At 42.1% G+C, this 71,818-nt stretch overlaps 4 protein-coding genes across 7 annotated transcripts in view; 2 read left to right on the forward strand and 2 right to left on the reverse strand.

Annotated features, from left to right (window-relative positions):
• Window positions 1-8,009: 8,009 nt before the first annotated feature.
• On the reverse strand, window positions 8,010-17,145 carry tspan31 (tetraspanin 31). The gene is made up of 6 exons (XM_028583952.1): window positions 16,955-17,145; window positions 10,449-10,616; window positions 10,195-10,275; window positions 9,891-10,031; window positions 9,501-9,608; window positions 8,010-8,635 (listed from the first exon to the last, which is right to left on the reverse strand). The coding sequence occupies exons 1-6, from the start codon at window positions 17,015-17,017 to the stop codon at window positions 8,561-8,563; spliced, it is 636 nt and encodes a 211-aa protein (XP_028439753.1). The 5' UTR covers window positions 17,018-17,145; the 3' UTR covers window positions 8,010-8,560.
• A 2,707-nt stretch (window positions 17,146-19,852) lies between these two features.
• On the forward strand, window positions 19,853-59,620 carry agap2 (ArfGAP with GTPase domain, ankyrin repeat and PH domain 2). 4 transcript variants are annotated; one of them, XM_028583091.1, is made up of 20 exons: window positions 33,043-33,613; window positions 33,947-34,134; window positions 34,279-34,337; window positions 35,555-35,642; window positions 37,585-37,670; window positions 37,828-37,963; window positions 38,553-38,687; window positions 39,650-39,768; window positions 42,041-42,193; window positions 42,365-42,439; window positions 43,702-43,806; window positions 46,262-46,442; window positions 47,002-47,127; window positions 48,133-48,258; window positions 48,722-48,781; window positions 49,720-49,871; window positions 50,893-50,983; window positions 52,629-52,851; window positions 53,713-53,983; window positions 58,253-59,620. In XM_028583091.1, the coding sequence occupies exons 2-20, from the start codon at window positions 34,104-34,106 to the stop codon at window positions 58,457-58,459; spliced, it is 2,424 nt and encodes an 807-aa protein (XP_028438892.1). In that variant the 5' UTR covers window positions 33,043-33,613; window positions 33,947-34,103; the 3' UTR covers window positions 58,460-59,620. The 4 variants fall into 4 exon arrangements, with proteins under 4 accessions (XP_028438890.1, XP_028438891.1, XP_028438892.1 ...); XM_028583089.1 differs by lacking the exons at window positions 33,043-33,613; window positions 33,947-34,134 and adding an exon at window positions 19,853-20,231; XM_028583092.1 differs by having other exon boundaries at window positions 33,043-34,134.
• A 1,903-nt stretch (window positions 59,621-61,523) lies between these two features.
• Window positions 61,524-69,109, forward strand: zbtb39 (zinc finger and BTB domain containing 39). Its single transcript, XM_028582039.1, has 4 exons — window positions 61,524-61,609; window positions 63,013-64,290; window positions 66,150-66,503; window positions 67,868-69,109. Exons 2-4 carry the CDS (start codon window positions 63,046-63,048, stop codon window positions 68,831-68,833), a joined length of 2,565 nt encoding a protein of 854 aa, XP_028437840.1. The 5' UTR covers window positions 61,524-61,609; window positions 63,013-63,045; the 3' UTR covers window positions 68,834-69,109.
• A 1,860-nt stretch (window positions 69,110-70,969) lies between these two features.
• ackr5 (atypical chemokine receptor 5) overlaps window positions 70,970-71,818 on the reverse strand; it is a 3,460-nt gene continuing 2,611 nt past the window's right edge. The window contains exon 2 of the mRNA XM_028581886.1: window positions 70,970-71,818. This exon is cut by the window's right edge and continues 750 nt beyond it. Coding sequence (XP_028437687.1) covers window positions 71,435-71,818 — 384 coding nt within the window. The 3' untranslated portion in view covers window positions 70,970-71,434.

Here is a 71,818-nt window from a genome sequence, read left to right on the forward strand (position 1 = left end):
AGAGCACGTTTTCCTCCCATCCCCAAATGCTGTGTGGAGTAGCCAGACCCTCCTTCAGCGCACTTTGGAGAAAGGTCTGGCAAAGCGAGACTAATAGAACTATGACTAGAAATGATAGTAGTAGCAGTGCAGGGCGTAGCAGTGTGTAGCAGGGCGTAGAGGACCACAGCAGCAGCTGCAAAGACGATTTAGATGCCCCGCTAATCCAAGGAAATGTGCGAAATTGACAAAGATACGTGGTTAAACTAGCCAACAGTATATAAAAGGAGTTCAAATGAGCGCAACCTGAAACATCTACAGCAGCAAAATACAACATAGACATGAATGCAGCAGGAATATAAATCCAGAAACATCAGATAGACGAGGAACACACTGCCAGGGAACACTTCAATTAGGGTTGGGCATCGAGAACCGATTCCTACTTGGAATCGTTTCAAAAATTACGATTCCATCGGAATCGTTTCTTTATTGGAATCGTTTGGAATCGTTTGGAGGATTTGGTTTCAAATCTGATCATGGGTTTCAAATTTAACATGCGCAAGTTTTGGTTTCCGTAGCGGCGCTTGTTGTGTTGCAGCCATGGAGCACAGTAAGCGGTGCTCTAGTGTGGCTTTATTTTACGTTGAAAAAGCCCCGTCAAACTGCAACCCACCTTTGAATCAAAATAAAACTTTCCTCTTATTTGTGAAATAAGCATGTGACCCGTTTCAACTCCACCCTTAAAGAATCGGAATCGAGAATCGATAAGAACCGGAATCAAAAGGAAGAATCGGAATTGGAATCAGAATCGTTAAAATCTAAACGATGCCCAACCCTAACTTCAATGCACAATCAGTACTTTTATTTTTCGTACTTTAGGTGCATTTTACTGATAATACTTGCATACTTTTTTCTAAGGTTTTGAATGCAGGACTTTTGCTTATAGCTGAGTATTTCCATAGTGTGGTATTAGTTTTAGTATTAGTACTTGTATTCTGCTCACACTGTTCTAATGCAAAGCAGTGACAAAAAAAGTTTCTTTTGCACATGATTCAACCAACATACATTAGAATTAGCACACGCTTTAGGAATGAACTGTTCTGTATGTAATGTGTGATTACATGATGGCACATTGTGTGGGAGGGTTATTTCATGATGATTCTGTGTGTGGGGAAGGGTTGGTGATACATGCTAATGAGGTGATCATTTAAAAAAAATAAAAAATAAAGGTCTGTATGTAATGGTGTCTGTATATCCACAGGACTGAACAAACACTGCTTTTCCCAGATGTATAAGATGAAAATGTCATGTCTGCACACCAGGAAGTCATATTCATATTTAATGTAATGTAAACCTGAATTCCTCACCTCATTCTGTCCCGTTCTCTTCCTCCATTTCTTTGAAGTCATTTCACAAGTCTTTTCTTCATTTTTCCTCATCAGCTACAGCTCTGGTTCCCCTTTTGTGTGGCGCACTCCGACAAAACGCTATCAGATGAGATCAAATAACCCTCATCAACACCTCCTGTCGTCTTCTTAATGATGTTCTTTAGAATTGAACACTATTATTTACATAAAAGTGGGGGAAATTACATACAATACAAATTGTCAATGTTTTGGCTGCTTTGATCAAACTTGCATTCTACCAACTACTACTTGGAGAGGCAGACGCTGGAGATTTGAACCATTAATCTGTTAGTTGAAAGTTTGTCAACTGTAAATGGACTGTTTTTATATAGTGCTTTTCTAGTCTTAACCGCTACTCAAAGCACTTTTACATAGTACAGGAACCATTCACACACATTCATAGACTGTGGCCGAGGATGCCGTATAAGGTACCACCTGCTCATCAGTTAAACACTCACACACGCATTGCATCGGAGAGCAACTTTGGGATTGAACCGCCAACCTTCTGATTGGAAGGCGACTGCTCTACCACTGAGCCACCGCCGCCCCGACCATGGACTCAAATTATATTTTACGTCAATAAAACAATTCCATGATTTTCCTAAACTATAAAACCTATGGGTTTTAAAACACAATAATGGAATTCTGTCTCAATGCACTGAAAACAGGAATTTTTTATTTTACTTTTTTATTTTGTTTTTGTTTTATTAAATATTATTTTATTGGGTTGATGCAATTTAACTGTTCCAGTACAGAGCATGAAACTGATGTGCTGCACGGAGTGTTTGTAGCTATTTCTAATGTTGAACTGAACTGAATTAATATTTTTTTTTTCTCGATCAGATATGGATGTCCATGTGGCCGGGTTGGATCAGTGGGTAGAGCAGGCGCGCATATACTGAGAGGCTTATGCCTCGACGCAGAGGTCCAGGGTTCGAGTCTGACTTGCAATGATTTCCTGCATGTCTTCCAACCCTTTCTTGCCTAGCTGTCCTATTCATTAAAGGTGGAAAAGCCCAAAAAAAAAAAAAAAAAGATATAGAGGTTCACTGCTGTGGAATTCATTGAATATGTCACTTAAACATCAACAACATCTCTGCCAGCCTTTAGGTCACAGTTAAAACAGTTTTGAATTTCATCTTAAACCTTATGTTGGGATAATTCTGTTGATTGTATTTTTGGTCTGACTCAAAGGATTGCACTTTTGTACTGATACATATTTACATATTGTGTATGTTAACCTGTTTGTTTCTTTGTTGTTATACTTGTTTTTATTTTTTTGTAGAGAAATGATCATGTTTTATGTTGTATATTTTCCCCCTTTTTTTGTAATAGGGGAGGACGCTGAATAAGCCTTCCAGGCTTCTCTCCTCTCCTGCACTGTAATGACTTGTTTTTTCAGTTCTATTGTATGTATTTCATACGTTTGTGCACATAATCTAAACTAAATTCAGATTGCTGAAACCTCATATTAACGTCAGATGAACTTTTGAATCCATTTTACATGGCACCTTTGAAAGCGTGTAAAAAAAGGGATCTTTTAATGGCCCGTAGTAACAGGAGGAATGATTACAGCAAGCGAAAACATCTCAGCACCTGGCCACTGTTTTAAGGCTTGAAAACATGTGAACCTGTCATGTGGATGGTGAGGCATGATCGGGTGCTATGTTGAAGTGAAATACCACTTTAAGACTCGGATGCTCTGATTAACTCTCTGCATCACCTGCACTGCCCTTCCATCTGAGCGCTAACAACATGCATCCCTGCTCTGTTTCATTATTGATAGGCCATATTGAGCTGTTTGTCTCCACTCACTGATGAGAATGATTTACCTTCCTGTTTGTCCTCGCAAAGCTGTGAGAAGAATCCAGATACAAACCCATTAACAGCTGGGGCAGTTTTCTCTGGAAAAGGCAAAAGAAAAATGCCAGAATAGTAAAACCCATCTCTCCCCCTCCCTGTCCTCAACCCCTCCCTTCATACAGTCACCTGTACAAGTACTAGTCTCTCATTTCAATCATTCAAGTTTCAAAAATTCTTGTTTATGAATGACACAAGTGTTATATCGGGGAAGCATTTCAGAAATGGAGAGAACATGTTGCTAATAGTTTAGCCTTCTGCTTACGCTAGCCATGAGCTAGCTGCAGCTGTGAGTCTTTGGCTACGGTTAGCAGAAGGCTAACTATTAGCAACATTTTCTCTCCATTTCTGAAACACTTTGCTGATATTGAAATGTGTTTTATCGTGTTTATTGTCAGACTCTCTATTAGACTCTCTTTGAGAAGTCTGTCGGCCTGTTTTTGGGGTTCCTCCGCGGTGTCGGCAGCTGTTGCCAATGCTGGATAAGCAGGGTTTTCCTTCCTTGAATCAGGCTTTCGCCATGTGAAGGGCCATGCGCGCGCATCTGCGTTTGTAGAACAGCCAATAGGAACGCTTTCTCTCTCTGAAATGACCTGTGATTGGCCAAAGTCCCCCCGTCACGGGCTACATTTTCTAAAACCTGAAAACAGAGCCAAGAGGAGCAGCAGAAGTCTAGTTTTCACTTGAATTACAATTTTGAAAAATTATTATGTTTTTCTTTTGACCAGTGACGCCAAAAAACTACCGACGAAACTACCTCACTAGTCTGGCATTACCAGACCTTCCTCCACAGCACTGCGGAGGAAGGTCTGGCTAGTCCACACAGCATTCTGGGATGGGAGAAAAACGTGCTCTGGTTTATTGGCATTTCTTTAAACCAATCACAATCGTCTTGGGCGCCGCTAAGCGCCAGACAGAGCCGCGGTGCCTCTGCAAAATAGCCTTCGGGAAGGAACTTGTTTCGGAGGAACATGTGTACATTCAAAAGTAGCTTTAGTCGTGCAACAGGAAACTCAGATTGGACAGATAGTCTACTAGCTGTCTGGATTTACCCTGCAGAGATCTGAGGAGCAGTTAACCATAGTCCTCATGAATCCACCGGAATTTGAAATTCCAACACAAAGAAAGCAGAAGGTGACGGACATCTGACGAAATTTTCGCCGGCACTCTAGCAATCCCGTGAAGTGGAACGTCGTGGATATAGACTAGCGCTGGAGTGACTGAACTACTTTTAGCATGATCCAAGTTTGCTTGCCATACTTGCCATTTTTTTAGGGTATAGCTTGCTAGCTCGGAGGATGTTGTTTCCTTTAGCGAAGGGATTTTGAGTAAGGTAACCCACAGATAGCAGAAGGGGAGGGGCAAAGCCTGACATCAGGCGCCGAGCCATGTGCCAAGATGAACTGCTAAGTAGTTTCTCTGAATCCAGAGGTGTGCTTGACAATACAACTATAACATTGAATGGTAAAATATGTTACAAATGCATTAATCATCCACAGAGCATTCCTAAATATGGACTTTAAATGTATGTGTGGCACTCAATCATCTGTAGTGATGTATTTGTTAATTTCATTAGTTTTTAAAAACATTGTTAGACCTAAAACTGAATTTTAGACATTTCTAACCAAATTAGAAGTTCAATTATTGCTTTGCAAATAGAGGAATTATTTTGATACCACTACAGAAATGAACAGGATATGGAAACTATTTTATTGAAAGACACTCCTCTGAATCAGACCTCCACCTCCCTATCCCACCAGTGAATCAGTTGTTGCACCTTATTGCGTTATTTATGATTTGTTTATGGTTCATTCAGTTTATTTTTTATCTTTGCTTTATCCATTTGTCTACCTGAGTTGCTTTAGGTGTTTTTTTTACTTTTCCATGTTCATTTTAAAAGAGCTAAACAAAATATTCAAATATAGCTGTGAGATATGTAATGTAAACTACCTAAGTAGCTTTTGAGTGCAGTACGGAGTATTTTTTACAGTATAGCACTGGTAAGATCTGAATACTTCCCCCGCCACTGGAAATAGGACTATTATAAGAATTATTGGTCCCTACTGATCTGAAGGCTGCCTTATCTTGCCCCATGTTGAAAAGCTATACATAATTAGTTCTGCCTATAGAACAAGCCCTTGTAAAACCCATTCACCGTGGCGCTGTGATATAATAGACCAAATGCTTTAAGATCCTGCCTTCATGCGCTTGCAGAGCCCATGCTATATCTGTAAGAGGACAGATGGCCATCCCTGTTGGTGCAATTCTCCACAGCCTCTCAGAACTAATACACACGGCATATGGACATGCATCACAGGGTGGGGACTGGCATCGGGCCCTCAGGAGAGCACGCTGACAGGATAGGGGATGCGATATGTGGTGCAGTTTTCCCAAAAAAATGCTGGTCCCAAGCCACCGGCAACACTCAAGACCCAAAGCCCTTAGCAGGCACATTTCACTTACATAAATGTTCCTGCGTCTCAGGAAAGTGAACCTGCAGGGTGCTCCCTGGCAGGGTGCATCGACGCCAGAGATTAGGTCACGCCTTTTCATGAAGGGAGGGGGGGCAGCCGGCATGGTGACAGTCTGCCATGGGCCATTAGGACGAGGGCAGAGGAGCAGTTTATCGTCATTTAGGACAACCTTGGTTGAAAGGTGTCCCGGGTAATTTTCTTGTGCGTCGTCTCTCTTCCCCTATCAGAGTGTACTTGCGCCGCCCCCACATTACTGGACCCGTCCCAGATGAAGGGATTAATGGCCTCTCGAAGGAGTATCACAATCAACACCTACTGCTTGTGTACATTTATTTTACAGCTGCCACGTTGATGACGCCATCCACCTTCAACGTGGATGCAATCAATCTGTAAGACAACAGTCACCACTGTGTAGAGATTCTTTGCTTGTCTTGAGGTATTTACCCATGTCAGAGCAGGGCTGAAATAGCTGCGAACCATGAAGAAATGGCAGCTGCAGAGACTCCGTACTGCCATCATGTGGTGAAACCTATCACTTCTTTGTTGTCATCACAGCTCAAATCTGTCCTTCTCTCTGACATCACACAGTTTGTAGCCAACTGGGGTGAAGAAGCATTAAGATATTTAACGTAAAAATACTTTGTTACAGGGAAAGTAAAAGCTATGCATTTTAAATTGTAATCAAGTAAAAGTTCAAAAGTATTAGCATTAAATTAAGACCTGAAAGTAAAAGTACCCATTATGCAGAAGGGCTCATTTCAGATTTTTATATTACTGAATTATATGTATTGATGCATTGTTTTCATCACTTCAATGTAACAGCTGGTAAAGGCTTACTTAGTTACTACTACATATTACTGGGTAGCCTAACCCATACTAAAATACAGTACGTCATTTGTTATTTTCTTTTATTAATCTAAATCTGCAAAGTAACTAAATTTGTCAGGCAAATCCAGTGGTGAACTAAAAGGGATTTCAATATTTCCCTCTAAATCTAACGGAGTTAAAGTATGTGAAAAAGGACTCAAGTGAAACGGTTTCCAATTTCAGGTTTTATTATTTGGAAAATTAAGTCTCAAAAATCCAAAGATACATTTAAATAACAAGTGCACACAAATTCAAAGTGAGGTTTAATATATGGCATACCAATGCTTAAGATCTGTCAAAATGTTTGTTTACACCAGCGATGACTCCAAATCAGCAGCAGGAAATCCATATCAGCCAAGTTGACAGGTTCAAGTAAGACATAATTACAGTTTGTGTTAGTCCTTTAAGTTAAGAGCAATTCAAAAAGAGAAAACACATCTTAAAAAGAGAGAACTCACGAGCAGTGATTTATCAACAGGAAATGTCAAACGTCAAGCTAGGCGTCGGAATTCTATCAAAACTACAACACAAAACTTCAGCCTAATGTCCATCCTTAAACTAAACTTAAATAGATCCTGAAAATATTTAACACGGGTTTTATTTATTTATTTATTTTTTAACAAAGCATTTAACACTGATGAACGAAAAAGAGCTGATGGCAACAGAGAACAAAAATTATTTCAAAAAAAAAAAATTGCAACCAAGAGCGCATTTTCACAATTAATACTATTAAAAACAAAATTGGGTTTGCGATAATCAACCAAATTTACCCAATTATTTCAAAACAAATAGTACTTCATTTTTTATTTTACTTTTGTGATTTCTTCCAGTTACACAGGAAGACGTACCTGAATCCACTTCTCGACGACCAGAATCTATACTAAAGCAACGTCACTGCGCGACACAAAGGAACATTGATTAATTAAATACAGGAAGGAGTCGATTATTTCGGACTTCAAAGACCTCGACTATGCAGGCAAACGTCCCAACTAGAGGGGCAACTACATGGCAAACCCATCGAGAATGATTTATAAAAAAAAGAAAAAAAAAAAGATTATGTACAACATCAAGGATGCAGTCCATTGGCATCCTAATATCTCAGACTGTTAAAAGTTAGCTGGCTCAGTTACAGTTCATAAATACTTTGAACCCGAATGACTAGCAACTACGTTACCTAACATCTATTCTCGCTTCCTAATCCTGTTAAATCCCGGCATTTGTGGCATTGGAAAAAAAGAACATTTACATACAGTTTTAAAACTACTCTTTACAACACATGTCCCCCTCCCCCTGAATGATGAACAAACTCATCCCACTGGACATGTCTGGGGTATACGGTTCTACACATCACTTATAGCACTGACCGGAGGAATATATATTTGTTGTTATGTCGTGCCACTACATTAGAGACAAGAGGGGGGGGAAAAAAAAAAAACTCAAGGTGCATACACGTTATTTTGTCAGACAGGGCACAGTCATTTGGTTGGCGTGTGTACAAGAAATCAACAAAAGAGGCGTTTTTTTTTGTCTGTGCAGGACACATGCGGAGATCTCTCATCCCTTAACTAGCAAGAAATCTGGTACTCAAATCAAGGCTGGGTCACCATACCAACAAGTCACCCTTCTTGGTATTTTCAAGTTATCCTTTCATACATAAGTATCCAGGTCTTCCAGCTGGAGCTCTGGCAATATTTCTGGACAGGTTGTTGTAGTTTTCTCAGTCTCAGGTGAAGGTGTGTGTGTCTGTGTGTGTGTGTGTGTGTGTGTGTGTGTGTGTGTGTGTGTGTGTGTGTGTGGGTTTTGTTTCTCAGTGTTTGCCAGGTGCTGCGAGCGCTCTTGTCCATTCTGTGCTGTTGTGGTTGGTGCGGTGTTGTGTTGTACGTCGGGAGTGTCTGCCTCTAGATGTGCATGATTCTATGTGTACCAGTGTTGTCTGAAAACAGCCTCTGGGGGGCGCTGCGTTCGCGGGACAGACTATAGGAAGGCACTTGGGTTTGCCCGGGGATCCTTCTGGTTCCTGTAGCGCACAGCGAGCCACACTCCCAGGATCTGTTCCGAGAAAGACAAGGAGATGAAAGACGCGGTCACGCCAACAATGTTCACCAGCACGTCATCGCGAGACACGTGGGGCTAGAACAGCGGGGTCAAACTCCGTTTCACTACGGGCCACACTGGAAAATGATAACGGTTCAGGGGTGAAAAAGGTGAGAAGGATATTACCCCTCTGGTGGGGGTCCGGGGGCATGCTCCCCCGAAAGAAAATTTTAAATATTCCATATTTTAAAGCATCAATCTGATTTTTGCCTCAATTTATTTTAGCCGCGTTACCACGGAGACCACACCGGCACTCGCATTTCGGCGAAGAACCGCACTACTTTGCATCCGAATGGCTAGAACTCGTTTCATTGGTAGGTGGAAGTTTGATGATTGGTTAAATCCAGCGCATCAAAACAAATCACACGTGGACTTTTTTATTTATTTATTTTTCTAAAATAGTCATACGCCAGAAATCGGGCACCAGGCCCGAGTACTTAACCCCCCCCCCTTAAACATTTTCTCATCGAATCTACACGATTCACTTAGGTCACCTATTTTGGTTTCAAAACGGCAAATTTTGTCTGTTAAATGCTGCTGTAACCGGTCCTTTAGTGAGAACAAGAAACCAAACTGCCTACCTTATAATAACTGGATGATGTGCTCAACGAAAATCTCTAAGAAAAACCCTAATTTGAACTTGATGGAATTTTTTTGTGACGGGGGCATGTGTGTACGTCCATTTGGCTAACTGAAGCAATCGGTCCAATTAGTGTTAATCTCAATTCAGTGTCTTTCGCTGTCCTTTTAAGGAGACGTAGCGGACTGATTAAAGGAGCGGATGGGCAGGAGATAGTAGGTTTGCAGTCTGGACACTCACCTCTGTGAAGCTGAAGAAGAGCCCGACGCCCCCGAGGATCTTCAGAGCCACGGTTGCATGAGTCAGCATCAAATCCCCGCAGGTGTGACAGCTTTCACTTTTGCATAACTGGAGTGAAAGACACGAAATAGAAGAAAACGGCCCTTTAGTCAGGTTTGTCGGCTAAGCCAAAATCTATTCTGTGAACTACATCAGATAGACTACTCTTATCCTGGGTTAAAGCAAGTGCTTATGTAACTTTTATTCAGTGGGGGCAAATTCTGCAACAGGAAATAGTTTAAATATGTAGCCAGTCATCACTGCTATTATGCTGTTCAAGCAGGTTTTCTTTTAAGAAATGCAGTGTTTTTTTTTTTTATGTTGATGAAAAATGTTATATCTTAGACTCACAGCGGTACAGTGAGCCACATCCTGTTCAAACTGGGCCCGACTTTCGGGGGTGTTGAGCAGCCCGCAGCAGTTCAGCTGGCTCTCCAGGTCCATCTTGGTCTTGTTGTTCAACATTCCCCAAGCCGAGTTCAGAAGGGCCTCCTGGACAAGCAAAGAAGACAAAACACATAAGGTGAATCGCTTGTAAAAGCCACAACATGTATTCATGAAGACATGAATAAGTTTTGCTAAGTGTTCAAAATGAATGTGAATGCGACGTGAGAGACATAATAAAACTTTTTTTTTTAAATAAGAGTTTGGGTACCTGCTGCCCGCCGTTCATCGCCAAGCAGGAACAGGAAACTCCAAATTGGAACAGGAAGACGATAAAGAGAATGACCATGTACTGGGAGCAAGCGGTTAAAGAAACAGCAGCTCAAAAAAAAAAAAAAAACATGGAAAAGACGACATAACAAAAAACAGACAGCCACATTTCTTTTTTCAATATTCAAATCACACCGCTGTGCAAATGACCCGCCAATCACCGGTGGGTCACTGCCGACGAGGGGGCAAGGATACAAAGAAAAGCATGACTTGGTGATGGTGTATTGCCCCGACGAGTCCGACGATAGCAATGAGCAGCAGGAAGACGCCCACTGCGATGACCCCTCCGATGATGTGGATGCTCGACACCAGGCCAAAGCCCTTCCCCCATGCTGCTACTCCAATCAGCAGCAGCCCGACCAGCTGAAGGGGAGCAGAAGGAAGGAAGTTATCCAGCTAGCCGAGGCAGCGTGCATTTGATGGGACTGAGAGCTCACCACATGGCTACAGTACCGGGTTTTGATTACCACAAACGCCAGCTATCCTATTCGGGTGTTTTTCCCTGCTATTGGGAGGTTTAGGTGCAGCACCCAAGCTGTTTTCGGAAGCACCAAAGCAGAATGAATGTAACTTGAAAGACTCTTCTCAGGTCTAATGATTCTTCAGCTTTTAAGTTTGGTCTTGAAGTTTTTTGATTGTTATTTGTTATCTGCTCTAGCTCTTCCAAAGTCTAGACACAGATAGGGAAATAATTACGGCCCAATGTCACATGAAAAAGAGATGCAAAACCACCACAAAACGGACACAAACCGACTACAAAGAGACGCTACATGACAACAGAGACCCAAAACTACCCCACAGAAAACAAAAATGACCAAAAAGAGACACAAACACAACAAAAAAGAGACACAAACACAACGAAAAAGAGACAAAATCCCCAAAAAGATACTCGAAATGTACAGAGAAATTGCCTTTTTTTTGAGGATTTGAGGATGAGGATTTAAGTATTTGCCAAACAATGCAGGTGAAAGGTAAGGAATTGAAACATTCGGAACAACATTCCAGAATTCACGTTGTATTGTCATGTCTGACCCATGAGGTTCGTATTTTCGTGAAGGGACTATTTTTTTTTCCTTCTTCGTATGTCTTCTTTTACTGCCCTGATTCTGCACAGCAACTACAGCATCACACTTGTGGCAGTTTCAGTGACTCAGCGGTCAACATGATTGGTGGCATGTGTACATCGTGTTCCAAATTTCTCTGACTAAGTGGGTCGTGCATGCCTCAAGTGTTTCTTTCAGCAGTGAGGCGACTGTGTGGCTCCCAGTGTGTGACAGCAGAAGGCAAACAATGCAATGTCACATTTACCCCAACGTCTTTCACAAAGTGCATACCTGTCAAGACTTAGAAAGAATCAAGACCGCAGGTAAGAGGGAGTTAAACGAACACAATCAAGACCGTTTGGACTCAATACTTGATATGAAAAACATGATTAGGTTAGCGATGTCTAACTAGGGTTGGGTACCAAACGGCGTAATTTTTTGGGTACCGACCGAATTATGTCGGTACTACCGTGGACCGATTCACGCTAAATCAAGCGGTACCAATCAGCTATCCTAATCTTAAAGGGGTGATAGAATGATTTATAGGGTATTTCACACTGTTCCTTATGGTCTCCTAATGGGGTATGTAACATTGGTTGGGCTGAAAATGGCCTGGTTGATATTTTATTGGCCCTTATGCATCCCTGTGTTTTGGCCCTATTTGTAACAAGAGCTTTTCTTCCAAATATGGTATGCTCACGAATATTTAGATGAGCTGCTCGCTGATTGGTTGAGCGAATCGCCATACACACATTAGAGACGCGCGCTGATTGGTTGAGCGAATCCCCAATACACACACATTAGAGACGCGACAGAATCTCATATTCCACTGCAATGTTTCGTTACCAAATTCACTTCTGAGACTTTTTTATGCGAGAAATCAACTATATAAAGCTCCAATATGGGCCATTTTACGAAAATGTATGGCTAATTGCAAATTTGGTAAGACGTGTCGGACTTTAGGAGCTCCACACAGTCTGACGAGAAAGCGGCAGCCTGCTGGGCTCCATACCCAGGGCAAAGTCACCCTTTGTGGATACTGCACTACCGGGGCTCCGAGGCCGGCTGCCGGCATAACTATAATATATTTACGGTTTGAATTTCGTCAAGCCACTTACATAACATCTACCCCAATTTCTTATAAAGCTAACTGTTGTGCCCGGTTTGATTTTAAGTCATTTTTATGAATGCGAAGCGTCTTGTTAGGACGAGCAGCTAGCTATCTATATGTCCCATTAAATACAATGGAAAACGATTGCAGCTAGCTAGCTACACTTTCAGCATAACTATAGTATATTTCCAGTTTGAATTTCGTCACGCCACTTATATAACATCTACCCCAATGTCTTATAAAGCTTAGCTAACACTTGTCCGATTTCAATTTTAATGCATTTTTGTGAATTTCCGAGGTCTCGTTAGGAGGAGGCTACCTAGCTCTCATTGATGGACTCCAGCTCACCGCAGGCTCTATCAATGACTCGCGGACAAGAGGCGTTTATTTCACCAATCGTTTGTTTAAATAACTCAAGATTAACTGGAACCTGTGGTAACAGATTGCTGGCGTAACAAGCTCGCGGACTGCGTTCTCACTCACACACACCGGGCATTTAGCTAGCAGGAAGAGGGGAGCTGCAGGCCCTGGAGCTCTGTCCAGGCAGCGGTGTTTGGTAGTCCATTACACCACAAAGCGGTGACTTTGCGCGGGTATGGAGTGCCGTGGGCTGCCAGCCGTGACAGAGCTCAATCGAGCTCATAGCAGGACGGGGTCTGTGAAGGGAGGCAGGCCAGGCGGTGAGGCAGCTACACAGGCAGCACCGGCCGCTGAACTCCGACACACAGTCGGACAAAAATTGCAATTAGACATACATTTTCGTAAAAAAAAGCCCATATTTGACCTCTACATAGTTGATTTCTCGCATTAAAAAAAAGTGAATTTAATGGTAAAATAGCAGATGAACAATGTATACAATTTCTGAGATCTGCCCCACCTAGATTCAGAAGACTAACTGATCTCAGGTCAGTTGTGTAGCCTATGTAAATGTTGGGGTGTGACAAACAGACTAGAGCCAAATGAGGAGGAGCTGCCGAGTTGACGTCAACTAGGCGGCTTGTTGAGATTTGCCCGTTTTCAGAGGCAGTTTCAAATTGTGAGATTTGCAGAGGAAAGAGGTGTCAATGGGGTTTAGAGGTTCTATGTATGTACTATTTACCCTCCAAACTGTCGTTATTCAACTATGACAAGGTAAAATTGGTTTTGCATTCTATCACCCCTTTAACCACTCGAGGTCAATGCCTAACCCCAACCAATCGGGCTGCTTTGTAGCGCGAGACTTGCCTAGAAGTTACGTGGGATCTAGGGGTGGAATGGGACACGTATTCGTATCGAACCGAAACGTTACGGGTGTCACGGTTCAGTGCATGAATTTACACGGAGAATACACGGTATAAAAATAAATAAAACTTGCGTGCAAATTAATCTCACATTATGATTTTTGGAACTCCACAGACAATCAAATCCATCCAGTTTTGATGGTAGTTCGCTGCAAAAAGCTGAACACACCAAATACCTCGGACTTTGGCTAGACTCTGAGCTCTCATTTAAGTATCATATTGATTATATTTTAAAAAGAATCAATTTTGGTATTGGTGTTCTCTACCGATCCAGAAAATGTTTTTCTCTTACTGTTAGAAAGAAACTTGTGCAACAACTTATCTTACCAATTATGGACTATGCTGATGTTGTATATCAGGTTGCACCCAGCACTAATCTGCTCCCTCTCAATGTTGCTTACAATAGAATCTGTAGATTTGTTCTTGAATGTCCTTTTACTACTCATCACTGTATTATGTATGAAAAACTTGGTCTTCCATTACCCTCAATAAGAAGACATCAGCATTGGTTGCTGTTTATTTACAAATGTACACACTGCAATTAACCTAGTTATCTTAAACAGCTTATGGTACCCTTCTCCTCTACCTATCACTTGAGACACTCTACACAATTTTTTTTCTGCTTGTTTTTGTTTTCTGTTTTGTTAACTGTTGTGTCTAATTATAATTGTACTGTATATTCAATTATTGTTAAGGACCCCCTCGAAAACGAGATGGTGCATCTCAGGGTTACTCCTAATACAGAAATTTTCAACACCACAATTAATGTAATACTGTTAGATACGTGGTTTCTTTAGGGCATGGATCTTCAACAGTTTTCATAAATTTAAAAAGTCCTAAAATTAATCCAACAGTATAAGCAAAGATAAATCCCCACTGATGATAGGCTTACTGGCCTATAGGTAAGGTAGTCACTTAGGCTATCCACAGATACAGTTCATCCTTAGGATTCACTGGGACACATGCATGTTTAACTTTTAAACATGATTTATAAAATCATGCCAACAATTACTAGGCTATTTTAATAGCTTATTATTTTATGCAAAAAAAGTTATGCCTAATCTGTAGCCCTGCGTGTCTGATCTGAAACACACAAACACTGCAGGGAGTTAAACCGTAACACGTTGGGTTTATGCACACTGCACCAGACTGGTGCAGTGTGCACAAAGATTGTAAACCTGGAAACCGAGCCCAGCTCTGGTTGATGTGTGAAGACTCAGGGGAGAGACTGTCTGACATTACGTGGTACAGCCTGAGACATGCACAATAAAAAATAAAAAAATTGCCTTCTGCATTTATGTTTTGCTTTTCCCTTCACTGTACCAAACACATACCGAACCGTGACTTCTGTGTACCGTTCCACCCCTAGTGGGATCCATAATAACGCGTCGCTGTGCTGTTGTCGTTACACTTCCTCTGAGACAGGCAGGTACAACAGTGGTTTGAATGCCCTGGTGACTGACTGATAGGCCGAGGTTGTAAGGCAAGGCAACTTTATTTCTATAGCACATTTCAGCATCAAGGCAATTCAAAGGGACATGAAACACAAGAGCAATTAAAAATGGTCATGAAAATAAAACAGGCTAAAATAGAATAATATACAAATATAAGAATAAAAGTTAAAGTGCAGGGTAAGAAATTAATAATTATTTGATTCAATATAGAGAAGGGTTTGGGAAGGGTTTTATTTTTGTTTTAGTTTTGAGTGTAAAATGTTCTAAATAAATAACAAAATGTTAAATAGGTTTGGAAATATAAGATCGAAACGTTAAACGTTAGTTATTTTGGCGTGACAAATTACGTAAACAATTCATGGACAATCCACCCTGCTCCCAGTAGGCCGCACATACCAAAACTGACAACTCACTTGTGCAATATAAATTAATAATAAACTGTGCAGCGTCACTATTTCCTATGTGTAATATTGTGAATTAAACTCTGTCTGTCGACATATATATATATATATATATATATATATATATATATATATATATATATCTTTTTTACGGTTTACTTATTTATCTTTGGGACTTATAAAGTAAAAGGATTATCTCCTCTTATCAAAATAGTTGTTAATTTTATATTAGTGGACTAAATTGGGACATTTGTTTTTTTATGCTCCATATTGATAATCTTTATATATATATATATATATATATATATATATATATATATATATATATATATATATCTTTTTTTCGATTTGCACTTTCCCTAAGGATAAATAAAGTTCTGTCTTATTTTAATGGATCTTTTAAGCTATACACGACAGAAATAGTCATGACAAAGACATGACAGGTCAGTTGCACACATCAACCAACAATACTGAACACATGGTAGAGGGGCAAACACCACTAACTGTTAAGAACAGTGTGAAGTTGTGAACATATCAGCAATGTTAGGCAACGGTGACAGTGACAGACTAGAAGAAACAGCTGATACGATATGACGCAATGCAACAGCCCTGCAATAAACACGACCTAACTGAAAAGTGGTCTGTTTTTGATGAGACAACTATTTGTTTTCATGTTGGCTCGGGTACATTTTAAGGCTGTACTAACCTAATTCAAATAAATGAAGAGGCAAAGTAACAAGATAATCCAAAACACCACAACGCACAGCCATAAGGTCTATTCTCCCCTCATTCATCGCAGTGTTTAGTTTGAGAAAAGGTCTACAGGACTGTCGTTCTAGATTTCATTAGCACAAGTGCCGGGGCTCCGAGATTTCTGATCTGGGTTGAAGCCTCAGTTCATTGTGAGTTTATGTTAGCAGAGCTTAAGCCAACATGTTGACTATCACACTTCACATAACAGACACCAACTAACACATGAGCTGACGGAAATCTTGTGCTCGGGTGACTACTAAGGAGAGCGGGTTTGGTAGATAAACCATTCAAGCATGTCAATTTCACATTTTTTGGGGTCAGCTGGCCTCCCAGCTAACGGTAGCTTCCATACACATAACGGAGACGATAGCTTAGCGGCTAGCTATAGTTAGCTAAAATTACTACATGCCGTCTAGCTAGCGTAACAATAGACATTTCTAACTTTTTAATATGTAATGAACAGAAATGAGTCCATACCACTGATCGTCTGCAAAATAAAAACAGAGGAATTAAAAACAAAATCAGTCATCTTTCTGCGCCGTAGCTAAAATGCTAGCTAACATTACGCTAGTTAATTCAGAAGCTAGCTAGCTAGCTATTTAGGCTAAGATAACGCAGCTAGCTAAAAGTTAGCATGATGATCTATTTTGTACACTCACCATGTAAACCACATTCAGGGAACAAAGTGCATTTTTGGAACAGGTGAACCCGCCACAGACCATATTCGAAAAACCTTTATCGGCTAATGAATAAGACTTAATAAATAAAAAAACTCAGTGTTATCGGGCTCTCCGGACCGCTATCGTCTGGACACAAATGTTTTTGATCAGCAGAGAGGGCGTATCTGATGACGTCAGCACCGCATGTGACGTCAGGGTGTAAACCATTTGTCATCTTGTTAGGATAAATCCATATTTGGAACAAAAAAGGCTCATAGAGGCTTTCTTTAGTCCATAATAAAATTTAAATAAATATAAAATATCAGATTTTTTAAAAATCGATTCTATCTGTCTAATCTTTTCAACTCTGCCGCATTAAAATGTGTTTTGGATTGCGTTTTACCATCAATTTGTTAATTTAATCCTTATACCGTTATACAGGGGCGGGGCTAGAAGGGGGGCAGAATCAAAATTCTGATACCCTGGAACCAGCACTGGAATTGTTTTTTAATAAAAGTGGCAGACTGAGCCTATATGTGTATTGTATTCGGATATACAATTTGTTTAGAGTGAAAACAAGTTAAACTAATAATGATGGTGATGTTCTACATTGTGTTGTTCTATCCTAGCCAACCGGCAGCTGATTGGACGAATGCGTCACATGGGTTTGTTTTCTCCGGAAATTCAAAGCCAGACTGTCATGGCGGCCGTTCAGAATACGATCTCATATTGTACTAAAATAGTTCACTGAAACATGTTTCTGAAAACATTTTAAGCGAGAAATAGGCTGTGAATCTGTCTTCATTTCAGATCAACAAAGGTCAGTTTAAAAGATTTTCATCAGATTTTGAGAGACTCTAGTCACGCTCATTCTGGTCGCCATTTCTGGGTGAGTCCCGACGGCCCTGCCGCCGACCGAACATGTCAGGTCGGCCAAAATGAACGCTGACAGCCCCCCAGACGGACGACGACACGGGACACACCGAACAGATTCGTGTCACTGACCTCGCCAGACTGTCCAACAGCCGAAAATCGGCCTATGACATGCGTTTAATCCTATTGGTTGAGCTACCGTACCCGCGTCATGTTTACATTCACTGCATTCATGCTCCAATGAATAGGATATGACGTCTGACTTTACATACAGAAGGTTAAACTAAATCTTGATTTATATCGAAGTATTGTACATTCTTTAAGTTGTATGTATAACAAGACAGTTATTGAACACTTTTAATGTTAAATAAATCTGTTATTTGATTTTCAGTTGAATTTTTGCATTTTTTTCTAAATATCGTGATACATATCGTATCGTGAACCCAGTATCGTAATACATATCGAATCGTGAGCTGAGTGTATCATTACACCCCTAATGGGTATTCATATCCTTGTATACATGATTCTAACAGTATCCAGGTTTTTTGATCATCCGCTGTGTCTTGATTTCTCACCATCTGAGCCTCTGTGTTCTGAGCGTTCAGGTGTAAACATGCCACAGTATGTCTAATCTTTTACACAGAAAATGACTCAACTTGAAAATTTTATTTGGGTTATTTGGCCTTTACAATCAAGAAAGTGTATGTCAATAATCATTACTTTATTAGCCAAATTCCATATACAATCCAGTACATTTGTAAAACACAAACTCAACTTTAACATCTTTGTGTCTGACTTGGAAACACTTCACAAACCTGTGAAAACTAGAGCCATATGTAGACAAGTTTATCTATGATTTTATTTAATATTTATTTTCAGTGTTTCTCTTTACTATTTTCTTTGTGTTGCTACCTTGAGCATACATACAACCACAGTCTTTATTTGGAATGGGAAACCTGTTGTGAGTTCCATTTTTGTGAATTAGCTGTGAGTTCCATTTTTGTGAATTAGCTGTTTTTAAAAATCAGAATCAGCTTTAACAAATACCAGGAATGTGACTCTGGCTTTCTGTTGCTTTCAAAGTACAAACACAGAGATAGACATTTGGCTAAAAAAAAGGACAACAACGCTGAACAAGGTAAATATAAACATTTGAATAATATGTACAGTTATAAGTTGGTATATAAAAAGTGTATATACCCATATATGCATACACATACGTACATACACACGTAAACTAACAGCTCTCCAACTGCACACAGCCAAAGCTCAGAAAGTCAAGACTAATCTGTGACGTCCTTTTGCTGTGGAGCATGGAGCTGCTCTACTTATATTTAATAAGAGACTGTTTGACATACCTGTTGTTATCTACTCTGTTTCTCAGTTCAACAGTTGGGAGATATCACAGATCAGAGTGACGTTTCTCAACCTAAAAATGAAGACACTTGTGTACTTGTAAACTGTTCAAGCAAAGAGTCCATTTTCTCTCTCAAGTTGTTTCATCTGAATGACATTTGAGGCTTGAAGAGGTATACGTGTCCTGTATTTCACACCTAGCAATTTATTTGAGAGAACTCACAACAACATAAACAGAGCCTGTCAGGGGGCTCAGCAGATTTATGACAGCACAGCCTGATACCCAGTGTGTGGCCTAATGATAGATCAAAACAACATTCACAATGAATACTGGCCTTCCATATATGCTTACCATACTTTTGGCCCTTTTCACCATGTGCACTGATAACTGTCCTCTCTGTATGGGCAAATATGTCTGACAGCAGTGGATCAGTTACAGAGTGAAAAAACAGAGTGTGTCTTCTAATAGAGAGACAACATAAGACCAAAACACATCAACTGTGGTTACAGTTTTATATTTATTATGTTTTTATACGATAATGTCTTTATTAGCAGCAATAGAGCGTGTAGACGCTTTTACAATGGTGTGGCAAGCCACAGCACTCGGAGCTGCCGTGTGTAAGAATATGGTTTGAAATAAGGAAGTGAATTCAGTTCAGTTCAAACCTGCAGAGGAAGCTGAGCCGCACGTTGTCGTGAGCTGACTTTTTGTGGTCTGGAGCGAAAGAGAGAGACACACTTGAGCAGCCGGCGCCTCGTTTTTCTGCTGCGTCTTGTGTCTTCAAGTGTTCAAGCGTTCATCTTGTGGAACAAACGGGCCGGGAGTTCAAATGGGCTGAAGCGAGGCATTTCGGCTTCAGTTTACCGAGAGATCCATGCGTCAGGATGAGCAGCAACAGCAAATCAGTAAACTCCACTGCAATAAAAGCAGAGATCAAGAGGCATGAGTCTCTCCAGAGTGCAATCAACAGACTCTCCAAGCAGTTTGAAAGAGTTGCGGATCAACAGCTGCGCTCAGGCCTTAAAGTTTACCTCCACAGCATTCAAGGTAAGCGCATACTTTCTGGCCAGTCTTTAAGAAAGAAAGCAACATGTTACCTGCGAGCTAAAGTTCTTATCGACAGGTTATCAGAATTTGGTGCATGGTCTGACTCTCAGGGTGCTCACTTTAATGCATTTTCTTGATATATTGAACAGTACTGAATTAGTGGTGGGGGTGTGAGGGAACATGATTGTGTAGGTGATTGATATTTTCCTCTGTGCTTCCTGTGTCAGTCGGTGTGTGTCTCTTTTTTTTTTTTCTCGCTCTCTCTCTCTCTCTCTCGAGGAAGTCGATGTTCTTTTTCATTGTCATTTCACTCAGAGGGCAAAAATTCACCTCCTGGCGTCCAGTACATAGTGGCATTTATCTATCAGTCAGCCTCTGGACAGGGGCAACCAATGGCATCATCCCTCTGCAGCCATCGCCATGGCAGCAGGATGAAACCTGCTGTGCGGCCTACTTCCTGTCTGCCAATCTGCAACTGCCCTCAAAGCCACTTCCTTTCAGACAAACAGGGCCTTTACATGTGAAGCCGATCAGTTTTACATCATTTCCTCGCATCTCTACGTCCCACCGTTTCTTGTTAATATGACACAATGTGTAACTTTTTCTGTAGAAGGCGGAGTACGCAGATCTTTTACTTAAGTCAAAGTTGCTCTACTACAACGTAAGAATACTGTTACAAGTCAAAGTCGTGCATTAAAAATTGTACGTGATCAAAAGAACATAGGTAGCCTATTACCAGCTAAATGTACTTAAAAGTATAAAAGGTAGAAGTACTGACTCCTGACAGTGTTTAATTAAGGAGATTGTTTTTTTTAAATCGTATGCACAGAAGATAATAATTTGTCTACCTGTTGATGGAAAGTAACTAAGTACATTTAGTCAAGTACTGTACTTGTGATGTACGTGTACTTTTTCATGAGTATTTCCATTTTTTTGTACTTTATACTTGTACTCCACTACACCTCAGAGGGAGGTGTTGTACTTTTCACTCTACTACATGTGTCTGACAGCTGGAGTTGCTAGTTACTTTTTCCAGATTAAGATTTTACATTGAAAACACAATAAGATTATAAAATTCAAGTGGTTCCACTCTGACGGGGGCCATCCTGTCCTGAAGCAGTACTTTAACTGTTGGTTTTACGGTTTTGTACCATTACTTAAAGCTACATTTTGTAAGAATTTCTCCCATCTAGCGGTGAAATTGTCTATGACAACCAACTGAATATTAACTTTCTAGCCCTTCCTATTCCGAGCACGTTTTAACTCCTACGGTGGCCGAACCCAAAATTAGCTCTCTTCATCGTTTACACGCTGGCATTCGTCATGGTGCCACTGAGTGTAAAAGCGCGAAAAGCGGAGGTGTGTCCCTCTTTGGCTAATGTATTTTAAAGATGGAGGCGCAACATGGCTGCCGCAATTCGAGCGACTTCCTCGTATGTATTCTGAATGATTCTGAATGGCAGATTCTACACTTACGAGAATATTTTGATTAGTTGATGGAAGTAATTACACATGAATGAGCACATTTTTGTGAAAGAACAAAGGGGTTTTTGCTAAGAATCAACTCAAAACATTACACAATGTAGGTTTAAAGTTACAATGTCAAACATCTTCTTTGCTTTTCTTTGGCGGCACCTATGGCAATACTCCGTAACTGCAGGTGTGTTTATGGATCTCACTTGTTTTTGAAGTTTCATGTCATTGCTCCTTTCTTTTGTTTGTTCGGCCGTAGTATCTGTTTACTCTCAACCCTAGCAGAGACTGAAAAAGAAAAAGACAGCACGCCGTTTCACACGCACGGTGTGTTGAAGAGCAAGTCTGTTGCGTTAGCTCCGCCTACTCTCTCTGGCGGACCAAGATGCTGCTAGGTGACGAAAAAAAACGTGTCACTTAAAGGTAAATTAAGGTAGGATTGCGAAGATCCAGGACTTAGCCAAAAAATTTGAACATCGACAACTTCTCAGTCCCTCCCCCCTTTCTGCTGCTTTCTTTTTTTAAATGACCTGCTTCATGTTGTTCTACTGGAAGATATGGTTAGTTTCAGCAAATATGACGGAAAGTTAGTTTTATAAGTCTTACTGCACCTTTAATGTGCCTGGTTTAGGATTTGTCTTGGGGAGGTAGCCAAAAACACCCAGTTCGCAATACTGTAAATACAAGGGCTTTAATCAGAGGCTCCATCACCATTGTGTTACCTCATTCAGTGATAGATTCAAATGAAAATCTTTCAGATTATTACAAAATTATGAATGTGGGACTTGTGTGTTACTTGTATTGGAATATTTGTATAGTGTGGTATTGCTACTTTTAATTTTAAAGCTCAAACCTGAGCAGGTCTAATCACATAACTGTAAACTCCTGTGTGGGTATGAGGGGCCTTTAATTATAATGCATCATATTTAAGTAAGTTAATCATATTTTAGGAGAATCAATCACAGTTAGATACATGTAGTAGAGTAAAAAGTACAATACTTCCCTCTGGAATGTAACGGAGTTTACTTATATTCGTGTAAAGTACACTAACCTAAAAGTTGTACTTCTGTAAATATAGCCTACTTTACACCACTGGTGAGGTCAGACTGGTTGGAATAACCAGCTTTTGATGTCATCTGTTTCTTCATTAGACGTTTCACTCATTCCTCTGTTTGTGTGTGAATTAAAGGTCAATCAGCCCCCTGATGGATTTTGGGCAGCTTTGAGGTCTTTTAAGGATCTGGCAGATCTTGACACGCTCTGAGAAGCACATCCCTATGTGTTAGAACATTCAGCATGAATTTATTTTTTTGGGTTTAATTAGGCTTCTGGAGTGAGGATCAAAGTCAGTGTATCCTCCACGGGGGCACTGTTTTTGGACTTAATAAGCGAGGGGGATGTAATTGATTGACTGTGTGCCGAGGAAAGGTTTGAGGAGAAAGAGATGGAGATGGAGAAAAGGGGTGAGGTGGAGCTAAATGAAGACATTTAAATGGGAATCTGACTGGTAGTGTTCACTGCAGCGTGGCAACAGAGTGTGTGTGTGGGGGGGGGGGGGGGAAGACAGAAAGGACAGCTCCCAGTGAAGGAGAAATGAAAAATCACCCAGCATGACCACTGCCCTTGGCCAGTGTCCATCTGACAGCACCCGCCCTTAGGTGTCAATGTGTGTGTGTGTGTGTGTGTGTGTGTGTGCGCTTTGTCTGTATGCATGCATGCGAGTCTCCTCACTAAAAAGTGTCTGCCTCAACACAACCTGATTTTCTGCGTTATATGTGGGTGCCTATTTCAAAATAATTAGATTCACCGTGCAAGCACCGCAAGCTGCAGCAACCTGACGCGCACTTTAACTCACACACGCATGTCGTGTCATCATGGTTCTTGTGAAAATGAATGGATTTTTACACACATATGATGACTCTTCTACTGTGTTGGAGGCTGCGGTTTTTCCCCTTCAGCCAAAGGCGGTTGGTTGTCAGAGGTCTTTTGTATTCAGTGAGAGTAGTTATTGCCCTCTCACTGACTGTTAAAGGGGAAGGGAGGGGAGCGGGCTGAGCAGGTGGACAGTCAGATCGTGTATCATGGGATGATGGTGGGAGGCTGAGGCTGGTGCACTGTGGGGAAAGGCATCCTCTGATTTCACATCAAGGTTGTTGTTTTTTTTTTAATCAGAGAGTAATTAACATGAAATTTCACCCGGTAATAATTCAAGTGATGGATGTGTAATCATGTTAGCTGCAGTGTTTTCTGTTGTTGCACGCAGCACAATTGGAGCAGTTTCTCTTTTCCCGTTTAATCATTTCCGTTTCATCATGTGTTTTATGTTATGTTATGTTATGACTTACAGTACATGCTGTACGTTGATTAATAGATTAGAAAATACATTTTAAGTAAATGTTCAAGAAACAAATGCCAAATATTGTATGGTTCCAGCTTCTCAATATGATAATTTGCTGCATTTCCTTGTCTTGTATGATAGTGACTGAATATATTTGAATTTTTGACTCAACATGGCATGAAATGACATCAACTGGGCCTTGAGGAAATTGTTACAGACATTTTTCACTTTTTTTGCAGATTAAATGATAAATCGAGTACTTGAGAAACAAACCGTCCCATTATTTGATAATGAATATGATCGTTAGTTGCAGCCTTCATTCTTTTTATTGCTCTGATTGCATTAGTAACGTACTGTGTTTTGCACAACAGGTTTGAATCGAAACGTTTTTTAACCTACTTCACTGTATGAAAAACTTGCTGTGTTATGTTTCAATTGATTTGTTTTATTCACACAGAAATAACGGTATATGTGTTCGTTCAATTTTTTATTTTTTTGCATTCTGTGGTCCAACTATTGATGTCCAATATCTGCCTCGTGCTGTGAGCCCAGAGCTTAGCCACTTCTGCTAATGAACACATACCGTAGTAAGCAATAGACTACAGATCAATACACTCACAGGAAATCTCTTTCACTCACATGTACGACACAATCAAACACTCACACAGAGAAACGCCATTTGGATACAGAGATCCAGGCAGCGATTGCTATACAGAATGTACCAGGAGGAGGAGGAGGAGGAGGAGGAGGAGGAAGGACATGGAGGAGATGATTGTGCCACCAGAGCCAGGAAGATTGTAACACCTTAGCAACAAACAAGCCAAGCCTCCTACTGAGGAGGAGCCACACAGAGCCGCACACACAAACACACAAACACACACACACAAATAGACAGCTGAAGACAGATGGATGATCTTGATGGAGCTATTCTGGCAGCTGTATAAATGAGACAGGGAAGAGACACACCGTGTCCCGTCCTATAGTGTCGTTTTTTCCTCCACAAACATGCGTCCTTTTTTTTTTTTTTTTTTTTTTTTTTCATTCCTGACTAACCCTGCCTGCTTTCCTGTCCCTGCCGTTGATCGTTTCTCCTGCGGTCTCCCCTCATTCAGCAGGTCCGGCGTGTGCGTGTGTGTGTGTGCACTGCTGCTTTACCACCAGCCGTTACCCGCTGCCTTCCCCCTCCCTTACGGCACGCCAGGGAGAAAAAGATGGAGGGGAGGGGATGATGGGGATGGGAGGGATGAGCAATAAAGAGCAGGGACCCGGCACAGTCTGAGAGGAGCAGCAGAGAGAGAGAGAGAGAGAGAGAGAGAGAGAGAGAGAGAGAGAGAGAGAGAGAGAGAGAGAGAAAATTAAGGAGGGAAAGGGAAAGAAGAGAAGCAGGATTCTTCTGCATTGTATGGATTGCCTATTGGAACAAGGAGGGGCATGTAGAGGGAGGGACATTGGTGATTCTTATCAGTGTGTTGGTGAGAACAGGAGACCGAAACGCAGAGTGCGATCTGTGCATGTGTGAGTGTGTGTGTATGTGACTATGTGTGCGAGTGTGTGATTGGACTCATTGAACCTGTGCGACGGCGTCTCTATCGGGGAGCCGTTTGAGCAGTGGCTCGCCTCAGCGCCTTCTCTGTGCCGGCGCTGTGTTGTCATGCTCAACGCCTGATGCGCTCAGAGGACACAGGCTGCCTGGGAGACAGCGAGAGGGGCGTGATGGCCGGACGCGCCCCGACTTGGCCATGCATCGCCAGATATCCACCCGGGCTTCTGTTGGCTTCTCCTCCTGGTCCCCTTCAGCCCTCATCAATGTCCTTCCTGTGCGTCTCCGGTGAGGCTGCCCGCCTTCCTGCCGCTGCGCTCTCTGAATGGATGCTGCTGTCAACACACATGTGTGGCTTGCAGTAAGAGCCCATGATCTGGACGGGGGGGAAAGCATACAGCTCTGGGTGTGATATGCCATGCTGCTTTAGGGTGACACAGATGCATTTTTAAAGATTTGACCTTTTCACGTTACAGCTGCTGTTGATCCCATTCTTGATGACGTATGATGCGGGGCAGTTGTTTTTCTGAATTGAATCCTGATTTTTTTTTTTTTGCTCTGAGTGAAGAGGATGGACTGAGCAACATATAAGATGGGGGTGCTGCACATAAAAATAAGGTCAAGTAAATAATTACCATCCGGAATGAGACGCCATAATGAAGATTTATTTGTCTCAGTAGCTGCATACACATGCAGTGGATAGATTTTAATAGGGTGTTTTCGAGGAACAAAAGAGCTTCTTGGACCGCGCTGACAGTGTGTTGAAGGTTGTCAAGAAGAGTGGATTTCTTTTTTTTGCCTCCCGGAGAAATGAAAATTACAGTCAGAGAAGAAATCCGTGACTGAAATTCGAAAACAAAGAAATAGGGGTTTTGGGGGATGGATGAAGCCACCAGCCGCTCTGCTGGTGTGTATTCCAAGGAGAAACTTAATCTCCCTCCATGTAAGTTTTCAGTCTCAGTCGTGCTGTCGGATTCTCTCACATCCCAACGCGCTGGCAAACTGTCAGTCGTTCATGTCGCTCTGTCTGGTTTCATTCATCTGCTGTGTGTCCACTGAAGCCTGACCACATGAGTGGAGGCGGCGCCCTGCAGCAACGCACCACCTACCTCATCTCCCTCACCCTGGTCAAGGTAGAGGCTGTGGAGGAGAATGGAGGGGAGGCCAAGAACAGCACCCAGGGGATGGAGGTGGAGGCCGGGCCTGGAGGAAAGGCGGGAGGAGAGGCCGGAGGTGAAGCTCCTGCATGGGCCGAGAATGGAGCTGGCCAACAGCAAAGAGCTGGGGACGCCGCTGTCGTTGCGAAAGGCGGAACGTTAACAGGTGAGCTCAAAGATGGAGAGAGAAACCCCCTCAGCCCCACGAAGGATGAACTGCTTTCCACTGTTGACGTACCGAGCAAAGGGAGTGAAAAGCCACCGTGCAACCTCTCCATCCCCTTACCGGCGGAGAGAGCGACAGTTCAGAAGACCAAGTCTGCAGAGATTGACCTCGCACGAGTGGAGAAGACGCCGTCCACCCCAGAGGCGAGGCAATGCAGGTCCCCGTCGCTGACCACGACACCACCGACAGAGGTGGTCGAACCATGCCGCACCCCAACCAGGACCAGCCTCCCCATCCGTCCGCTGGGACAGCGTCCCGTGAGTCTGCTGAAGTCCCACAGCAACGTGGCCACCCGCGGTCGCGACTCCAGAGAGGGTAGAGAGCGCAGCCCCACCTCGGCACAGAGCCTGGACCGGAAGGACTGCCGCGTGCCGACGCGCTCGCCGGGCCCCTGCAGGGCCTCGTGGGCCGAGGCGAGCAGGCCCGACGGATGGAGGGACCCGCGGGATGAAACTCAAGCTGGAGTACCTCTGGAGATCGGAGGTGGCGTGGCTGCAGTGATGAGAGACAACCCCAGGAAGGAGAGACTAAAGACGGGTTCGGCCTCCCTACCCGCACCCGCACCTGCTACCCACAAGCCTACACGCAAAGGTAAAAGCCGCACGCTGGATAACAGTGACCTGAACAGTCTCTCTGAAGACCTGGGTCTGGCCAGGGAGGCCCAGCAGGGCCAACGGGGCTCCGCTAAAGACAGGAAGATGCTCAAGTTCATCAGTGGCATTTTCACAAAGAGCAGCTCGGGGGCAGCGGGGTCATCCTCCACAGCGCCTCCTGTCTATATACAGAGAGACTCCAGTGAGGAGGAAGGTAGGAGGTCACACACACACACACACACACACACACACACACACACACACACACACACACACGACATCACTGTCACCTCTTCAGCTCGAAAAGCTCCATGTTGACTACACCCATGATGACAAAAGAAACATGATCACACACACTCCTGTCTTCAGTTCCATTGCCAAACAACTAGCAGACATGTAGCTCCTTCATGTGTGCACAGGCATCCGTTTAAAAAGGGTAGGGGTGGGGTTGGGTGGGGTTGATCCTTTTAAAGAACCCCCCCACCAGAACACATTCACAGGCTATAATAACGCCACTTGCCCGAGAAAACATTTTGACGACACATGGAAGTTCTTTGATCTGAGAACTGACAATAGAATCATCTTGGACAGTTTTTATCTAATCCCCCCCCCCCCCCCCCCCTCCCCAGAGCGCGGGCAGATTTCACACTGCTGGAGGGGTAATCTCTGCACTCACACATACACACACTTGAGCAGCGTTCCCAGCATGGGTTTAAATCTCGTAATGAAGCCAAAGGGGAGAGGAGCTGGTGGCACGATCACGGTTTGGATTTCGCCGCTCTGGTTGATTTTTTTTTTTTTTTTTTTTTTTTGCCTCGGATTTATTTTCCACAAAGAGGGAAAGACGCGAGGCGATATTTGCTCACCCACGTCAAAAAAAAAAAAAAAGGGAAGTGTGCATCCACAGCTAATCAAAAACATTCCTAATCCTGTCTTTGATGTTCCACCCACTACATGTTCTACATGGGGCCTTTTTTTTCTTGCTTACTTACTTACTATTGAATTTAAATTCCATCATTATGTCAAAAGCATTTATGTGGCATTTCAAAATTTAGGATCGTTGAGTTGCCATTGCTGTCACCCCCCCCCCCCCCCCCTCGCTCTTCGCTGTGAAGACGGCTGCAGCGTAGGCTACAACAGTGCATCTCTTTCAAAACAGTGTTTTCTCAAAGAAAGAGCGAGTGTCAGCCTGTGGGAGTGTGTGTGTGTGTTTTATCTATTCATTCACTCATTGTGTATTCACACTGTTACACATGCACATAGTAGTGAGACTAGCCCCGCCGACTGGAAACACACACACACACACACACACACGCACACATACATACACACATACACATTTACTGAGGGCAGGAGGAAGTGTTGCCATGGCAACCGGCAGGACTGCTGCTTCTGCTGCTGCTACAGAGGCAGAGTCTAATGAAACAGAGGGGTGGAGGTGGAGGAGGCGGTGTGTGTGTGTGTGTGTGTGTGTGTGTGTGTGTGTGTGACACGCCGTGCGTTGACACACAGGCGAGAGAGGATTCTGACAATATGTCCCTAAAAAGATTTAAGTTCGAAAATTGGCAGTTTTGGATGTGAGCTACAGGCGACATGTGGGGGTTGCAGGGTGGATCACACCCGATTGGTTTGGAGCAGGGAGTGTGGATAATTGGCTTTCTGTATAAATCTGTGTGTCGAAGCAGCAAAAGGATCACACACACACACACACTGTCTGATCACTTTTGGCAACAGCAGCCGGCCATAAAGAGAGCTTTGACTCAGACAAAGATAGACAAACTGTGTGTTTGTGTGGTAGGACTTAGCCTGCAGCAGCAGCAGCAGCTCTACAGTAAGCCTCCTTTTTGTCATCGTCTGAATCCACACCATCACCGGCTGCATCGTCGCGCCGTTGGCCTGGACGCTCCACAGATTTCGCACCAGGCTCGAGTTTTAATCATCATCTGTCTTTGAAGGACACTTCGCACGTTCCCACCCAGGATGGCGGACAGTATAGTCCGCAAAAAACCTCCGGGTCTCCTCTGTTGTCTTTCTGTGATTTATTCATTTCCCTCATTTTTTTCTTCTTTTTTTCTGTTATACGTTGATTGGGTTTCTGAACTAGTTTTAGCAGGGCGGTGGTCACTAGAGGATGAATCCTACTGACTTTTCCTCTAGTGCTATAGCGGCAGGTCACAATCTTCACGTATCCAGTGAAATATCTCAACATCTACTTGATAGATTGGCATAAAATGGAGTACAGACATTCACGGTTCTCAGATAGGTCCGGGTATGGTTTAAACGTTGACATTACCAGTATCCTTTAAAGGGATGCAGATACCAATAGAGTACTTCATTTGACACATTTTGTCATACTCCATTGGATACCCATCATGTGGATGATCATTAGCTGCTGCGGTAGGGGGCCAATCACGCGTCACATTGACGCTTGCAGTGATTGGCTGGGAGGAAAGTCTTCTTTTCCAGATCTGGGTACAAAAAGAATCAAATGCAGGTATCGTTTGAGTAGAAAAAGTTTCAATACTACTTTGTTATTTTGGTTAAAGTCCTTAAGGGTATTGAGAACCGATACCCAGCTCCATTCTCAGACGATAAATCTTAATGACTTTTTGTTAACAGTAGCACCATAATCAGGTCAAAATTTCAACGTGTCCAATACTTTCGTTTGCGACTAAATACCTGCAAAACTACTGACAATCCCATCAGCCTCTGCTGTCCTCTGCATTTACTGCTAATTACCAAATGTTAGCACGCTAACAAGCTAAACTGAGATGCTGAACTCAGTAAACATTATACCTGATCGGCACCACTGTGCACCACTGTGTGTGGCTGTAGACTCTTGGTTTGATTTGGTACACCCAGTTGCCAGTTTATTAGGTATAGGTTAATACACTTGTTTAAAACCAAAGCAGTCTAATGCAACAATCCTGCAATAAATTATTCTTTCATGAAGGTAATAATGTTAATACATTTATTTATAAAGCGCTTTCAAGTCAAAGTGCTGTACAGAACATAGAAAATGCAGTTTAAAAACAGTTCCAATGACTAAAATATAACACGCACTCGGACTCTCAGAAAAACAGAAATTAGGCCTCATACACAACAGTAAACAGATGGGTCTTTAGCTTTGCTTTAAAAACCTCAACAGAACAAGCCTGCCTGATGTTCAGAGGTAAGCTGTTCCACAATGTTGGTGCGCGGAAGGAAAAGGCCCGTTCACCAATTGTCTTCTTTGTAACCCTTGGGACACTCAGAAGACCCGTCCCATGAGAACGCAGGGCTCGAGCAGGCACATAGGGTTTCACTAGGTCATTGAGATACAACGGTGCGCTGCCATTTAATATTTTATAAGTTAGCAGCAACACCTTAAAGTCTGCTCTGGCATGAACAGGGAGCCAATGGAGAGAAACTAACACTGGTGTAATATGTTCATATCTGGAGGCTCCAGTCAGAACACGAGCTGCAGCATTCTGAACCAACTGCAGACTCCGCAGACTTTTCTTTGGCAGACCCGACAGAAGCACATTACAATAATCTAGCCTGGATGACACAAAGGCATGAATGAGGACCTCAGCGTCCTTAAACGACAGTATTGATCTTATCTTTGAGATGTTTCTGAGATGGAAAAAAGCAACTCTGGTGACCTCCTTAATATGTAAACAAAAAGAAAGTGTCTGATCAAAGAGCACACCAAGATTCTTAACTTGGTGTCTACGATTGATTACACAATCATCGAGAGACAAAGTAAAGTGATCAAAAAGATGACCTAGTTTTGCTGGTCCAATAACCATCATTTCGGTCTTGGCAGAATTAAGCAACAAGAAATTTGTTGATAACCAGCTCCTAACAGCTGCAAGACAGGCCTCAAGTTTAGCTGTGTTAGACTCGCTTCCTACACCTAATAGCATATACAGCTGCATATCGTCAGCATAACAATGAAAAGCAATCCCAAAAGAACGGAAAATCTGACCCAATGTTGATTCAACATCATTTTGGAGGCTGCAATTTGTGATGCTGAATTATATTATGTCATACTGACATTATTCATATCAATAAGAGTAGGCTTACAGTAATATAGCATGTATAACACAATGCAGTTTAACAGCACCACAACCTACAGCATCCCAAATGATCGTACAGTTGCATCAACAGCTAAAACAAGGTGGATGAAGCAGGATTTATTGCATTAGTTGTTGCTGTTGGTTGTATTAGACTGCTTTAGTTTTAGCTGTGGTGTACCTTATAATAAACTGACAACTGAGTGTATGTTTTTTTTTCTGTCTCTGAATCAATTCAAGCCTCTCCTCAGGCTCTCTCTCTCTGTTTCTTTTTATTCTGGTCCCTCTGAAGCTGCAGCTGGGTGTCTGGGTGTGAGCGTCACATCACATTGGGGGCAGGCCACCTCTCTTTGGCCCAGGAGGGACGCTGGCACAGCTGTGTGCAACCCGACCCCTCTACTGTACTGTGTGATGTGTGTGTGGGTGTGTGTGTGTGTGCGTGCGTGTGTCTGTGTGTGTGCATGTGAAGGTTCATGTTGTTTCTCCAGCGCTCACACACACACACACACACACACACACACACACACATCAAAAAACACACCAGCAAATCAAAAGCTGAAATGATTACTTGATTCAGAAAAATAATAAAATTCAAATATTTTCATAATTGATTCAGTAATTTTTTTACGCAATAAGAGTAGGTGGTCACATAAAAAACATGAAGTTTGGTGAAATTTGTTTCAATATGTTGATGAGTTTAGGTTGTTTTATTTTATGTCATAGTTTCAGAAGTTGCCTGTAGTTTGATTAGTGCTGGGTGGCAGGAAGGAAAATTTGTATCACGGTATTTTTTAAAAGATTCTGGCGGTTTATATTTTATAATGGTTTATTCTACTGTCAGGAGTACATAGCATATCACAAAAACATTTTAATGTCATCATGTTTACTAAATGCTTTGATTACTAAAGGGTTTGCTTGGCTTCATAACATTATGCAATAACGTTATATGAAGGAGAATGCATGAAACAGTTACTATTTTTACTTTACAGTTACTATTTTTATTGTGCAAACTGCAAAGTAGTAAAATAAACTTAAATCGAATGAATACATATACAAAGAACATAACATTGTTCCCTTTCAAAACAAAATAGCTGTAAGATAGTTGTATTAACCCTACCTTGGCCACAGGTAAGTCAGGTTGTTGTAGGAAAGCGGGAGACTGAACGTAGCTCTGCCGTCAGCCTCCTTCGCTGTTTGGATAGTGTTAGCAGATTGGCGGACGTATTTCAGCGAGGCAAGACATCTTAAATCCAGTGTTTTAATCCTTGCTCTGAACCCGTCTTTCTACCGTCTTTCTCAACGGTCTGTAGCGGGACCGTAGGTGGATTGTTATTGCGTTCGTAATGTTGCTCCGCTGCATGCTTGAAGTGACAGGTCTTTAACGTTAGCACGGCCGAGTAACGTTAGAGCGACGGGCAACAACAGTGGCTGAATTATGTCAGATTTTTTGTTAGAAACAAAAAACTTCGGAACAACAGACAGCTCCTGTCTTGAGCACACGTTCTGGTGTATCTCCGGTCTTTATTCATCCTCTAACTTTATTCTCGGTTCTTGAATGTGCAGTACTTAGCGACCGGAGCCTCTCCCAGCTTAACAGACCGTTATGCTACCTAGCTAGCTAGCAGCTAATGTTACCCAACATGCCGTCCCGCGGTGTAAATTTATAAATGTAAAATTATTAGTGTTAGAAATTGTTTAAGTCACAAATTGTTGTGTGTTATGGTGTTGTTTCCTGTTAAAGAGAGTTAGTTGTGTGTTATTAATTGTTGTGTTATAATGTTACTACCATGAGTGAAAAGAGTACGCAGTTAACAGGGCTCCCGGTCTCAATTCACTCGCAGATTACTTCGGCTGTAGTGCTCTCCGGCAATGCAACGGTATTATCGTATATGAAAATCATCATATCATACAGGAAATTAATACCGGTATAAACCATGTATAAACCGGTAAAACTGCCCAGCACTAAATTTGTTAATCTACTTATGAGCTGCAAAGGAGTAAGTAAAAAGCAAACTACCTGCAAGACACATACAGCCAAAAATGTCAAACTTTCATATCTTCTCCAAAGTGAGGACTCATTTCATTTCATTTCATTGTAAATCTGAATATCTTTGGGTTTTGGACTGGTCGCACACAATTTGTAGACATCACCTTGGGTATTTCTGCCCTTTTTTATGACAATTCATAGTCAAAAGGTTAATCAATCAAAACATGAATCGTTACTTGCAGCGCTAGTTCAAAGGGGAGATACGAATGTTTGAATGGCAGCTGAACTGAAGCATCCAGTAAAGGCCACAGTAACTCACCTCGCAGCTGCCTGTCATTTACAGCACACAGGGAGCAAAATGGATAACGAGTGTTTTAGCTGCATCTTGTTGGACCCTTGTTGTGACTGAAAGGTTATATTCATTAAAACGACCTGCGAGGCCACACGTGTGCTTATCGCGACCGGTCACGCAGCAGCTGTGTGATTTATTGCTCTCCCACATGGCCGTTATGACGGCGGCCCTTTTTCACTGTGAGTGATCAAAATGATGAATCTCTCTCTCTCTCTCTCTCTCTCTCTCTCTCTCTCTCTCTCTCTCTCTCTCTCTCTCTCTCTCTCTCTCTCTGCGTCTCTGCCTCGCTGACTGTCTGTCTCTCTCTCCCTCTCTCTCCCCAGTAAATATTGCCAACAGCCAGGAGTGGACCCTGAGCAAATCCGTCCCAGAGCTCAGACTGGTGAGGCACTAGTTACACTACCACTCTCTCACTCACTGCCAGTACATCACAAACAGAAGGATTTATTCCATTAATTCATATTGTGTCATTTTATTAAAGAAGTCTATAGATAGTGCAAACGTACACAACCACAAATGCTTTTATGTATAGGGCTGAGCGATATCTATCATAAAAACAATGTAAAAATGTCTATCGTTTATGTTTTTCTGTATCGGCTAAGTTCCAAACCGCATACTTTTTTTTTTTTTAATTTGAGTATGTACTGCAGCTGCCCTTACAAAGTATGTAACCTATACTGTTTCATGCAGTATGCATACAGTTGGGACAGTTAACTTCTTCATTGTGCCTTGAACTTTGAACCCTCTTGCTCATATATGCTGCGCAAAGGATTGTGTGTCAGAATAGCCAGAAAAGCATGCTGGCTAGCATCCTGCAAAATCCGACCGGATGCAGCAGGACATCCTGCACGTTATGTTCATTTTGCACTAAAGTTCTTAATAAAATGAGAAAAAACTCAGTACTTTTCATCTCTCACAGGAGTGTACAAAGATAGGCTTTACCATGTGGTTATGTCAGACTATTTATTTATTGAATTGCCAGAAAACTTGCTATGTCAGGATACATATCGTTATCAAGGTATATAATGACCTATATCAGGACAAAGGATTTTGGCCATATCGCCCAGCCCTAGTTATGTTTAGGTCCAATTATTAAATTCTACTTTTTAATTTACATGTCAACATGAACCCTATGAGCTTCATAAAGATAGATGTCATGGCAGAACTATTGTATTGGATTGCATTAGTTTGTACAGGTGTACCTAATAAAGTGGCCATAATAACATAAGATTTTGTTAAGTGGTCTTTCTCTATTACATATTATATTTCAATATTTAAGTACATTTTGCTGTTAGCATACTATATTAATGTTTTTTTGTACTTATGTAAAATTTTGAATGCAGGACTTTTACTTGTAACAGTAACACTTATTTCTATAATCTGATATTGCTTCTTTAAAGTATCTAAATACTTCTTCCACCACTGGCTACGATGAAGCAATCAAATCTGTTGAAAGACTAAACATGACTGAAAGGAACCAAAACATATTAGATGGCAGAACTAATTCTTTCTGGGAGTTATATTTGATACATCACGATCACACTGTGATCGAGCCTGAATTAACTTTCTGGTGTTGTATTTCCTTCCCTCTTCTCTCAGGGCATTCTGGGAAGTCTAAAAAGCGGCAAGTCAGCGCTGGTGAACAAATACATCACAGGCAGCTATGTTGCACTTGAGAAGCCTGACGGTGAGAAACATTAAGCACAAGTACATCTTCTATATTGTGGGTCCTTTACAGTAATGAGTGTACATATACAGTAACTAAGTACATTTACTCAAATACTGTACACATTTGAGCTACTTGTACTTTATTTGAGTCTTTTCCTTTTCATGCCCCTTTATACTTCTACTGCACAGCATCCAACATTACTTAAAGTGGCTATATGTAACTTTCAGTTTTTTGTTAATTCTAGCGGCCGCTTTTGACAAAAGTTGTAGTGTTTTTACCACACCTTCTGTCCTAACGGTCTTTTCTTTATGGTTCTGTATTGACCACTGTAGATTACTGAGTTAGCGTTACCTGGAGGTCATATAGTCACGATGAATGTTTTGCTTAAGTTACAGATGCATCGTTGCTTACGGTAACTTAGCCTACTTTGGATATGTCTCGTAAGCCAAACCGGGTATCACTGTCATTGTGTTACGCACCAAAGCAATACGAGTTTGTTGTAGCAACCAACGTAATAATAACTTAGATTAATATAGTGCATTTCATAAAACCCACGGACGCTTTACACAAGTAACGTTACAGGGGGACAAGTGCAAATAAAATAGTAGGTACACGTGTTCCGAGTCGACCGTTCTCTGGGATTTGTTTTCATGCTTATCGAATGTGACCAGTTTTATCGCAAACCGCTAATTAGCGTATAACGCTAGTCGTCGGGGCACGACCAACGCCGTGCCTGAGCTATGTTACTGGTTACTGGTTACACGGCGTTGGTCGTTCCGACTGGTCGTGACAGTTTTCCAAAGATGACTGTCTTTATAAACTATCTTTTTAATAAACTTTCCGTACACTTACAAAGTTCTCAATGTTTACATGTAGGGACCCTCATTTTCCACCGTGGAAGTGTGGTGCTATTTTGAGCCTTGTTAGTGGTATAGAAATAGTGATTTCTTTTTACTTTCACGTGCCCCGACGACTAGCGTTATAAGCTAATTAACTGTTTGCGCTAAAACTGGTCACATTCGATTAGCATGAAAACATATCCCAGAGAACAGTCGACTCGGTACCCATGTGTTATTAACCCCTAGGGTCATTTTAAGCCGGATTTGTCCTTTGATGTCGGATGCTGACGTACAACCACATCGCGCACTGTAAACTTATTTTATGACTGAAATAGACATATTAAATACCCAAGGGCCAATTTGGGGACGTTTTTGAATCATTTAAAATCCCGTAATTGTCTCAATCTGATGAAAGCCCAACCGAGTGTGACTCACTTTCACTTTCCTTTTCCCTTTTATCTTTTAGTTGTTCTTTGTTTCATTTCTTTCTTTCCTGTGATGGTCTATATTAAGACATCTCCTGTTTCCTTTTACTTAGCTCCGCTGGCATACGCTAACACAGGCTTTCCCGGTGTTGCAAAAGAAATTTGTGACCCATCACAATGTGTTACTGTAGAGCTGTCAACCTGCCAAAAATCATTCTGTGTCTTTGCAGGAAAAATCGGACCCGGGCAGATGCCTTATTAAAAACTATATGAAAATGGCTTTCTTTACACTGTTAGTCTCGTTTGCTATTACAGGTCATTTAAGACCATTGTATGAAAAATGACAGAGCTTTAGAAACATTAAAAAGTTACATATAGTCACTTTAAGTAACATTTTCAATGCAGGGCATTTACGTGCACCATGGTACTTTTACAGTGTAGTATTAGTTCTTTTAATTAAATGATCTGAGTTCTTCCTCCACTGCTGGTCCTTCAGATAGTTGAGTTCACTGCTGGTGAAAAACATTTTTGGTTTATAAATAACAATTCATATAAAACATATTCTTTGCTTGCTGAGTGTCACATTTGATTATATTTGTTCAGAGAGATGCAGCGTGGTGTGTGATATGGTTTCATCCTCCATCTGTCACCAGCAGCTGCTGAATAACTGAATAACTCTGTCATTGTCCTCGTCAGGTGGCCGGTATAAAAAGGAAGTGCTGGTGGACGGACAGAGTCATTTATTGCTGATCCGGGAGGAAGCTGGGCCGCCTGATGCACAGGTGTGTGTGTGTGTGTGTATGTGTGTGTGTGTGTGTGTGTGTGTGTGTGTGAGAGAGAGAGAGAGACACAGAGAGAGAGAGAGAGAGAGAGAGAAGTTAGTGTGTAAGACTGTAATACCTGCAGACTTCATCCTCCATCCTCCTCTTCCTCCCTCAGTTCAGCAGCTGGGTGGACGCAGTGATCCTGGTCTTTAGTCTGGAGAACGAGGGCAGCTTCCAGGAGCTCTACCAGCTCTACAGTCAGCTGAGTGCCCAGCGCACGGACATCCCAGTCATAGTGGTCGGCACCCAAGGTCAGCACACAAATCCCCGCCACACAGATTCATGGCGGCAATGGCAAAGAAAATTGAAATATGGCAATAGCAATGAAATATTGAGGGTGATGTGTCTACGCCTATCGTCATTTATGATAGTAAACTAAATATTATGGGGCTTTGGGCTGTTGGTTGGACAAATTGAGTACATCGCCTTGGGCCATTTTTTGTTTCTTTTACATTGTGTAACAATGAATCTATTAATCAAGAAAATAAGCAGCAGATTAATCAGTATAGAAAATAACACAAAAGCGGGTGGTGGTGGCGCAGGGGATATGACACATCCCTTTGGTGTGGGAGACCTGGGTTCGATTCCCACTGCAATACATCAACCATGTGTCCCTGAGCAAGACACTTAACCCCTTAGTTGCTCCAGAGGCGTGCAGCCTCTGACATATATAGCAATTGTAAGCCGCTTTGGATAAAAGTGTCTGCTAAATGACACGTAATGTAAAAAAGTACTAAAAAAAGAAGCAAACTTCAAGCCTGTATGATAATGACTCTTCACAGTACTGTTTTTATCCCAATTTACAGTTTTCTCTTCACTGATTATGTTTTTTTGTTGCAGATAAAATCAGCAGCACCAACCCTCGAGTGATTGAGGATCAGAGAGCCAGACAGCTGTGTATCGACGTGCGTCACTCGCTGTTTTACGAGACCTGCGCAACCTACGGGTTCAACGTCGATCGAGTGTTTTCAGAGGGTGAGCTGACTGAAATCACAATCACTTTTTTCTTTTTTTGCCGCAGTAAGTTACACCGATGTGTGATTTGCCTTGGTGATTGGTGGTGTTTGGTGTTTTAAGCCCCAAACGTTGTCTTCCAGGCAGCGCTGCCTGAAAGGCACTAGGATTAGGCAATGGTTAGGGTTAGGTTTGGGTTAAAACGGGGGGGCACGGGCACAAGGGGACCACTGGTGTAAATAAAACACTTAAAGATCTCCTCAAAAAGACGGGTTCTGTTATACAAAAAAGCTGTTTAAAAGACGGACAGATATTAAAAACTGGTTAAAAGAACCACTGCACAGGACGGACAGCGGGAGATTAAAACTTTAAATAAAAGGTCAACTCCACACCTACCCCGGTCTCTCTCCTAGAGACATCACGAAATAAATAATAAAAATAAATAAAATATATATAGAGAGAGAGTTATGTAAATAAATAGCACGGTGTCACAATACAAAATAAATTCTAACCCAATATTAAAGACTAACCTCAGAAATTTAAATAAAAACATTTAAAGGGTCTAAAATACTGTCTGAATTACTTGCCCTTGAGGTTAAAAAATATATATATACACATACCATTAAAAATGAGTATTAGGGTTAGGGTTAGGTTTAAGGTTAGGGTTAGGTGCCTTGAAGTCGACGTTGGGGGCTTAAAACACCATCGAACACTAATACAGAGTGGGAAACAAATATACACAAAATAGCTGTTTAGCGTAGGAAAAGAGGAGGCTGAATGGGTGGAGTGCAGAATGTAAAAAATATAGACAGTAGTTTGTGCAATAGGCAGATAGTCCAGAATGAAGGTTAGTGCAAAGTGTATTGACTAGGGAAAGGGGGGAGGGGAGGGGGTTAAGAGTCAATGTCAGTGGGGGCCCTTGTTGCTGCTATACATGACACATATGTCTGATGAAACCGTTTAACATCTGTTGTGTTTCACAGCTGCCCAGAAGATTGTAGCTCAGAAGAAGCAGGCGGCGCTGCAGGCCTGCAAGTCTCTTCCCAACTCTCCCAGTCACTCTGGAGGCTCCACCCCTGGATCAGCATCGCTCCCCGGCCAGGTACCGGACCTCATCCTAACAGCTGGAGCTAGCTCCTTTTTTATGGCTGTGTGTCATGGCAAACATTTGGCTCCTCTCACACGGACGAGATGGGACACCGTTACAGATTCAAACATCCAAGCCGTATAAAGATGGGGCGACCTCTTGCTCAGCCCTGTGTGGGCTGAGTCCTTTGCAGTGGTCCGGGTTCGAATCCGACCTGCAGTTCTTTGCTCGGGTTGGGTATCGTTTGGATTTTTACGATTCCGATGCCGAACCGGTACTTTTAAAACGATTCTGATTCCTAAACCCATTCTTGAAAAACTGATTTTTTTAAATTTTTTTTTATTGAAAATGATTTAAATTTAACAATATATTAACGTTTGAAAGTATTTTCCCAGGGGAAAAATATGGCATTTTAAAAGTAGCCTACATTTACGGTAGCTAGCTAACGGTAGACTACAGAGAAATTGTGATATTTTTACGTCTGTTTCGGAGTGACAGAGGGAAAATATTTCAGTCGACACATCAAGTAGAACCGAAATGAGGAACCAAAATTTGCGTTCTAATCCGGTGCGATTCCTGCCGGTTGCTGTCCATAGTGGAACCGGGTTTCAGTACCCAACCCTACTCTTTGCTGCGGGTCTTCCCCTCTCTCTCTCCTCCCTTTCCTGTCAATCACTGTCACTAATAAAGGGGAAAAGACCCAAAAAATTATCTTAAAAAGAAAAAGAACAAAACATCCAAAGACATCATCTGGTAACACAAAACCAAAGGAATAATATCAGTTGATACTATTATACAGTGGTGGAATGTAACTAAGTACATTTACTCAAGTACTGTACTTCATGTTGAGGTTCTTGTATTTTACTGCTTTGCCAACATTAGATTAATGATACAACATATAAACCAACTACAGTAATCAATTATTACATATTACCTTTAGTATATAAAATGATTAAAATGAACTCCACCTTCACCAGCTGCAACATTGATGAACAAGTGATGAACACATTAATGCATCAATTATCATAATCCAGTGCTATGATATACATTATTCTGAAATCCACAATACTGCACAATAAGTACTTTAAGTATATACTGATGTTGATACTTTTGTACTTTTACTAGTAAGGTTTTGAGTGCAGGACTTTTACTTGTACTGACAGTAGTATTGCTGCTTTTACACAAGTAATAGATCTGAATACATCTTCCACCACTGCCATTATATACTCAATGTACTTTCAAATAACTTCAAGTTGTACACCGAATAGAAAAAGAAAAAAAAACATTGTATGGCTAAACTCCCAGGCTTTCTTTAAGTGTGGAAATGCCAATTCAGTCTTTGTGCCTCATCCATGTGGACACAATCAATTTCTGTTTCTATCTCACTGAACGCAGTATTGCACAAATTCCAGAAAAAAAATAAAATAAATAGAAAACAAAATGCTCTTTGAACAGATCCACACAACTGAGCCACACGTATCTCCCATCCCACACCTCCCATTACAGACGACTTTTGTGCATACCCCCCCCCCCCATTTTCTCACAGATTCACACACAGAAATATTTCCAAAGCCCTGACAGAAGGGCGAAAGAAACGTTCAAGGAATGCAATGATGTTAGAGCGCTGAATACTAACGTGTCCAGGTGTGAAACTTGTTATTGTTATTGTCTAGACAGATATTACATAAGACCTGATAAAAATAGGACACACAAGAAGGTGTTTCGCCTGTTGCCATGCTAAAATTGAAGCACTTTTTTATTGTTCCGCTCACCTCCGTAAAATGACTATTTTGGCATCAGGACCACTAATTAATGCCAAAATAGTCATTATTCTTCGCATATTTCAGTATTGATAAGTCAAAGAAAAAACATGACGTCCTGAAAAAGGTATTCCATGGAAAAGATGACTCAGGTAGGATTTCCATATTCAAAGTGAGAATGTGGAGCTGTCTCTCTGAACAGTTTAAGAGTTACGCGCATCATCAAGTTAAAACCATCTGTCAAACTGAAATCTAATCTACAGCGCAATTTCCCCAGACCATCCATCACTCCCTCCACATCCATCTCAGCTCCCTCAGTATCACTCCTCTCGTTCACCACGATCGACGGCTAAAAAAAAAACATCCCGCTGTCGATCATCGCCCACTTTGTTGTGCATTTACTTCACCTGTTTTTCATCTTTCAGCCCATTCTCACTCTCTCCATCTCTTCTCTCACGACTCCATCCCCTCCATCTCCTCCATCACCTCCCTCCTGACCTCCTGACCCGGCTCGCTCCACCTCTCAGGCCAGTAATGGCCCGAGTTGTGGCTACGCCTACTCCCTGCCCTCCACCCCTGTGATCGGTCATCGAGATCTGCGGGTTGCACAGGCAGAGGGGGGAGGCAGTGTCACCTCCCGTCCGCTGAGGGGCATCCCCAGACGGCCCTCCCTCTTTAAGGTCAGTTGTTGCCAACTGACGGCTGTCCCACGCCTTTTAGTCTCCCTTCATCTCTCACTCTCATTTCACTGCATTCATCTCTGATTCTCTGTCTCTCTCTCTCTCTCTCTCTCTCTCTCTCTCTTGAAGTCTCTTTTGAAACACCTCCCTGCTGTTTGATTTTGATTTCAGAACCGGGACCCAGATAAGAAGTCCGGTGATCCTAAAGGAGACCCAAGCAGCGCGCGGGGCGTTCCCATTAAACAGGTTTGGCTAACATTACAGAACGGAACACAAAATAACCCTTTTAAATGTAAGCGATGGGAATCACAGCTCTTTTTAGAGAGCCAGATCATTTGGCTGCACTGAGCAATACGAGCCTCCCAAACACCTCTTCATTTAGAACCACTTCTGGCTTTTATAATTGTAGCCAAATTTAGCAAAGATTTTTGAACCTATGATTGGTATGTGCGCACATATCCCCTATCACTTCAATTATTCAATGTAATTATACTAAACCAAAAGATTTTTCGTTGAAATCTTTAGCCATATTGATGATTGAAACGTGAGATATGTCAATCAGCGCAACATACAAAAGTCTCACCATGCTTGGGTCTAAAAGAGGACATATCATGAAAAACTTTTTCAGTGCTCGTGCACATACATTTGGGTATCTCGAGTGTTTACCAACCCACTAACTTGGAAATAATAAGACAGCCGGGTCCGTTTTTTGTGGGATAATTAGATCAGAAAAAATGGGATTTAACAAGCCATTCAAATTTGGCTTCCCTTACTTAGTCACATGCAGGATCCTTAAAAGATACCACAGCTTTAGAACTACCTTGGCAAAGGTGCACCATGTCTTTCTCGCAAGCCAATCGGAGCACACTGCGCTTTTTGTGAGGGGGGGCTTTATTAAAGAGACAAGCACTAAAGCGTTTCAGACAGAGGGTGAATACAGGTACATTCAGACGGACAGAATACGAAAACTATAAACCATGTGTTTCTTGAACATTAAAGCATGTAAACATGTTCTAGTAGAAACCCAAAATACGAATATGAACATGAGCACGATATGTCTCCTTTAATGTTATTACCAAAGTGAGCGAGGCGTTTCTGGAATGTATTGAACAATCACGTTATAAGTATTAATCCTATTATTCTGTCTTAATAAGACATTTTATTTTACACAAAAACAAACGTCCGGGAGCCAGCTCTCATCGTATATTTAAAAGAGCCGACACATCACTATTCAGATCAACGATGCTTCAGTTTGCTTGCAGCACAATAATATGTACAGATTCCCTCTTCAGCATCAAGGTGGGAACAAGCTATTTATTTCATCTTACGTAAGCAGCACGAACAAATGTGTTTCTCAAGAATGCTCTATTTATAATGTGCAAGTGCTTTCAGCTATTGTTGTCAGACCCCATAACACTTTGAAGAAATGGTCCCGACTCTAAATTTAGGCTGGCTCAGCGAGGCGGTTTGTTGCGAGTGCAGTGACCTCCGGTTGTTGTTTTTGACAGAGCATCCTTTGGAAGAGAAGCGGCAGCTCTCTGAACAAGGAGTGGAAGAAGAAATACGTCACCCTGTCCAACAATGGCATGCTGTCCTACCACTCCAGCTCCAGTGTAAGAGAACACCACAGGACGGATCGATGAGGCAGTGAAGGATTCAGAGTTGTGCAGTGTGGAGACGATAGTTTCTGCAGCTTTTCAGATTTAACTGCACTTTCAACTTCAATGGCTGTCACTACGGGAATTGCTTTGAAACTTTTACTATTGATTTCTTTTTCTTCTTTTTTTTCTCTCCAGAAAACATTCAGAGTGATTTAACATTTGTATTTGACATTGAGTTTTCCTGCACCACCATTGGTGGAAAGTAGGGCTGCATCCTCTTAGTCGATTAGTCAGTCTTAGTAGGCTAAGATTTCTTTAGTCCATTTAGTCATTTTTTAATTTTTTTTAAAGGCCATATGACATGCTCTTTTATGGAGGAAACATTACTCTTTGGATGCTTTTATATAGACCTTAGTGGTCCCCTAATACTGTATCTGAAGTCTCTTTTATATAGACCTTAGTGGTCCCCTAATACTGTATCTGAAGTCTCTTTTATATAGACCTTAGTGGTCCCCTAATACTATATCTGAAGTCTCTTTTATATAGACCTTAGTGGTCCCCTAATACTGTATCTGAAGTCTCTTTTATATAGACCTTAGTGGTACCCTAATACTGTATCTGAAGTCTCTTTTATATAGACCTTAGTGGTCCCCTAATACTGTATCTGAAGTCTCTTTTATATAGACCTTAGTGGTCCCCTAATACTGTATCTGAAGTCTCTTTTATATAGACCTTAGTGGTCCCCTAATACTGTATCTGAAGTCTCTTTTATATAGACCTTAGTGGTCCCCTAATACTGTATCTGAAGTCTCTTTTATATAGGCCTTAGTGGTCCCCTAATACTGTATCTGAAGTCTCTTTTATATAGACCTTAGTGGTCCCCTAATACTGTATCTGAAGTCTCTTTTATATAGACCTTAGTGGTCCCCTAATACTGTATCTGAAGTCTCTTTTATATAGACCTTAGTGGTCCCCTAATACTGTATCTGAAGTCTCTTTTATATAGACCTTAGTGGTCCCCTAATACTGTATCTGAAGTCTCTTTTATATAGACCTTAGTGGTCCCCTAATACTGTATCTGAAGTCTCTTTTATATAGACCTTAGTGGTCCCCTAATACTGTATCTGAAGTCTCTTTTATATAGACCTTAGTGGTCCCCTAATACTGTATCTGAAGTCTCTTTTATATAGACCTTAGTGGTCCCCTAATACTGTATCTGAAGTCTCTTTTATATAGACCTTAGTGGTCCCCTAATACTGTATCTGAAGTCTCTTTTATATAGGCCTTAGTGGTCCCCTAATACTGTATCTGAAGTCTCTTTTATATAGACCTTAGTGGTCCCCTAATACTGTATCTGAAGTCTCTTTTATATAGACCTTAGTGGTCCCCTAATACTGTATCTGAAGTCTCTTTTATATAGACCTTAGTGGTCCCCTAATACTGTATCTGAAGTCTCTTTTATATAGACCTTAGTGGTCCCCTAATACTGTATCTGAAGTCTCTTTTATATAGACCTTAGTGGTCCCCTAATACTGTATCTGAAGTCTCTTTTATATAGACCTTAGTGGTCCCCTAATACTGTATCTGAAGTCTCTTTTATATAGACCTTAGTGGTCCCCTAATACTGTATCTGAAGTCTCTTTCCCGAAATTCAGCCTTGGTGCAGAATTACAGCCACTAGAGCCAGTCCCAACTGAGTTTTTTTTCTCTCTGATGGGTGGGCCAAATTCTCTGGGCGGGCAAAGCCGAGAAAGGGGAGGTAACCTTGCTCCTTATGACCTCATAAGGAGAAGATTCCAGATCGGCCCATCTGAGCTTTCATTTTCTCAAAGGCAGAGCAGGATACCCAGGGCTCGGTTTACACCTATCACCATTTCTAGCCACTGGGGGACCATAGGCAGGCTGAGGGAACTCATATTAATGTTAAAAGACCTCATAAAGTGAAATTTTCATGCCATGGGACCTTTAATGCTGAATGATTTCCAAGAAATTAATTCCCAAGAAACTTATGAGCACATTTCGGTTAAACACAAGATTGAAAGTGGTGCTGTTGCATGCTTCTTTGTGGAGAAACTCAGTTTTACAGATGGTAAATGAATGTATTTATACTGTGCTTTTCTAGTCTTCATGACCACTCAAAGCACACAGGTCTGTCGATTAAATCAACTAATCGACGAGTCGACAAAATGATGTGAGGGTTAGTCGACTTAGAATTTCTTCAGTCAAGGACAGCCCTAGTGCTCTGTGTACTGTACGTTTCTATCTAAAGTTTGCTAGCATTAGCCACCATAAGCTACTGATCATTTCAGGCTGTAGCAGCAAAGTTGTGTTCACTTATTTATGAATCCATCTCATAATTTGGAGGAGAAAGAATTACTTCTTCTTTCCAAAAGTGATTGAGTGTCTTGTTAATCTGTATTTTTGGTTAAGAGTGTCAAACATGTGAATGATATATTGTCGGTTTCAGGACTACACGCAGAACATCCATGGAAAGGAAATCGACCTGCTGCGCGTGACAGTCAAAGTTCCCGGGAAACGTCCTCCGAGAGCCGTGGCTCCTGCGGGGCCCTCACCTGTCCCCCCCGCTTCTGCACCCGGAGTCAACGGGCTGAGTAAGGAGCCGGCAGCCGCCGATAGCACCAGTACAGGTACTTCTTCCTGGGTACATATGGAAACTCCAAATTCTTTCTGACATCCCTAACTCATCTGTGTCCGACTACAATTCTGAAGTACTCTTATTTCCTTCCATTGTATACTTGTATTCCACCACATTTCAGAGAGAAGTATTTTACTTTTAACTCCACTACATTTATTAAACAGCTATAATTATTAGTTACTTTTCAGATAAAGATATTGTCTTATAAAATATGATGCGTTGTTATATATCAAACTAATTCACCAGCGACAACATTAAAGTACAGCTGACCTGTTAATGCAACAATAATACTGAACTCAATTATTATTAATAATAATAACAGGAAATATTCTGCACAATGAGTACTACCACTTTTGGCACTTTAAGGACAATCTGTTGCTACAACGTCTGTACTTTTACTTAAGTAAAACATCTGATTGCACGACTTTTACTTGTACAGTATATGTATGAATCTGAATAATTGTTCCAGTGTGATATGTTTTATTCCATTGGGTCAAAAGGTTTTAATAAATAACGGCATATTAACTTTTCCCTTCCTCTGTGGCTGTCAGTTCCTCAGCTGTGTCCAGCCACTCTGTCTGTGGTTGATGATCGGTCAGGTGGTCTGTTGTCTCAAGGAGGAGACCGAGCACTCCAACGCTGCCCCTCCTCATTGTCTACCAAAGCACAAAGTGTCGGTATGTAATAACCTTTTAGTCATTGCCAGCACTTACAAAACACTAAGCTGCACTAAGACTGCATTCACTGCTGTCATACATACATACATACATACATACATACAGTACATGCATGCATACATACATAAATACAGTACATACAGTACATACATACATACATGCATACATACATACACATGCATACATACAGTACATACATACATACAGTACATACATGCATACATACATAAATACAGTACATACAGTACATACATACATACATACATGCATACATACATACACATGCATACATACAGTACATACATACATACAGTACATACATGCATACATACATGCATACATACAGTACATAGATATAAATACATACATACAGTACATACATACATACATACATACATACATAGATATACATACAAACATACATACATACATACATACTGTGCATACATACATACATACATATACATACAAACATACATACATACATACATACTGTGCATAGATACATACATACATACATACATACTGTACATGGATACATACATATACATACATATATACATAGATTTACATAAATACATACATAGATATATATACATACATACTGTACATACATAGTACATACATACATACATACATATACATACATAGATTTACATTCATACATATATATACATACATGGATATACATACATACATACATACATTCATACATACAGGGACGTGCACAGACATTTTGGGTGGCTTAATAATAATAAAAAAAACAAAAAATACATGCATCCAGCAAAAAGGGCACTTTCTCTCGAGGAAGAAAAGGGGCAGGTGTTCAAGCCCCTTTTGATGTCTATGTGTGCACGTGCCTGTTTGGGTGCTGCAGCTGCCCACTGCTCCTATATGTATAGGATGGGTTAAGTGACACATTCCATTTCTATGTATGTAAGTGCTTAGAAATGAAAAAAAAGGCACCTTTAACCTTTACGTACATTCTTTCGCACCAAATGTCAGATGCCCTTGAAGGAGCAGCCACTGGAAAGGATCCCAGCCAATCATCTCCCATGACCGACAGGAAGAAGAACCGGAGGAAGAAGAGCATGAATCAGAAAGGAGATGCAGCCGTTGGTCAGGCTGAAGGTAGCTCAACACAGAGACTCAGTTTGGAACTAGTCTTTGCATGAAATGCAATTGCTACTGCTAGCAGTGTGATAAAGAGGGATTTTTTTATGTTGACTGTATAAATACACAGATACTATAGTGAGTGATAAGAAGCATCAGTTTGTTAAGGCAGACCTAGAAAATGAATGCATTAATAAAACAGTATGTTTTCGAGGTTTTTAATTATTGCAGATGTTATTATAAACAACTCAAACCTATCAAAGAAATTATGTTTACATCTTCACATTATTTACTTATATTCCTATGCAGTTTTCTTTTTTCTTAATCCTTTATCTTCCACCGTTGTCTCTCCTGCCAGGATACAGATTAGCGTTTGTCTTTCTTTGAAAATTTCTTAACAGCCTTTTCTTAACACTTGTACTTGTCTTTCTCTGTTTCTCTTCTTGTTTTCCTCTCCCTGTGCTTATCTCTCGCTCTGCAGCCAAACGCAAAATGTGGAAATTAAAAAGCTTTGGTAGCTTGAGAAACATTAATAAGACAGGTAACAAGTGAGGGGGGGGGTGGAGCTAAATCTGCCTGAGCTCTGATTTACATACAATATATTTTCCTCTTCAGTGTGTCTCACATCCCAAGCTTGAGTTGTTTACTTGAAGGTATTGACATAATCATGACATGACGCTGTCATAACTATGACATGACACTGTCATGAACGTGTCATAAACGTTATAAACAACAACGTTTATGACTTCTGTCATTAAGTGTCATTCGGATTTTATCATGACAAGTTGACATCGTTTGGGTTGTCTTGATTATGACAACTTGACATTAATCAAAGTGACATTAACAGAAGTTGTCTTTGTCATGACGACTTGACATAATGTCATCCTGTTTAATGTCAAGTTGTCTTAATAAGGACACTCCAAAGAAATGTAATGTCAAGTTGTCATGACAAATAAATCTCTTGGTAATGTCATCCTGGTTAATGTCAAGTTGTCATTACAAAGACATCCCAAACACATTTAATGTCAACTTGTCATGACTAAGACAACTTCTGGTAATGTCACTTTGATTAATGTCAAGTTGTCATAATTGAGACAACCCAAACAGTGTCAACTTGTCATGACAAAAACCGAACGACACTTTACGACAGAAGTCATAAACGTTTATGACTGGTTTATAACGTTTATGACACGTTCATGACAGTGTAATGTCATAGTTATGACAGTGTCATGTCACGATTATGTCAATACCTTCAAATAAAATGTTACCTTCATTTGACCTGTTTCCATTGTAACAACCTCAAGATTTTTCTGTTCTCACCTTCCATCAAACTGCCGTTTTTTGCTTTGCATTTGTTTCTTGTACTTCCTGCACTGACTGTGGATTCATAATGCCCATTATATTAATCTGTGGTAAATGATCCGTCTATTTACACATGCAGTGTTACTTGAGTTTGTTCTGCTTCCCTTTTACTCGCAGAGGAAGAGAATGCAGACTTTATCATAGTGTCGTTCACGGGGCAGACGTGGCACTTTGAGGCTCCGAGCCTGGAGGACCGAGACGCGTGGGTGTCGGCTATAGAGAGCCAGATCCTGGCCAGCCTGCAGTCCTGTGAGAGCGGCAGAAACAAGGTACACACACGTTTTAAAGGCCATACACACCTATTTTCACATTCAGTGACGGGATCCTACATGAGGACACGTTTGCTTTTCTGCACCAATAGTAGTTTAGCGACATCTGAATCAAAATCTGATGACAGCTGTGTGGTCATTTCTGATAAAAAACCACACTCACACAGCCCTGAGGAACCACATTAGCTTTTGAGAGATAAGGGCAGGATCTTACTTTGAAAAACTACCCTGTAATAACCCCTGACCCCTGTGCAAAAAGACCTCTTTACACTCTACACTTTTTTAAAATAATGTTTGAAATGCTCTGTACACCCGACAGCAATAAATAACTTATGGGCACATTACCAACCCTGCCTTTAAACCCCGCAGCAAATGAAATGAATTCCAATAGAATTGCCTTGATTAATGGATTAAGTTAATCTGTGTACAATCCAACTTTGGGGTAACTGACTGGGGAATGAGGAACAGGTGAGCACGTGGATGTGGGCTTCAGGTGAATGGAGGTTGTGCTAATATACTTTTCATACACAGTATATAGTTCCAAATGCATAGTTTGCGGATTTTGTGTAGTGCATGTATATCAGCAAGACATTCCGAGTATAAGACATGAGCTTACTGGACATACTGTTCTCAACCAACCCAAAATGCATTGCATGTCTTCAGATGGACTATGAGGCAGATGGTTAAATTCAAATAATAAAATACGGAGAGGCCCCGAGGCCCAAATCACAGAATGCATTTTTTTTTTTAAGAATTTGCATTAATGCATTATTATCACATTAATTTAGATAGCCCTAATTATAATGTTATTCTCCTATGTGCCACTATGGATTTTAAGTACCATTTGTTCTTGTGATATAGTAAAGTAAAGTAAATTGTAATTGTGGACTGATGTGTGTGTGTGTGTGTGTGTGTGTGTGTGTGTGTGTGTGTGTGTGTGTGTGTGTGTGCATGTGTGCATGTGTGTGCGTGCGTGCATGCGTGTGCGTGTGTGTGTGTGTGTGTGTGTGTAATGGTGCAGGCTCGGAGGAGCAGCCAGAGTGAGGCTGTAGCGCTGCAGGCCATCCGCAACGCCAAGGGCAACAGTCTGTGTGTCGACTGTGAAGCACCGAGTGAGTTCCCCTCCAGCTGCAGATTTACTCTGCTTTCAATGCCCCATTTCACACTGTTTACATATCTACTCCACAGTGGTGGAAGAAGTACTGATATTTTACTATTTTACTCAAGTCAGTTACGTTTTTTTATACTGTATTCATACAATAGCATTCATTTATGCTTTGTTTCTATGTTTATGCTTATATTTGTATAATTTGTCTTTAAATGTAAAGCACTATGAGTTTATGTGTCATGATAGGTGCTTTATAAATATATGTGTCATTAAGTATATATATATATATATATATATATATATATATATATATATATATATTAGGGCTGTCAAAATTAACGCGTTAATTTTTGCATTAATTTTTGCGTACATTTTTTAATATTTAACTCGTTAAAAAAAATTTACGAAATTAACGCAGCTGTGTTTGTTTAATTCATGCGCCGGCTGAGAAACGTAATACGTCTACATAACAGCAGGCGGCGCTACTCTGTATTGTTGCCCAAGTAATGAAAACCGGCAGCTGATTGGACGAACGCGTCACATGGGTTTGTTTTCTCCGGATATTGAGAGCCAAACTGTCATGGCGGCCGTTTAGAATACGATCAGAGAATGTCTAATAAGGGGAGAACTTCCACTCTCGGGAAAATTCCGGGTTGGTACAATGGGGCTAATAGGGAGTGAGATAGGGAGTGAACAGGCTCTCCATAGACAGGCTCTGATACGATCTCGTATTGTACTAAAATAGTTCACTGAAACATGTTTCTGAAAACATTTTAAGCGAGAAAAAGGCCGTGCAGTTGCTGAATCTGTCTTCATTTCAGCTCAACAAAGGTCAGTTTAGAAGATTTTCGTCAGATTTTGAGAGACTAGTCACCTCATTCCGCTCGCCATTTCCGGGTGAGTCCCGACCATTGACTGCCCTGCCGGCGACTGAACATAGGCTCGTTGGAGATGAACTGCGCCTCGCCTGTAAAGTAGACGAGAGCGGGCGACAGCAGCCGGGGACGGTGACAAAAATCTGCTCTCAAGTCAGACAGTTTCTAGCCGTTTTTCAGCAGCCTTCAGCAGGACTAAATAAGCCAAATTGTTGCTGCTGTTGTTCTGAAAGATATTAAACATTCTGAACTTAGCAGAACCTTTCCTTGTTTGTTTTCTTCTTCATATTTGCAAAGTTAAGTGATTTAGCATTTAAATATCCATTATTACAAGCTTCAGTCTCAATTTAAAAAGCGATTAATCGCGATTAATTACAGCAAATTGTGCAATTAATTAGTTAATTTTTTTAATTGATTGACAGCCCTAATATATATATATATATATATATATATATATATATATATATATATATATATATATATATATATATATATAGCTTGTAAATTTATGATGTCAATAAAGTCTTATTGACATAATAATATTACAATTTATTTGTTGATTATATTTTGTATTATTGATCTAAATCTGGAAAGTAATTAAAACACCTGTACAACATCTGTTAAGTGTACAAAGTAGCAGAAAATGGAAAAATGTAGTACCTCAAAATTATACTTAACTACAGTACTTAGTCACTTTCTACTCCTGCCACTCTATAATCTGTGTTAGTTCATTTTGGAAAATAACCACTCTCTCTCTCTCTTCTTTCCCTGCAGATCCCACCTGGGCCAGTCTCAACCTGGGCGCGCTGATCTGCATCGAGTGCTCGGGGATCCATCGAAACCTGGGCACTCACCTGTCCCGCGTCCGCTCGCTGGACCTGGATGACTGGCCCGGAGAGCTCACACAGGTCCTGGCTGCCATCGGAAATCACATGGCCAACAGCATCTGGGAGAGCTGCACCCAGGGCCGGACCAAACCCACACCAACGGCAACACGGTCGGTGGATCAGCACATTTATCTAAAGGAACACAGCTTTTTTAGATTGATGGATGCATTCTCAGACAGCAACTCATTTCAATTTAAGCCTGTACAGTATTCAAATCAACACGTAGGAGTTTATAACACAATATAAGGAATAGTTGTAAGTGTTCATTAATGTATTTATCACCAACATCTCCTGTGAATCATCCATAACTGGTGCTAACAGATAAGTTGTCATCATTCAAAGCGTAATAGCTGTTATCATATTTACTATTATATGATTACACACATTAATGTTACGAAACATTTATCAACTGTTTACACACGTGTACAAATCATTCACGGGCAGGTTTACTGTATGTCGAGGACCGGGGAATGGAACTAGCAGTTTGACAAATAAAGGTCCACTTACTAGATTTCTACCGTACTTTTACCAGCATCTCATGGCCTTCATCAGTGGATGGAGTTATGTTATGTTAAATGGGCAGTCATTCATTTTCGGTTCATGCGCTTCTTACAGATGCTTCACAGGATGAGTTATAGTTGATGGCAAATGCATCCATAAAAACATGTCCTTATAGCTGCTTGCTGGTGTTGCAAGTGCTTGTGGGAAATATGAGATGTGAAGAAACAAACCTGATGAGTTTGTAAAAAAATTGGGAGCCGAGTCAGATCTCAAACGTCAATTCAATTCATTTCAATTCAATTTTATTTATAGTATCAAATCATAACAAGAGTTACACTTTACAGATAGAGTAGGTCTAGACCACACTCTATAATTTACAAAGCCCCAACAATTCCAACATCAGAGCTTCACATTAGTGAAAACCTACTCCTTTGCATGACGGGATCTCCCGCGTGTGTCTGTTTTCCAAGTGAGGGAAGAGAGTCGTGGATTCGTGCAAAGTACGAACAACGGGCGTTCGTGCCGCCTCTTCAGCTGGCCCCGGCTCCAGGCGACGGTATGCCGATGTTGCTGCTGTCTGCGGTGACCGAGAGGGATCTGCCCAGACTGCTGCTCCTTCTGGCTCACAGCACCAAGGAACAGATCAACGCTCAACCGGCCGGGTCGAACGCACCGCCTCGCTCGGCCCTGCACGCCGCCTGTCAGCTGGGAGATGTAGTCATGACCCAGCTGCTCATCTGGGTGGGTTTTTCCTTTCTGTTCACATTTCTTTTAATGTCCTTTTTTTTTTTTTTTTTTTTTGAGGTTGGTAGATTTAATCAATAAGAACATAGGCTAGTCATATATGAGCCTAAGCCTTTTCAGTCACTGTTTACTGTTTGAGTTTACACTGTGATATGTATATAATTATTGTGTTATGATGACTGAATAAGCAACTACTAACTCACTAACTAATATTCATAGTTCACCCTCTATGCATTGGTATCTGCTCATATATGACAAGACAAATAGAGTAACACATTTTCATAATAAAGCAGCACATAGGTCACATTGAGATGGTCTTGCCATGGCTGGATAAACTGGTTTGGGGGCCCCAAGGCAGAAGATTCCTTTTGGCCCCTTTGTGCCACCTACTGCCCTCTGTTCAACATGAATATGCCCTGTCACTTTTAAGTTCAGATCATGTTCAGTGCACAAAAGAGACAATAAAGCGGTTTCCGCCTCAGCAGCTTCCCCAGGGGACCAAGAACCTTTTAAGGGTTCTAAGGAACTTGTTTCGACCTGAGGAAACATGGTGTTATTTTAGTTCCATATAAAAAAAAATAACCCCACCAGAACAGAACATGCAACAGTAAATACAGCATGACTCTGTGTTGTTGTTTCCTCTTTCTGTGAATGCATCAGTCTCATTTGCCTTATCTACACATCTCTTTAGATGTGGTTGAACAGGAATGTGCAAAAGGGACTTTTAATTCTCAGTTTAGTTCCTGTGGTTTCACAGTTCCTGGAACCTTTTGATTAAAAGGGGGGCTCTGTGCAGCTTTATCTGTCTAGAGACTCAGACACCATCCAGGGCTCCATAACCTGTGGTCATTTGATTAAACACAACTTAAAGAGATTTAGCAATATGCACCATCGGAGCACAAAATAAACTAATAAAGGTCTTAAAATGAGAATTGGTCAAAGGACCCCTGTTCTCTACAAGACACAAGATTATCTAATAATGCAGGGCTCACCTGCGTGCATATTGCATTAGAATTTCCAAAAAACTATTGACATGCAGTGAACTTCGGAATCTTGGGGCCCCAGAGTTACCTGCTTTATTCTGGTCCTGGGTCTTACAGACAAAGATGCTCGTCTGCTTTGTCCCATTGGAGCTGCCATACTTAACATGCAGTTTAAAGGACAATTCCGGCGCAAAATGAACCTAGGGGTTAATAACATATGTGTACCGAGTCGACCGTTCTCTGGATCTGTTTTCATGCTAATTGAATGTGTCTCTAGCTTGAAACAAGCTAGCGCAAACCGGTGATTAGCTTGTAATGCTAGCCTTCGGGGCAGAGGGTAAATCACTATTTCTATACCACTAACAAGGCTCAAAATAGCACCACACATCCACGGTAGCATAATGAGGGTCCCTACATGCAAACCATAGCATTGAGAACTTTGTAAGTGTACAGACAGTTTATTAAAAAGATAGATTATAAAGACGGTAGCGTTCATGTATACATGCAAGCGCCATCTTGGGAAAACAGTCACGACCAGTCGAACGACGAACATCGTGCAACCAGTAACATAACTCAAACACGCTGTTCGTCGTTTGCTAATCACCGGTTTGCGCTAGCTTGTTTCAAGCTAGAGACCCATTTGATTAGCAAGAAAACATATCCCAGAGAACGGTCGACTCGGTACACGTGTTATTAACCCCTAGGGTCATTTTGTGCCAAATTTGTCCTTTAATAAGAAAGCAACACGTTTGCACACTGCATTTCGCTACACTCACTGTTCTACCTTTAAAGGTCCCATGACATGGTGCTCTTTGGATGCTTTTATATAGACCTTAGTGGTCCCCTAATACTGTATCTGAAGTCTCTTTTATATAGACCTTAGTGGTCCCCTAATACTGTATCTGAAGTATCTTTTATATAGACCTTAGTGGTCCCCTAATACTGTATCTGAAGACTCTTTTATATAGGCCTTAGTGGTCCCCTAATACTGTATCTGAAGTATCTTTTATATAGACCTTAGTGGTCCCCTAATACTGTATCTGAAGTATCTTTTATATAGGCCTTAGTGGTCCCCTAATACTGTATCTGAAGTCTCTTTTATATAGGCCTTAGTGCTCCCCTAATACTGTATCTGAAGTATCTTTTATATAGACCTTAGTGGTCCCCTAATATTGTATCTGAAGTCTCTTTTATATAGACCTTAGTGGTCCCCTAATACTGTATCTGAAGTCTCTTTTATATAGGCCTTAGTGCTCCCCTAATACTGTATCTGAAGTATCTTTTATATAGACCTTAGTGGTCCCCTAATACTGTATCTGAAGTCTCTTTTATATAGACCTTAGTGGTCCCCTAATACTGTATCTGAAGTCTCTTTTATATACACCTTAGTGGTCCCCTAATACTGTATCTGAAGTCTCTTTTATATAGACCTTAGTGGTCCCCTAATACTGTATCTGAAGTCTCTTTTATATAGACCTTAGTCCTCCCCTAATACTGTATCTGAAGTCTCTTTTATATAAACCTTAATGGTCCCCTAATACTGTATCTGAAGTCTCTTTTATATAGGTCTTAGTGCTCCCCTAATACTGTATCTGAAGTCTCTTTTATATAGGCCTTAGTGGTCCCCTAATACTGTATCTGAAGTCTCTTTTATATAGGCCTTAGTGGTCCCCTAATACTGTATCTGAAGTCTCTTTTATATAGGCCTTAGTGGTCCCCTAATACTGTATCTGAAGTCTCTTTTATATAGACCTTAGTGGTCCCCTAATACTGTATCTGAAGTCTCTTTTATATAGACCTTAGTGGTCCCCTAATACTGTATCTGAAGTCTCTTTTATATAGACCTTAGTCCTCCCCTAATACTGTATCTGAAGTCTCTTTTATATAGACCTTAGTCCTCCCCTAATACTGTATCTGAAGTCTCTTTTATATAGACCTTAGTGGTCCCCTAATACTGTATCTGAAGTCTCTTTTATATAGACCTTAGTGGTCCCCTAATACTGTATCTGAAGTCTCTTTTATATAGGCCTTAGTGCTCCCCTAATACTGTATCTGAAGTATCTTTTATATAGGCCTTAGTGGTCCCCTAATACTGTATCTGAAGTCTCTTTTATATAGACCTTAGTGGTCCCCTAATACTGTATCTGAAGTCTCTTTTATATAGACCTTAGTGGTCCCCTAATACTGTATCTGAAGTCTCTTTTATATAGACCTTAGTGGTCCCCTAATACTGTATCTGAAGTCTCTTTTATATAAACCTTAATGGTCCCCTAATACTGTATCTGAAGTCTCTTTTATATAGGCCTTAGTGGTCCCCTAATACTGTATCTGAAGTCTCTTTTATATTGGCCTTAGTGGTCCCCTAATACTGTATCTGAAGTCTCTTTTATATAGACCTTAGTCCTCCCCTAATACTGTATCTGAAGTCTCTTTTATATAGACCTTAGTCCTCCCCTAATACTGTACCCCTAATACTGTATCTGAAGTCTCTTTTATATAGACCTTAGTCCTCCCCTAATACTGTATCTGAAGTCTCTTTTATATAGACCTTAGTGGTCCCCTAATACTGTATCTGAAGTCTCTTTTATATAGACCTTAGTGGTCCCCTAATACTGTATCTGAAGTCTCTTTTATATAGACCTTAGTGGTCCCCTAATACTGTATCTGAAGTCTCTTTTATATAGACCTTAGTGGTCCCCTAATACTGTATCTGAAGTCTCTTTTATATAGACCTTAGTGGTCCCCTAATACTGTATCTGAAGTCTCTTTCCCGAAATTCAGCCTTGGTGCAGAATTACAGCCACTAGAGCCAGTCCCACAATGAGCTTTCCTTAGGATGTGCCATTTCTGTGTCTGTAGCTATTGAGGAGGAGAGAGGGGGGGGGCAAGGTGCAGGGTGGGGTTGTGGCCTTGACCAACTGCCACTTTGCTTGTTTGAAAGCCATGATGTCTCTCTCTCATGGGTGGGCCAAATTCTCTGGGCGGGCAAAGCAGAGAAAGGGGAGGTAACCTTTCCCCTTATGACCTCATAAAGAGAAGATTCCTGATTGGCCCATCTGAGCTTTTATTTTCTCAAAGACAAAGCAGGATACCCAGGGCTCGGTTTACACCTATCACCATTTCTAGCCACTGGGGGACCATAGGCAGGCTGGGGGAACTCATATTAATGTTAAAAAAAACTCATAAAGTGAAATAAAAAATAAAATGTTCATGCCATGGGACCTTTAATCCATATTTACTCTGCGAATAAGCTCAGGAGTTAATATCTCTCTCCCCATAACAGTACGGAATCGACGTGAAGGCAAAAGATAGCCAAGGCCAGACAGCCATGAAGGTGGCCAGTAAAACAGGGAGCAAAGGCTGCATTGATATTTTGCTTCAACACGGCTGTCCCAACGAGACGTCCCCCACCACTGCCACACCCGTCCTGTCCCGCCGGTCCAGCACTGCCAGCCTGGGCCGAACCAGCTCCAGGAAACGGGTGTCGTAGCGCCAATTGAAGACGCCACCACACGGAGGAGCCATTGACCTCTGGAAGATGCTTATTGTTTAGAAACCTTTTGAAATCATGGATACTTTTGGAGAGGGGGCGTGCTTTAGGAAAAATGACAGGACTATATCATAGTACTAAGGATTTAAACAAAAACAAAAAAATATATATAGCTTCTGAAGACTGAACAACATATCAAACAACTTAAAAGCAATATTCATTCAATTTCTTGATGACAGATATGTTGCTGAAATGCCGTGTTGTTGTTGACCTCATTTAAAAAATTACTCAAGTAGAACTTTGTAGCTGTCTTCTGTAATTTTAGAGCAGACAAACTGCTTCCTGTTTCACTTCCTCCACAAGAAGTGCAATAATCCAACTATGATGATGAAAAGCAACAAGTTTTAGAGCGGACCGTGTCGGACGACTGTACGGTCAACACACCGAGAAGGGTGCTGCTTTTATTTCAAATTTGTTGTGACCGGACCAAAAACGGCCCTTATTTCCTTTTGGCTTTACAAATAAAAGCTACAATATGTCATGTCGTTAGTTATGTGTGCCTGTCGCAGCAGTATAAAGGCCAGTTTGGCCAACATAAATGGGTTTTTCAGTGACGAATCAGCTGAAATAATTCTGCTTAGATTAGAAAAAAAATGAATGGTTTGGAATATGTCAGTGTTACTCTCACAGGTCAAAGATATGGCGTTTTAATATACTGTAAATGTACCTATACTACATACTTAATGTTAAACTCTGTAACCAAGACACAACTGAAAAATCAAAGACTCAATTTTGTAAATGATTTCTACTGGTAGTTTTGAAAATATGTCAGACTTGTGTTTTTCATTGTCTCTTATAGTTTTTATTTTTATTTTTTATTATCCTACATGTCATGAAAGCATCAACCAGTAAACAAAATGCTTTTACATAATGTGAACATGTGGCTATTTGTTAAGTTTTATTTGGGATGGCCCAAACGACTACATAAAGACATTATTGCCGTTCATATTACTGTTGTGTAGGTCGTTCCCCGGAGTTTACAGTGACGTATGAAGAGTTGCAGGTGTCATAGTTATTTCTGACACTTTGTGGGTTGTGTGAATCTCTCATGAGCTAAAAGAAATGGTTACCGGAATAAAATAAACTTTTTTTTAATTAGCATTATTAGGATCATTTGTTTGTGTTTTCTTTTGTCTTTGTGTGTCTAGTACATAACAATGTGGTTTTGTGGCGTGTCTTTTGTCATGCAGTGGTGGAATGTAACTACCGGAAAGTTTTTTTTTTTTCATTTTATACTGTACTTCATATACTTCTAATACGTTACATTTTGGAAACCAATATTGTACTTTTTACTGCACTACATGTATTTGACAACATTAGTTACTTTACAGGTTCAGATCATTCATTCAAAATCTAAATCAATATACATTCTGATTTATTAAAAAGGATTAGGCCACCAGCAGTATATAAAGTAGTTCAAATCAGCTCCACCTTTACAAGCTGCAACATTAGTGATACTTACATTGCACATTGATGCATCAATAATTATAATTAAGTGATATATGATTCTGAAATGGGCCATTCTGCACAATCAGTACTTTAAGTGTACTACACCTTGAGGAAGGCTCAAGCCGACACTCGGTGTATTTTTAATGTCTTGCCCTATTTATTAAAAGGCCTTTTATGACTTTTTGTAACCAACCTTGGGTACCTGGACTTGATTTTTATGACTTTTTGGGTCATAATTCTTCTTCCTTTATGTGCAGTACTTTAAGTGTGTTTTGATGCTGATACTTAGCCAGTACTTTGACTTAAAGGTCCAGTCTGTTAACGTGTTTAGTTCATTATCAAAATCTGTGTTGCCCGTTCACAAACTTGTCCATATTTACCACCACCATCAATTCCAAGTATTCCTTCACAGCACATATCTGAAATACGTTAGCCAGTAAGGGACATACAGGACATACTGCTCCGCCTTTCACGTTTTCTCTGTCACATGATATACTCACAGCTGCTGCTAATGCTGCTAAAGGGTATCGTAGCTTCCCGGCCCCGGCAAGTTTGAAGAAGGAAACATGGAGGACCACACGTATTCAAAAAAATCCAAATTTCAGGAACAGGAGTCTTCTTCTTCTTCGCCCAGAAAAATATTGAAAAGACAAGCGAGCTTATTGAAGCGTGAAGGCTACCGTAGCTGTAATACCTACTTTGAACTGCGTGGCGCGAGAGAGTTGATTACGATATATGATCTCAACGCTAGATGGGAGAAATTCCCACACACTGGACCTTTAAGTAAGACTTTTAATACCAGACTTTTACGTAACTCAGTGGCATTGCTACTTTTACATAAGCATAAGATATGATTTCCAGTGGCAGTGCAAGAAGTCCAATGATGAGGTACTTGTACTTTGTGTATTGGAGTATTTTACATTTTACACTACTTTACATTTCTACTCCATTTTAGAGGGAAATATTGTACTTTTTTACTCCACCACATTTATATGGCAGATAAAGTTACCAGTTACCTTACAAAAAAGATTTTATATACAGTAAAGATTAAAGCTCAAAGAGAGAAAATTAACTAATATTTAACACAAAAAAAACCAGCAAAGTATTTGCATCAAATTAGACTTAAAGTACTCATTATGCACAATGGCTTATTAGCCTACTTTTATTTATTTTTTTTCGGGTGTGGGGATGGGGGCATTTCTGCATTTGTTGGATAGGAAAGCTGAGATATGAAGGGGGAGAGAGAGAGGAGGGAAGGCATGCAAGAAAACCGTCACAGGGCGGACTCGAACCCTGGACCTTCTGCGTCGAGGAATAAACCCTCGGCATATGTGCACCCGCTCGGCCACTGATCCGTTCCTTTTTTTTAACCACTGTTGACGGTAGTGGTATCCCAGCATGCCGTCTGCGTCTTTACAGTGCACTTGAGTATGACCAAAGCCTGTATTAGAAATTCTTTGGTATGACTCATCCAGACTGCAGGGGGCGCCTGCAGCGCGCTCTTGTTGACATACGTCACCAACATGCGACGGCCTGTCAGAAGGGTGATAATTTCCTAAGATTTACCACAGTCCGTGGACGAGCACCGCTCTGCTTTAAAACAAAGAGCAGGTCCGTCACCTACCAGCGTCTTTTAAATGGGTAAGTCACAATCGCGAGACTAACGAGACGAATCCATTCGAGCGAGAAGGATTTTTGTTGCGAATAAATCTGTAAGACGTGCGTGTCTGATTTAGTGAAAAGAGTTGACATGATCATAATGTGTCTGGAAAACTGGCTAAGCTCAGTTAGCCCCTTGGTGGAATAAATGGTGTAGGTATAAAATGTCAGTTCAGAGTGTAAAATGGGTTGAAACCCTAGTTGTGTGTACAGTCTACGGCCAAAACGAAGCGATTTTTTTGGGAAACATTTATTTGTATGTGTTGGCGGGACAGATATCAGATTACCCACAGCTACAGTTTTCACGTGCTCACGTTTTATTAAGGACTTTAAAGTATTTATAACAACAATCTAAAATACATAAACATCCGGTGCAAATGCCCCAGCTGTCCTGTTTGGAAGTCTGTTTTTTTTTCTGACTATTTCACTGTAAATCAATACACCGATTACTATTTCAAGTAATAGACTAATAATTGAAGACAGCAACCAAAGTAGCACATGTCCAGCATGTGTTTCCAAAGACAAAAGTATGTGTTATGATGTCATGTTGAAATTAAGGGGTTAGTCCATGACTACACAAGATGTCACACTTAGTCTTTGTGGTCTTTATTAATGTTATTAATTAAAGCTGAGTGACTTAATAGTTCTTCTAATTGTCTCCAGAAACAGCTCTGTTTTGAAGACATATAGTCACTTGGTGATATTGTTAACGCGACTGTAATGTTATTTTGTGTCATTGTAAACGGAATGTCTTGGGTTTTTGGATTGTTGTTCAGACAAAACGAGCACTTTTAAAAACTTCATATTGAGCTGTGGGAAATTCAGACATGTTATAGACAATAAAACAGATCGATTAATAATGAAAATGTTTAGTTACAGTCAACGGAACATGCTGTACGTTCTTTGGCCTTGACTGCACATTCAATTATTGGACCGAAAGTAAACGCTGCCTGCCTGTTAAAGGTGCTCTAAGTGATGTGACGCAGGTTTTTTTTAGGCTGCAACATTTTTCGTCACGTACAGCAAACATCTCCTCACTATCCACTAGCTGCCTGTCCCCTGAACACACTGTAAGAAAGAAACCGCGGTCTCTGTAGACAGCCCAGGCTCCACAAACGGTGGAACACTATTTGTTATGTTTGGTGGTGCAGGTTGGCGCGGTTTGTTATTGTTGGCGTTTGTGGAGCCTGGGCTGTCTACAGAGAACGCGTTTTTTTACGGTGTGTTCAGGGGACAGGCAGCTAGCAGATAGTGAGGAGATGTTTGCTGTATGTGACAAAAAAACGTTGTAGCCTAAAAAACGCGTGGCATCGCTTAGAGCACCTTTAAGGTACCACACGTATTCCTCTTCGGTTGTGCCTGACCGACTTCCCTGCCCCTTGCAGTTGGACTGTAGCGCACCAGGAGCTGCAGCAGGGATGAGGATCCGGCTGCAGGGTCCCGGCCACGCTGCCAGCCTTCTCGCCGAGCTCAACCGCTGCCGCCAGTCACGCCAGTACTGCGATGTGTTCCTGCAAGTCGGCAACCGCACCTTCGCAGCCCACCGCGCGGTGCTGGCCTGCGCCGGGACGTACTTCCGTAACCTGTTCGCCCGGTCTCCGGCCTCGTCCACCGCCGCCTTCTCTTTGGAGTTCATCTCCCCGGCCAACTTCGAGAAGGTGCTGACGTTCGTCTACACGGGGGACATCTTGACCGACCTCATAGACGTCGGGGTGCTGTACGAGCTGGCTGAGAGGCTGGGCGTCGGTGAACTGGTGAGGGCCTGTCACGCCACCTTCCCCGACCTGCAGGCTTCTGGGTCGGCAAACTGTAAAGCCGGTAGTCCTGAAGACCGCTCCCTGGACTCTAGCATGGTCTCTGCTGCTGCTGCGGTGTCCACAGTGGCTGCCGTTGGTGCAGCTTCTGCGTCGTCTGTGTGTTCCTCTGCCGCCTCCTGCTCGTCTCTGTCTTCGTCTGCCGCCCCGACCCCTGCCGCCGCTCCCTCGCCCGTCTTCCAAGCCAGAACGGCCAGCGCCGGCTGCGAAGCTCACGCCGGGGCTCTGTCTCTGGAGCTGAAGGCAGAAGACATGCAGTCTCATATCGGCTACGGGCAGACGGCTGCAGCTCAACCGCTACCGGGCGGACCGATTGACGGCGCGCTGCCCCCGGGGCCCGTGCTCCAGCTGAAGATCGAGCAGGGCCTGGAGGAGGAGGAGGAGGAGGAGGAGGAGGCGGCGGCGGCAGAGGGCAGCCGCGAGGGCTCTAGAGACACAGATGGACGAATGGTTTCTGAGAGCACAGGAAGCTCTCTTCCTCAGAGCGTGGACGCCGCGCCGCCCGACTCCTGCTCCTTCGCCGACTCCCCGGCGGCGTCCGCGGAGGAGCGTGGAGGCGGCCTGCAGGTGGGACTGGTGGAGGGCGGCGTGGTGGACGTCCGGAGGGACGGCAGGCTGGTGTTCGGGGAGGTGGAGGAGGGAGAGAACGAGGAGGGGAGGGGAGCCCTGCGAAGGAACGGAGCCACGGAGGGAGCCGAGGAGGAGGAGGAGGAGCGGTGGAGACAGCTGGCAGGCGAGGTCATCGAGCTGAGCGACGACGAGAACTTCATGGACGAGGGAGACGAGGAGGACGATGAAGATGACCTTGTGTATGTGGAGAACGGAGAGGGGGGGAACTCCAGCAGCCAGGTAACGATTGCATTTCTCAGCTTTAAAATACTTCAAATAGAGATGCACCGATTACAACTTTCTAGGCCGATTACGATTTTTATTTGAGCTGATACCGATTTTAGCCGATTTCGATTTCATTTTTTCTAACCACTTTACAGCACACGCCAGTATTTATTTTCTATCTTTTCTTTAATAGAAGATTTTAGGGCTGCTCCCTCTTAGTCGATTAGTTGACTAATCGGTCGTTTTGGTCTTAGTCAACTTAGATTTCTTCAGTCGATTAGTCATGTTTGATGTTTTTTTCATGCTGAATGACTTATTTCCAAGAAATGTACGGGCACATCTCTGGTAAGTGGTGCTTTTGCATGACTCTTTGCGGAGAAACTCAGATCTCAGATCTGTCGATTAAATCAACTAATCGATTAATCGATACAATTGAATGAGTGTTAGTCGACTAAGAATTTCTTCAATCGAGAACAGCCCTAGAAGATTTTGCACAGAACATAGAACATCTTTTTGAACAGATAATGGATCACTATAAAATAGAACTATATAAATTACTCCTTGTGTGGGGAAACTCTCACACATCTAAAGTGCAATGTTAGAACCATTTGCTTTTTTTCACATCCAATATCCAACTAAAAAAATGTGATTCTGGTTTTTGGTGTCGTCCCTACTTTTTCCTTGCAGGTGTTGCATATCGCAAACTTGTTATCTTCTGCACACACGCTGAAGAATTTCCAAACAGCTGACATGTTGCAGGTTAATTCACGAGGTTCATGTGTGTGTGGGTCCTTGAGAACTGTAACTCGTATTACTTCTGTTGTCAGTTAATTGTAGCGTTGACCGGCATGAAATCGGAATATGTCAGACTGACCTGCCGGTCGCCGGTCATCTCTATCGCTGCATCTCTAATTTCAAATGAACATGAGTCAACATTGGGCTGGGTGATATGGAGAAAATCAATACTATATTCTTGACTAAATACCTCAATGTCAACATACCACGATATTGTAGGGTTGACATTGGTGCTTTCACAAAATTTCTTTAAAAATAATCATCAGTAATTGGGTTATAATGACAGTGGGTAAAGGCAAATAATAGAACAGTGTGGTAAGAATCACTTTACTGTAATATATCCTTTAAAACCAGGACCAAGACTTAAAAAACTTAAAGGTCCCATGAAATGGTGCAATTTGGATGCTTTTATATAGACCTTAGTGGTCCCCTAATACTGTATCTGAAGTCTCTTTTATATAGACCTTAGTGGTCCCCTAATACTGTATCTGAAGTCTCTTTCCCAAAATTCAGCCTTGGTGCAGAATTACAGCCACTAGAGCCAGTCCCACAATGAGCTTTCCTTAGTATGTGCCATTTCTGTGTCTGTAGCTATTGAGGAGGAGAGAGAAGGGGGGGGGCAAAGGTGGAGGGTGGGGGTGTGGCCTTGCCCAACTGCCACTTTGCTCGTTTGAAAGCCGTGATGTCTCTCTCTCTCTCTCATGGGTGGGCCAAATTCTCTGGTTGGGCAAATCAGAGAAAGGGGAGGTAACCTTTCCCCTTATGACCTCATAAGGAGAAGATTCCTGATTGGCCCATCTGAGCTTTCATTTTCTCAGAGGCAGAGCAGGATACCCAGGGCTCGGTTTACACCTATCACCATTTCTAGCCACTGGGGGACCATAGGCAGGCTGGGGGAACTCATATTAATGTTAAAAAACTCATAAAGTGAAATTTTCATGCCATGGGACCTTTTTAAGCTTTTACGATATCTCAAATCTAAGACGATATCTAGTCTCGTATCACGATATTGATATAATATGGATATATTGCCCAGCCCCAAGTCAACCCAACACAAACAATGCTTTTCACTCCTCCAGGTGACAGGGAACATGCTGTCATGTAAAGCCTGCGCGGTGCCCCTCCCGGCGGACCCCGCCGCCATCAGGAGACACGCCGAGACCCACCTGATGGAGCTGGGGAACTGCAGAGTGTGCGGGGCCTCGTTCCCGGACCGCGCCGCCGCTGTGGCCCACTCCCTCTCCCACGTGGGGGTGCAGCTCTTCACATGCGACATGTGTCACCTGCAGTTCTGCAGCCAAACCAAACTGCTGCGCCACCACCGCCAGACAGCCGCCACTTACGCCATACCGCAGGTGGCGCTGACCAACGGCAGCCAAGGACTGGAGCTGCAGTGTGCGGTGTGCACCAAGACCCTCAGCAAGGACTTCCAGGTGGGTGGACATTTAGTCCTGATCGATGGAAGTGCACATCCACGACAAAGTCTGACATCCAATACGTCTGACGTCAGGCTTTGTCCCTCGCCTTGCGCTCTCCGCGTGTCGCCGTTCTCAAACTGTTCGTTTCGGGAAACGACAACTAACTTTGAGCTAGCGAGCTACCCGCTGAAAATATCAAAGTTTGAAAAGAATTTGGATAGTGCGACAAGGCAGGCGCGCTTGGTTCTTTCGGGGAAAGATTGTAAAGATTTACAACGAATGTCTTTAGGGCATTTCCTCTCTAACTGCAACATGGCGTCGTGACTTTGTGTAAACATGCACGGCACTTTCCTAAAGCCAAATGGCGTGTTATCCCGAGAACGTGCCGTGCTATCGAGAGAACATTGCACGCGTGCAAAAAATAAAATCGGGGTAGGGGGGTTTAGGGAAAGAACATTGGGAACCTCAACAGTGACCAACGTCACACGCTTAGGAAAACAAACGGTTGGGTTTAGGACAGAAACATTGGGGAAGGCTTAAACAAAAAAACAGTTGATAAAATGCCATACGTGGGAGGCGATCCCGGCTCCCCGGGGTGAAAGTCCTGTGTTTTACCCATCCCAGCCACTCCAACCAACCTCCCTCTGCGGACTTCCATCCTTTCATACAATTCACACGTAATGTAGGTCAATGCAGGCCAAACGGCGTTCATAAATGCGCAAAAAATGCGATTATGCGCCTTGATAACACATACATACGCTTCTTAATGAGATCAGTCTGCTAACTGGGACCGAGCCGATGAGGTTTAACCATGTATCCAGCTCATTTAAATAGCTCCCGGTACTGGATTGTTCCTTCCCGAGACTTTAGCGGAGCTTAGTGCCACCCAGGACGATTGTGATTGGTTTAAAGAAATATTCCTCCTATCCCAGAATGCATCCGTGGTGTAGCCAGACCTTAACTCCACAGCGCTGTGGAGATAGGTTCGGCGATGCGAGACAAGCGGACATTCAACAGTTTCTTTTTGGTGTAGGATATGCCAGTTTCTAGCTGCAAAAAAAAAGTCAATCAAGATAAAAGCCATTTAGTCCAATAAAATTAAATTAAATCAGACCATTAAAAGTATGGCGAATGATCTGAGGTTGTTGTAGCATTCAGAGGATTCTTTACTCTTGGAATAATATAAGAACCAGTAATTGAAGTGGAACTCTAACTTAAATGAAGCCTACAGTACGTTGAGACGTCTGATTTCCCAAAGAGACGCCTGACAGTAACACGGAGAGAGAGTAAGAATATGGAGTTACTCTCTTACCACCTGCTTCATGTTGTCCTCACATTCATTTTTTTTTTTATTTATTTTTTTTTTACCTCCTTCCCAGACGGTCAAAGACCACCTGCTGAGCCACGTGTGTCCCCAGAGCCTGAGCTGTGGCGTGTGCCACCTCCCCCAGCTCTCCCTGTGCTCCCTGCTGTGGCACGCCCTGGCCCACCTCTCGCTGCCCGTCTTCACCTGCCCACACTGCGCCCGCTGCTTCGTGGAGCGCGCCATGCTGGACCGACACATGATCGCCCACGCCGAGGAGGCGGCGGCCAAGGAGAGGGAGCGCTCGGCCCTGAGGGCGTACAGGGCGAGGCCGGACGCGGGCGCGGCGGCGGCCGGACCGGAGGAGCTGCACTGCTTCCTGTGCCCGCAGACTTTCCGCTCCACCTCGGCCTTTCAGTACCACCTCAGCCTGCACACCAGCGAGTCCCTGGCCGGGGCCGGGGCCGCCGGGGGCCAGGGCTGGCCGGGCAAACGTAAAGCCGAGTCCCTGGAGTGCCCCCTGTCCGCGGCGTCTCAACGGGAGGTCGGTGGCCTGGTTAAAATGAGCAACCTGGGCGCGGGGCTGGGGATGAGTTTCGGCGCGCCGGAGAAGTTCTATCACGGGTCGGTGCACGGCCTGCCCTCTGGGGCGACGAGCAACGGGAGTTCAGGGCAGGACGGGGGAGCCGGCGCGGCGGGCGCCCGCGAGAAATGGTACCGGTGCCGCTACTGCGGCAAACGCTTCGCCCACTCGGGGGAGTTCACCTACCACCTGCGCATTCACACCGGGGAGAAACCCTACCAGTGCAAGGTGTGCCAGCGCTTCTTCAGGGGCCGCTCCACCATGATCTGCCACCTGAAGACGCACGCCGGCGCCCTCATGTACCGCTGCACCGTCTGCGGCCTCTTCTTCTCCACGCTGAAGCTAGTGTCGTCGCACATGGAGCTCCACAAGGACCACCTGCCCCCGGACTTCAACATTGAGCAGACCTTCATGTACAATGATCACTCGAAAGAGCCGCTGCCCGCTGTGGACACCTGATGTGGTTTTCTCCCCTACACCTCCTCTGCGTCTGGTTGCCGTGGACCACGTACTGCATAATACCGGTAGTCGAAGAGGGCTGAAACTAACCATTCTTTTCATTAGCGTTTTTTTCTTATTTTAAATTGCCGTAAAAAATGTCGAAATGTTTTTAAAAAACGGTTGTCCACAATTGCTCTAAAGTTAAAGAGCCCCTGTTCTACTTTTTCAGCGTCACATTTGTACTCTCGGGGTCTACTAAAATAGGTTTACATGCTTTGATTAAAAAAAAAAAAACATAGAATGTTGTCTGAGCTCTTGGGCCCCGCCTTCCTGAAAAGCCCAGTCTGCTCTGATTGGTGCTTGCGTTCTAAATCAGTGACATCACTAACTAGGGCTGGGCGATATGGAGAAAATCAAATATCCAGAGATTTTTGACCAAATACTTTGATATCGATACCTCAACGATATTGTAGTGTTGACTTATTGGTGCTTTCACAAAATATTTACACAATGAGATTTTTGATGAATAATCATCAGTAATGTGGATATAATAACTAAGTGGGTAAAGTCAAATAATAGAACAGTTACAACAGTCTGGTAAGTTCAGAAAAGGAAATCACTTTACTGTAATGCAGCCTTTAAAACCAGGAAAATTAATATTACGCATATTAATGTTAAAAAAACCTCATAAAGTGAAATTTTCATGCCATGGGACCTTTTAATATTTTGCCCAGCCCTACATTACGGTGACATCTTCAAATAGCTTGTTTTATCCCACCCAACAGTCCAAAACCCAAAGATATTCAGTTAATGGTGATTATAAAAATTAAAAATAGAGAAGCAGCAAATCCAACTAATCGACTAACGGCATCAGCTCAATAATAGACTTAGACTTTTAGAATGTAGCGTGGACACATTATCTGTCAGCTGCCGTTTACCGAGTCGACCTGTTTTGGAGAGCTTGGTCTCCTTGAACTAAGAGGAAAAGAGGCCACTCGGTGATGGTGTGTATCCTGTCGTGGGTCCGTGCAAGAAGGGAGGCTGCCGAATCGTTGACCGACACGCAGCGCGCCCCCCCCCGCTCGTATTCATCTACTCCTCCAAACAAGTCTGTATCTTTATAAAATACCAGGATAAGGCTTTTAAACGTCAGTGGTTGATGATCACACTGTTATCAAGGTAGCATACAAATTATTTTCCTATATTTATCACTATTTTTCAGACTTTTTAACTGTCTTTATAACAGTTTTTTTTTTCTTTTTTTCTTTCAATCCACAGGTACAACATGACACATAAAATGAGTGCATTTTTTTTGCCATTGTAACATAAAAATGTGTTTTTACTTCAATTTCAGTGTGATATTTGGTGTCTTACCTCATATTTATGATGAAAGTGTAACTATAATATTTTGTATGCCTTTATTTTTATTTTTTTTGTTTCTATATTGTTTTTGAAAAACAATCCAATAAATGCCTCTAGGAAAACAGTTTGTCACCCCCGAAAAAGATTATTCTGTTGTTACGATGACCTTTTTTAAAGCGTCCTGAACCGCAATAAAAAACAAACAAACCCATCCATCATCAGGATTCCAGTGACGATGTTGCAGAAACCTGTGTAGCATTGTGAACCTCCTGCTTCCAGGGGCTTGTGACCTTTGCCCCCCCCCTTTTTTTTTTTTCTTTCTTCCTGCTATTGTGCCATCTGCAGACTTCGACACCCCCCCTTTTCCTTTTTCGGGCCTTGTTATCATTTAAACTGTTGGAACGTGACCCATTCCAGATGGAGACAGAAAGGGAAGTAATGCTAATGTGCAAGGACAGCAAAAAAAACGTCCTCGGTTAAAATAAACCCATTAAGCGGGTCGCCATGCTTGGCCGTTGCTCTACTTTTGCCTTCTTTTTTTTTTTTTTAACGGTAACTATGGCGCCTGGGTAGCTCACCTGGTGGAGCGCGTGTTCCCCAATGTGCCCTCGCCGGTTCGACTCTGACCCGTGGCCCTTTGCTGCGTGTCATTCCCCCTCTCTCTCTCCCCTTTCATGTCTTCAGCTGTCCTCTCAAATAAAGGCCTAAAAATGCCACACAAAAAAAAAAAAAAATTACAAAGTACAAACACAAGTTCTGCAGCTTAAATCCATACAAATAGTGTTTGATGGTGTTTTATTGCATTTCAAACATGTTACAGCACATGTAGACTACAGCGGCATCTAGGAACAGATAAGCATTTAGTAACGTGAATTAGGATTTATCTGTTAGATTTGTGATGACGTTTATGTGGCTATGAGGATTGCTCTTATGCGGCACTGGACGGACCGCACATTTATTTTTTATTTACACACATTCCTGGTGTGGCACTATTCTTCTGTGCCATGAGATAAAGGTTTACCATGAGTTCCTGTGGGAGCGCATCAAACATTTCCTGCCTTTCTTCCGTTGATGATCAGATACATGATATAAAACAGGAAGTGGATTATGAGAGGAAGGTGTTTGTGAGCCCCTCTGTTACGTAACAAACACTACCAGAGTAGAGATGTTGTGCAATCTAAGCCTCCGGTATTCTGAAGCACAAAGACTGGATTCAGCTCCGTCTCGCTCCTGTCGCTCTCTCTCTCTTTTCTTATCTCAGTTTCTTTTTTTTCCTTCTTTTTTTTTTTTTTTTGATCCAACATCAGACTGGCTGGTGCTGGCGTTACTTAACTTGCGTTGCTTCCCGGCGTCTCCCCCGCCTCCGTTGGGAGCGCGGGGCTCGGTCCCAGCTCCCGCCTGCTCCGCGGCTCCCTCCCTGGGGATGTACGTCACCACGGTGTTGATCAGGTTGCTGCGGAAGCTCTTGCTGAGGAAGTTGTAGAGGATGGGGTTGGCCACGCAGTGGAACAGGGACAGGCTCTGCACCACGCTGATCGCGAAGTAGAGGGCCTCCACCGTGTCGCAGCTGAGGAGGAACGGGTTCAGGTCGTCTATCATCATCAGCAACATGACCAGGTGGTAGGGCAGCCAGCACGCCAC

This window comes from Perca flavescens, chromosome 7, assembly GCF_004354835.1.
Source record: "Perca flavescens isolate YP-PL-M2 chromosome 7, PFLA_1.0, whole genome shotgun sequence".
NCBI classification, from domain to species: Eukaryota; Metazoa; Chordata; class Actinopteri; order Perciformes; family Percidae; genus Perca; species Perca flavescens.

Bases quoted from the DNA above. Each gene is read 5' to 3' on its own strand.
- agap2 (XM_028583089.1), top strand. From the start codon at position 20,069: ATGAGCAGCAACAGCAAATCAGTAAACTCCACTGCAATAAAAGCAGAG. The intron at 46,443-47,001 runs GTACTTCTTCCT...TGTGGCTGTCAG, and splicing joins CGCCGATAGCACCAGTACAG to TTCCTCAGCTGTGTCCAGCC. The intron at 48,782-49,719 runs GTAACAAGTGAG...TTTTACTCGCAG, and splicing joins GAGAAACATTAATAAGACAG to AGGAAGAGAATGCAGACTTT.
- zbtb39 (XM_028582039.1), top strand. From the start codon at position 63,046: ATGAGGATCCGGCTGCAGGGTCCCGGCCACGCTGCCAGCCTTCTCGCC. The intron at 64,291-66,149 runs GTAACGATTGCA...TCACTCCTCCAG, and splicing joins GGGGGAACTCCAGCAGCCAG to GTGACAGGGAACATGCTGTC. The intron at 66,504-67,867 runs GTGGGTGGACAT...CCTCCTTCCCAG, and splicing joins CCCTCAGCAAGGACTTCCAG to ACGGTCAAAGACCACCTGCT.
- tspan31 (XM_028583952.1), bottom strand. From the start codon at position 17,017: ATGGTCTGTGGCGGGTTCACCTGTTCCAAAAATGCACTTTGTTCCCTG. The intron at 10,276-10,448 runs GTATCCTTGCCC...GCTTGCTCCCAG, and splicing joins ACCAAGTCATGCTTTTCTTT to TACATGGTCATTCTCTTTAT. The intron at 10,032-10,194 runs GTACCCAAACTC...TTGCTTGTCCAG, and splicing joins CGATGAACGGCGGGCAGCAG to GAGGCCCTTCTGAACTCGGC.